Source organism: Uloborus diversus, chromosome 5, assembly GCF_026930045.1.
Source record: "Uloborus diversus isolate 005 chromosome 5, Udiv.v.3.1, whole genome shotgun sequence".
Taxonomy (NCBI): Eukaryota; Metazoa; Arthropoda; class Arachnida; order Araneae; family Uloboridae; genus Uloborus; species Uloborus diversus.
Genome location: NC_072735.1, coordinates 169,285,454 through 169,348,494, shown reverse-complemented (window position 1 = coordinate 169,348,494; position 63,041 = coordinate 169,285,454). Strand labels below are relative to the sequence as shown.

Here is a 63,041-nt window from a genome sequence, read left to right as displayed (position 1 = left end):
ACTCCCGTTTTAGTGTCACAAAAATTGAACGGAAAACCACTTGCCCCTCAGTGCAGTTATGACACCCCCCCCCTTTCCCTGCACCATTTTCAGGGATGGCAATATCCTAATTCGTTTTCCTCGTGCCGATACCTTGCAGAAAAACGAACTCCCGTAGTTTTATCACAAAAATTCCACTAAAAACCATTGCCCCCCCCCCCCCCCGCACCATGTTCGGTGTTCGCAACATTCAAATTAGTTTTTCTGAAATGTATTGGCAAGCGGAAAATTAACTCCCGTTTTTTGCGTCACGAAAATGGGACGGAAAACCACTCCCCCCCCTGTACAGTTATGACCCCCCCCCTTGCCCAATGCACCATTTACGGCGTCAGCAAAATCCTAATTCCTAATTTGTTATCCTCCTGCCAATAAATACCTGTCAGAAAACTTACTCCCGCAATTGTATCACAAATTGAATAGAAAACCACTTGCCCCCCCCCCCCCCCCGCTTCCTGAACCATTTCCAAGATTGGCATCATCCAAATTCGTCTTCCTTAATCCAATACCTTTCAGAAAAACAAATTCCCATAATTGTATCACAAAAATCGCACAATCTCACCTGCTTCGGGGCAGTCGAGATTTCGCTCGCAAGTAAAGGCGCGAAAAGTCACTTTTTCCCCTTCTTTTGGAGCTTAGAATATGAACTTGCGAGATTTATACTGCGAGACTGCGATTTTCCCTATAGCACCATCCCTATAGTGAGACAATCAGAACTAATCTCGCAAGGTGAATTTCGAGCTTGGAATAAGCACCCAGGTTAATTTTTACTGCTGCCCAAAATTCAGTTTTAGATTATCTTTCGTCACTTTAAATCTAAAATCCCCAACTGCCGATGCAACACCAAAACTGCACGATTGTAATGATTGTTCTTCCACTTTTTTTTAATTTTAATTAATTGGAACTGTACCATCACCTATTTCTGCTTCTGTTTTTGGAAAATCACCCATCATTCTTACCAGTTTCATTGTGTTTCAAGCTTATTTTCAAAACTAAATATTATGCACATACAGTAAGCGCCGCTTAATGTGATCACTTTGGGATAAATACAATTTGATAATAATAACCGACTGATATCAATAACCGAAAAGAATCCAGGAGACACAAAATAATGATTTTTTTCCAATTAATGTGCATTTATTTTGGCAACTTCCAATTAAAATCACAATGACTCAACTGAATGCAGTTTTAAATTATTACAGTAACAGAATGGAAATATCTAAATTATAAAAAGTTAAAACTAAATTATGCAATTTTTAATCACATAGTAATAGGTGAAGTAAAATATGACCGTTTTCCCCTACATTTGTAAACCAGTTTCAAAGTATATTCAGCTTTTCTATCTTTTCCAACATGGTTTTGCTTGTTGTTTAAATTTAACTTCGCTTTGGTTTCAATCTCGACACAATTCTTTTACAGCTTACAAAATAATGGCAACAATGGAGGTCCTACATCAATGCATGCAACATGTCCAGCGACTGAATTTTTTTACATGCAAAAGAAAGTTATCTTGGGGGGGAGTCTGTGGTCACGGGGGGCGAACTTTCTGTAGCTTCATTCAATTTTGAATTGCTATTGAAAACCACAAAATGCTACACAGGGTTTGCCTATGTATTTCTGCTAATTGTATTTCTATTAAAAATGGAGAAAAAATTGAAAGTTTATGAAAAAGTGATAACAATAAACGAACACACTGATTACAATATCCGACTTTTTTAATGCGTGTTAACATACAAGTGTTCCGGGACTTCATGATTCTGATAACATTAAACAAATGATAACATTAACCGTGATCACATTAGGCGGCGCCCACTGTATATCAAAACTTCATACTATTGAAACAAAAAAGAAAACCAAAATCTATCCTTTTCAGCAGCAGTTGCAAGAGGATCATGATTTTCAAAATCTAGGCAGCAGCAAAATAAAAACAGCTAGTAAAGGAAATTCAGAATTTTATTTCTTTAAATGAATGTAATTATATTGAATGTAGTGATGAAAATGCTTCACAGATACATTTTTTGGACGCTCATACTCATTAAAAAAAATTTAAAATGCATTATAAAATGAATTGATGGGAAATAAACTACTAATGATTTAATAATCATAAAAACCAAAGGTAAAAATAAATTATGACACTTAAAATAAAATGAACAGATTAAAAGGTAGCACATGTTAAAAAAAAAATTCTACAAAAATTGAAAATTTGGACTTTTACAAAAGGCTTGAAATCTCAAAAATAACATACACTTTTCAGTAATGCACATGGATTGATGTCAGTATGTTTACAAAGCAAATTTGTGCTTAATTTATGTGTTAGAAATTATGAAAACTCATTTAAATTACTAGAAATGTTTTCCAGGGCATAAACAGCTTATTTTCTTTCCCCATAGAGTATTATATCAGTAGATGGCTAAAAATGTAACTGCAGAAAAATTGTGAAGCTTCAAGGTTTAAAATATGTTTTTCTTCATTCTACCAATTTTTAATTATAACATTACTCTACCCTCTCCACATTTTCAATCATAATATCTTGAAACATTCAAGAAGAAAATAAAAAAGCAGGAAAACTTTCAACGTTGATTTATAACCACCAACTTAATTGATAAAACTTGACCCAACTTTGAGTAAAATCATAAAAAAAATTCCCGGATTCTGGGCAATGTTTATAATTTTCTCCAATTCTTCCAGAACATTAAAACTCGAATAATTTTACTTCTCAATCCATTTTCAGAATGAATCAGAGTCTGGTCAGCAGTTAACCACAGAAAGAGGAAAACGAGACCTTTCATCTACTTAACGCATTTGCCTCTATCTGCTGCTGGTGAAAGTTGCTAGTAAACCACTTTATCTTTATACCATTTTGTCAGAAATGCATCACCTTATGCTTTGTAGCAAAAAATAACTTAAACTATACCTATATTAATTTAATGACAAAAAAAAACATTTTTTGCCAGATTTTCAGAATAAATTCATGCTCTAAGTTTTCAAAGAGCCTCTAAATCTAATGGCATAACTGAAGATCTTAGGTTTTTTTTAGGCAATGAGAATCATATTCAACATGCTCACAATTCAGGGTCAATGCACTATGCACTGGAGAGCAAACAGTTTATTCACGGAAGAGGAGCTCATGATAATAAATTAAATTTTTGAAGGATCTTACCTTTTCATCTTCAACAACACACATGATTTGCAATTTCTTAATGCCATAAGCAAGAGGAATGAGTTTAGCTAAAATAGAAAAAGATTCTTAAGTAATCAAGTAACAATCTATTTCATTTAAAACTTGGAATACAGTAAGTATATAAGTTTCTTATTTCTCATATACTTACTGTTTATAGCTACTTCAGTAATTTTTATGCATAATGCTACTGAAGAGCAATTTTTAAGTCAGTTAGTAAAAAATGTCAAACATGATTATGGGGATAACTACGGCTAGAATAAGTATTTTTTTTGCATTTTCAGATTTTTTTTCTTTTTAAGGGATTTATGAATTAAGTAATTTTATTTTGTTTTTGGATTTGTTGGACATTTTTAGCTTTCAGATTTTTTTTCCACTCTGGAATTTTAAAAGACTTTTCAAAAAAGAAAAAAATTAAAAGCATTTTCCTGGTAAAAAGAAAAAATAATAATTATTTCGAGCAAACTTCAGGCATTGTAACTGGGGAAATAGTAAAATTTGGAATAGAAGAAGTTGCAGTAAGGGATACTAGTGGTTTTAAATGTGCTCGAAGAACGAATGTTGAACGGAGTTGTTCAGGATGAAAGAAATTGTTCTAGCACAAAAGGTTTTCTTTTGATTTTGAGAAAGTCAAAACAACTTTGGGTAATACAATTTCATTCTGATGCTCTGGAAGATAGAAACTAAAAATTTATAAATTGTCATTTATTTCATCAATTGTCATTACTTCTTTAAAATTTAAGAGATTATACAAGTGTACCTATTTTTACATTTACGAAACACAAGTTACAATTTGTAACATTTTTTTTTTGTGACCTTCTACAGCATTCTTCATTTTGAGGTTATTTTTGGTTAATTTTTAGCGTTTTGCTTCGACTTTTTTTTTTTTTTTTTGAAGACTTTAAGTCTTCAACATCCTAGTCTTGGTGATAACTTATGTAAATAAATTCAGGTAATTTTACTGGATTTTATTCTTTTACTTTAAAGTTAGCAGCAATTTGCCAATAGCATCATAAATACTACAAACCTTGGACTGACGTATCACTGTAACTACAGACTAAATACATTTTTCTTTTTGTATAGAAATAAATGAATGAACTCTTTTACAGTACACTCTCGATAACCTTGACATGATGGAAAATTATTTTCCCCCTTGATTTTGCATATTTATCTAACTTGCTTTTTCATTCTTACGTCAAAGAGTTTTTAATCAAAACCTTATGTTGAATATTTTTTGAAGTCAAATATAATTTTTCCAGAAAAACCGCAGTTTATTGTCACAAAGCAACTCAAGGTATGTTTCCAAAAATTTCTCTCGGGGCTAGGTATGATTTGGAGAAGCTTATCTACTGCCACTTTCATCAGTGGCGGATCACCGCATAGGCGCATGAGGTGCTAGCTGGGGCCTCCAGAAAAGCAGGGGGCCTCGGAGCTGCGAACTGGCCTATCCTCAAAACCAACATTTTTTGTTTTGAGAATTTGTCGTGGAAAGCCATAATTTTGTGTGGAAAATGTTCAAAACTCATGAAAATTGATATTTAATCATGAAGTTTAGGCGCGGGCTGATTGCTTCAAATAGGGCACCCTGAGTCTTAGGGGGCCCTGGCATCAGGTGCCTTTGTTTGGATTTTCCAAGGAGTTTGGATTTTCCTTTTTCTTCCCACAATTTCTGCATAAAATTGTGTTCAATCGACAAAATTATTCTGATAAAATGCACAGTTAGTATTGCCAGCAGGCTCGGATCCGCAAACTATGCAGTGCAGGGGGGGGGGGACACGACCTGAAAGGGCCCAACGTCCCAAGAAATTGAAAAAAAAATGAAATAAAAAAAATAACACTAAGTTCTTATTAACGGTACGAATGTACACACTGCTGGCCTCTGGGGAGTGGCCCTATACAGAGTTTTTGCAGGGGGCCCCAAAATTTATACATCCGGGCCTACTTGCCAGAAAACTTTTCCCGTTCCAAGGAGTTCTTTGACCACTTAGAAGTCGCCTTCGTCTGAGTAAGGAGTATGCATCTTGTTTTAAAAAAGCACTATTGATCAAGGCCGTATCCAGAAATTTTTTTCGGGAGGGGCCCGGATTAGCACATTGTCCCAATACACACACATATAGTATATATAGACACACCAAACGCATAAAAAAGTTAACATAGAAGACTTTTTGTCTCGATTTTTAATGATTCCACTGTTTGGACTGTTATTTTAATTTCTTATTATTTTTCTTATTCACTTTGTAGTGGTAAGGATAACAGGAGAGTGTCCCTTTAAGTCGGATGTTGAACATCCATAATTTCAGGGGGTCCGGAGGTTTTTCCCCCGAGAAATTTTTGAAAAAAAAAAAAAATCTGTATTTTGAGGCCTTATATTAGGTAATTGAGACTACAAAAATATGAAGAAAAAAAAATAGGCAAACAAAGTCTTTTAAAAGTTATACATTCTTTGTAAATCAAGATCAAACAAAATAAGAATTGCTTGCTCGGCAAATCATGGAATTTAATGGACAGAGAGGAAAAACGAGAGAGGAGAAAAGAGAAGCATCCCGCCATCTGCTCATATCGGCTTTTAGTGAAGTTTGTTTTTGATCACTCCCCCTACCCCCATTTTTTTTTTTCATTAAATGCCCTACAGTATGAAAATTGTACAAAACAGTTTAAAAGAAATGATGTAGACATTCAGAAAATAAGAACGGAAGAGTAATATTCTAGCCATTTGGACTATTCATACTTTATTTTCTTGATAAGATACAAAATTGAAGAACTTTTCAAGGAATTTCAAAAACATAAATAATTTTCAAAGACTCTCGAACAGTTGAAATTATTTGAAGTTCTTTATTTACACTTTTCAGAAGTTGATTGCACAGTCTTACAAAATGATTATAACTTTGTAGGACACACGTTAAGTTAAAAATAAATGCAACGAAATATTTCTCGAAACAAACTTGGTTTCAATCACAAGTAGTGCAGAAAATGAAAGAGAGTAGAGTAAGTGTTATTTTTTTCTCATACTTAAGGTATTAACAGTATGCAGTAGAAGTAAGAAAAAAAAACAAGCAATAACAAAAGAACTTCCATGATACTTAATTCGGCATTAAATAAATGCAAGACAAGAAACATATCAGTCACAAAAATGATCTTGAAAATTATGCTACAAAAACGCGAGAATCGTGATTTTTGCATTTTTTACTCAGGATGTATCAAGGAGCTGAATTTGACACATCTTGGTAACAAGATACTCGCCGAATCGGAAACTAGGGGCCCAGCCTTTAGGGAGTAACCGGCTCAAAATCAGTACCGTGTAAGTTTTATAAGAGTTTTAGGGGGAGGAGGGCAAGGTCGTTCACAGAGGGGAGAAGGGACACCTGTTGGTCCGGGTCCGAGCTTAAATGGGGTCCAATATTTTTAAACCTAGGGTTGAAAATATGGGTAAACAATATGGAAGGGGCCCAAAAAAAAAAAAAGCATTTGTGACAGCCCCAAAATTTCTGTGCACGCCTCAGGAGGAGGAAGTGCACAGAAGTCAGTTCGGAAGACTTGAAAAGGCTACCGAACTGACGAAATGCCTGCCTTGACCCTGGACTGCCCTGAATTGAATTGGGAAAGAGAGCAGGAAATCCTAATTAAAGGTCTAAATTTCAAGTGTGCCTTGCAGCTAATGAGAACTAGAACTACTTTTTCTGTATTTCTTCAAAATATTATAAATTTTGAATAGTAGCAAAATTAAGAATTAAAAAGAAAAATTTGTTATTTTCCTTTTCTGACATTAGGAATTTTAAAAAAAAGAAAAAAAAAACCTTCTTCTGTTTTACGGTACATTTCGGGTACCGTAACATTTCGGGGGAACATTTCGGGTTTCGGGGGGGGGGCCCGGGCTTGTCAGACCCCCCTCTGGATACGGCCTTGCTATTGATATACACATGAAGATATTTGCTTTAAATAGCCATATAGCTAGGAAGTGTCGAAAGGGGGTAGAGAGAGGTGATACCCCCCTCTTCCCAAACAAATGATAACCAGTCGTCATTTTTGTGTCAGTATTATATCAGTCCTCAAAATATACCAATCGTCATTTGTGCGATTATACCCGAATCGGTGTTTTTCTAAATAAGGGGAGCAGGCAGCAGGATTTACAACATGGGTTGTAAAACTCGACCTCTTGGAATGGTCACTCTTCTTGACTAACAATTATATTGCCTTTCCTTATCTAGAATGCTGAAGGGAGAAGAGACAGATCTGTGGGGGGTCCAGATCGAAGTTGTTTTCACACGCCGGGCACAGCGCACAGCTGTGTTTTCCTGTGTTTTCTTTCTTTACTTTTTGCTAAATTTCCCACTTTCCCACCAGTGACCTAACCAACCCGTAACAAGATAGTTTTATGACGTATTTAACTAAATAAGCAGTTTGGAAAAGGCGGGAATTTTTTCTTTTTCTTTTGGAGGAAGAACGAAGAAGTTATGTCATTTGCTGTTCGGATTCACTCGTGCTCGTGCTTTTGCTCTGGGTCTTCAATCAACGACAAGACCATTCCTTTCGAGATAAGTTAAATATGTTTTAATAACTATTTAATTTTTAGAATTATGCTGCAATCTTGGTGTTAAATGATAAATTTTGAAATATAATAGACTACAATTAAAGAGGTACAAAGTGCTTTTTAAAAAAATATATACTGCTAATTCTTCTTCAAATTATATTTCCATTACAGAGAAAAGAACCATTTGTCAATTCATTGCAAAAACGCTTTATAAAATTACTATAAAATTTTAAATACCTCTGCTGCGAAAGTAGTTGATTTTGAGTGTTCTCTTTCTTTCACTGGTGTCATTTGTTTGCAATATATTTTACAATTTCAACTTCATTAAGATTGATTTACTTATTAAAGACAAACGTTTTATATAAAAACTGTAGTTGCGGCAAACCTTACCTAACAGCGTCGTAATGCTATAATTAAGATCTGCGTAGCTTTCTTAATGCTGTCAGGTTAGTTTCTCCCCAACTATTGAAGCGTTTCAGTTTTATTTTCAGGAGTGTATATCAACATTTGCCATGTACTAAAAAGTATGTTTTACTGCTTCCAAAAAAAAAAAAAAAAAAAATGATGGTAATGATTATAAAAAAACAAAAAAACATAGGCTTTAAGATTTGCTTGAAAACTTCTGAAGAATCGGGATTTTCAAACATGAAAGGAAATTAAATTACGAATTTTGAATTTCAGAAGTATATAAATAATTTTAGGAAAAGTAAAAATATGAGAGTAAGAATTTCACTTGGATTCGTCATAGATGTGTGCGCGCGCAACTATGCTCGCGCGCGAACTTATTATACTTTTCTCTTCATCACTCCACTTCTTAGCGTACGCCTTAGGATTACCACCCAGGACTCCGAAAACCGATGAACTCTTTGAATCTCAGAAAATACTCAAGCAAAGGTCCCCGAACAGGCTTTCTTTAATATCATAAAAAAATTAAGTTTTTTAAACTACACTCAGAAAAAATTTAAATGGTATAGCCCCTGAATATAAAATGTTGCTGAAGTTTTTAGGTCCATAATTTTGAAAGAAAATTTCATGGAAGAGCCCCAGCACCTCTTTCCCGTAAAATTGTTTATCATGTAAATTTTGTCTGCAATATTGTTTTTGAAAGTTCAATTTCGAAATTGGGAAGGGAAGAGAGGCAGAGAATTGATTTCGATCTATTAAAAAAATATATTGGGGGCACTACCTGGGCTCTATCCCTTACCCTAACTTTACCCTAACGTTAATAAAATAGCCTATAATCGCGTTTTTAAGGCTTCAATTTCTACCACTTTCCGCTGAGACAACTGCACCTTTTTGTCCATAAACATCAGCAAAGAAAGTCTTAAATGGCGTTTTTAAACCTTCAAGTTTCAAAAATTTTCAGGGGGAGAACCCCCGGACCCCCCCCCCTTTCCTTATCAGATCACAAGTTTTCTTTCTCTTCTTTTTGCTAAGTGCTTCGCCCTCCTTGGACTTTTTTCTGATTGCACTACTGAATTATACTTCCATTGGTAAACTGAGGAAAGCTGGGATTTTGCTAAATGTCCAGGGTTAGGAATTGTCCTAAAATTCCTAAAATTTCTATAATGTTCACATTATATTCCATACTTGTGCAGAAAAATGAAACTTTTCATGCTGATATGCCTGTATTTAAAGACAAGATAAACTTCGTAGACCTTAAGATTTTTTTTTTTTTAAAGGAAGAGAAAAACCTATGCTGCTGCTACTTTTTTTCTAGAGAAGGGAGGGGGATGCAGTTAACAAAAGCAAATGCTCAATATAAAACTGTTTTATCTATACTTTCTAAATCTTGCAGTCATTCCTCTTCTACAAAAAGCTATACAACAAAATAAGAACCCAAATGTAAGCACTTGGTTCAAAAAGCATATTTAGAACAAAGGTTAAATGGTTTGTCCCCAGGTGGGAAGTAATATTTATTTTTATAATACTTATCTTGAGTTGTTGTCTGAGCATTACTTGCTCTTCCAATACAAAGACTCAATTTGCTTTTATTTGTGCTTCTGTTCAGGGAAGTTGGATTATTTCTTGCACATATAATTTTTAAATTTAGTCACTAACTTTTTGTTTTAAAAATGTGAATAATAGTTTGTTTTATTTAAATGCCATGGGAAACGAAATTCTCTTCCTTGTGGTTGAAAAAGTAGAGAGAAATAGACGCAAAATTAGCACATGGTGCCATCAGGGATGAATTTAAAGCATTTTATTTTCACAGGTATTGTCTCATGCTGATGCGGCGAGACAACGAGGTTGACAAGTATCTTGAAAAATCAAGCTGTATTTTAAATTCCATGTTCTTTATCTTCTACTGGAAACATATTGGTTATAATGAAGCAGTCCAAAGCTTTTGTTTCAAATTCACTCCAAGATAAAATTTCGTAAGCGGAGGTTTTCTTATAGTTTTAGTTGTGCCATAAAAAAAAAATTATTTATTTGCATCTTTAAATGATTTATCTGGAATTTACAGGGATATTTTTGATGATTCTGAGATACCAAAAAGTATCAGATTATCTGATAAAAAGAAAAATGCAATAAATTTTGGACTTGCACCTTGCACTCTGCTTTTAATCCCTCCTTCTTAAGGACATTTTTTCAACAACAACAAAGCAAGTTGACAGACGCAATTGGAAATATGTACATTTATTTTTACTTCATACTGATCACTGTGTTAAAGAATAAAAGATTGAATGCCTTGTATTGTAATTTTCAAGATTGAATTTCAAACGTTTTGCCATCCATGCGAAAATCAAACTTATACATTACGTTTAAGTTCAAAAAAAAAAAAAAAAAACTTGTTATCTGTTGTCCTAAAATTTTTGAAATCATCACTCCGACCCCTGTAAATGCCAGAAAGCGGGGCTCGGAGGATCTCTCCCCCTGTACTGACTAAATTACGAACAAATATAGGAGGCAAAATTTTTCACTGTAATGTTTTTTTTTTTGGTCAGAAATGTTGTTTTTTCCCTTTTAAATAATAATGTAACTGTCCTCCCCCCCCCCAATGCTTGTTCGTTTATTCAAAAAAATTAAAAAGTTATGATTTCCAGCATTGTTAATATTAGTAAGACTCTATCGTTTTTGTTGTGAGGGCCTCAGGATCAGGCTGCGCCTGGGGCCTCATAATCACATGATCCGCCACTGACTTTCATTCTATACACTTGGGGTATCAGAAAATGTGAGAACTGAGAAAGCCAAAAAACCTACCTAACACTTTTCGGCTCTGTCTCACGCCATTTTGCTGGACCTTTCGACTCTATTTCCACCTCTGTAAAAAGGGGAGCTGAACGGGAACCCTTTTTTTTTTTAAACTTTGGGGTCTTGAGTCATGATTAAAGTTTAAATTTCCTCTGAAACAGAATGGAGAAGACCTGTGTTAAGAGACACAGGGAATGGTGTAATTTGCCCAACTTCTTTTGTTCTGGGGTGCTCGAAACTCATTTGAAACAATTCTGCAACTTGACAGTTTAAATTTTTGATAAGTTTAGTCATGGTAAATCACTACATTTTGCTATTTCACTGGAGCATTCTTTTTTCTCTATTATTTTTGGCTCATTTTAAAAATTAAAATTTTTGTTATTTTATTAAGGCTTATTTTTCAACTTTCATGTTTATACTTATTTTTAACTGTTGTGACTAATTTTTAGAACATAATTTTATTATAATTACGACCTTATTATCGCAAAAACTCAATATCTCTAAAAAAATTTACCATCCCTTCGACTTTGTAATATCGAGAGTGTACTGCATTTTGAAAATTTCAGCAGTTATGCAATTCAGGTAAGATACTTACATGCACCCCATTTTAAACCATCACATTCAACTGTTCGAACTTTCTTTTCCATTTCTGCCATATCAGTTTCATCATCCCATGGTTTGACATCTAATACCACACTTGATTTTGCAACAACTGCAGCCTCTAAAAAAATTAAAATAAAATTGAGAGAAATGAAGCTTTAATTCTTCATTAATAATTCTAAAAAGTTAAAAGCTGAATATAATATTATTTAACTGCTCAAATGAAAATAAAAAGTGAATTTTCTAGTAAATGATTAGTAAATGCATATGCTGTTGCATGTTTATAAGTTATATATATCACTCAATCTGAGAGTTCAGTTAATAGACAAAATAGTAAACAAAAAAAATTTTTAAAGACATTTTCTATGCATGTCGTTTAAAAAACTTAAGCAATCAAGATATTTCTTTATGAACTCAAGCATTAAAAAATGTACAAAATATATACTAACAGAACAGACAATAAACTTTTATTGGTTTTACTACAGTAACACACAAAACCCAAGTAAAACAATTATTCCAAGCATACCAGACTATAAATTTACAATAAGTTCATTCAATAGCTTCCCTAAACACACATTTGCATTCCAGAAGCAGACTACTTTTTTCTTTACTTAGAACAAACAAGTTAATATGGTCCACGCCTGAAGAAATATCTTTGAGAAAAAAAGAGCAACTTTTTTTTAACAATAGTCTGTAAAATAGAACAAGAAACCTTATTTCACAGCAGCTTATGAAATTTTACAATCAAAGGGGGGGAAAAGCACTTGTAAGCTCAAAGTGTAATAATAGAATAAAGCATTAATATTTCTGTAACTTAAAGATACAGTAGAACATGTAAAGTTTTATGAAAGAAGGGGATTTTTTTTCTATTAAGTTCTACATTCCAGTTTTGTAATACAAGTTTCAAAACTTAAAAGCAGGAAATAAAAGCTTTTTTCTTTGTTTTTAAAATTTTGCTCCATAATTAAACAAGTGCAAACAACATCAAAAAGTACATAATTACAAAAAATCAAACAATGGGTATGTTCTCCACATAGAAAGATTTACCCTAAACTCAAGATCAAAAAATATAAAATTCTCTCGACATAAAGAAACAAAACACTTACATAAACAAATGAATAAATAACTATTTAGTTATAAATTACATCATTAATAAGTAATAAATCAACATACTTTTAGATTTTTTTGCTTGATACTGTTTTACTCTTTCTTCTTTAAGCTTTTCCGCTTCTGCATCAGGCTAAACAAAAAACATGTTAAAATAATGAATATAAATGGTAAAAACAAGCACGGTACTATAAGGATGTTTAAGCTTTTGTTTTTCAAGTTTTATGCTTAGAAATATACTTTAAGCAAAATGTTTTTCATGTTAAAATGTTGAATAAAATTATTGCCATAAGAAAAATCAAAACAGGAAAAAGTGAATTCAGCCTAATACGTATTAACACTACAACATAAAACCCTAGTTTTACTTCTTTTTTGGCAGGAAAATTTATGGAAAAAAGACACTGACAGAGTTAGTATCTTGCTTCTGATCTCTTCTCTCTGGACCTAGATAAAATTCTCTGTGAACTCAAATATTTTTATAAAAATTTTCTGCAAAAAACCACCGCACTTCTCCAAGACTTATATTGTGGCCAACAGCAAAAATGCCAAGTTGAAAGAGTAGAGAACCACAATAAAGACAGTTTGATTTTTCAATTGCATTTGCTCCTTATTTAATACTAACAATTAGAGATGGCATGAAGCATCGAGGGCCTGGCCGAATCATGAGCTGAGATTTTGCCCCTTTGACACGAAACAATTTAGGTTGCGAATTTTCTTTTACAATTATTAAATAAGATATTGTCTTTTAAATTCAAAATTTTACTTTATGATAAATAATAACTGAAATGTATATTTAATTTAAAAATTCATGTATTGAACACTTGGAGCTAGAATTCATTCAATAATTAATAAAATGTTTATTAACAATATATTCTGGTCAAAGTTACTTTAGGCTATATCTAGTTTATAATTTTATTAAAAGACTTAGTTTTTGAAATGATGTTATATAAATATGCTGCCTTAAAAATTTTCAAATATTTCTAGCTCTGAAATTTATATTAGTTTATTACTGCAAACAATTTCTAGATTAATATTTAAAATAATAGATTTATATTTGATCATATCAATTTGTTATTATAAATACTGATTTAGTTGTAGCATGCCTTTAATATTGCAAATAATACTTTATATTACTTACTAGTGCTACCCACACAGCTTTGCCTGTGGTAGAAAATTGGACCTAACCCACCCATAAGGATAAGACCTAAACCGTCCATTGCCGACCTTTTCTAGCCAAGTCAGAAAACTCTATACAAGTCAAGCTCCCCCTTCCCCCCATTTTAATTCAACATGTTTTCGTTATCCCTTGGGGTGATGAGTTATCAAGGTTTTACTGTAGTTAACATTTAGAGTTACTTAATTAAATTAAAATTATGCTAATAAATAATTATTAGCTTTACATGACAAAAGACAAAAGGATGATCAGTAACATTTAAAAAACACCATGAAGTAGTTCAAATCATAAAAAAAGAACTCACCTCATCATCTGATCCAAAGAGGTCCAAATCGTCATCATCACCTCCAGACTTGCCTTTCGAAGGAGCAGAACCAGCTGCAGCAAAAGCGCTGATGTCTTTTTTCACACCAGGGAAACTAAAACATATCACATCATGAAATATAAATGATATATTTTAAACATTTATTAAAAATAAGAATAATTTGACCCACTCCCACTCAATCATTCAATTTATCATAATTTCTGCAGTTTTCATAATTTAGTAGTTACTAAATTAATGTTAAGATTTAAAAAATATTACATAAGCAATCAATGTGTATATATACCTTTTTTTTCACCTTATTGTGCCTTATTCAAAAAAACGAGAAACTTGAAAATAGGGATAAATTTACTAGATTTTTCCATACCCCCCCCCCCAAAAAAAAGGAGAGCATTTTTCTGAAAATTCTAAAATAATGTACCTTTTGGTTGAAAAACTAAAAGTTAAATGTAAACATGACGCAAATAAAAAAAAAAAAAAAAAAAAAAAATTCTTGAAAGAAACTTGTACCACCACAATCTAAGGCGCAGTCTATAATTAATGTCTCATTTTTGTTCAATAATCTGACCCCCTACCTCCCCCCAGGGTCACACTTTGTCTCCCCCCCCCCCCTCCTCCCCTGTCACTCTAATTATTGATGTTAAATTACCAAAATTTTTGTCAAGAGCAAATCAAAATTGTAACAGATAATAATGCAATTTTGTATTTAATAAAGAGACCCACTTGCTCAGATTTATCTGAAGCATTTAAAACCAATAAACCGAGCAATTGGTAGAATTGGTAGGTGCCGGTGGTCTCTGAGGGTGTCAAGTGTCATTATGTCACGCAGCCTAAAGTACTTTCCATAGTTGATTTTGTAGCAACTTAGGCTTTAATGACTAAAACAATAAATTCTTTCAATAGCAATATGACTGATAAATATGTTGATACACACAAAATATTTGTTGTGTGATTCTGTGATCGACATTGACACCACAAGTTATTTTTCAACTGAATATGTTAAGGGGAAAGAGATCAGATTCCAAAATACGAGCTATAGAGCTTGAAAAATCATTGAAATACAAAACGGAAAGACTCTCGAGTAAAATAGAAGATACGATAATAAGATACAGATTTAATTCATTAGTACTAAAGAAGTGTTTACCATTTTGGGGAAAAGATTTGATAAAAGCTTTGGATGTTGAATTTAAACGAAATATTACCTGGAAATCCCTTTCCCGTAAGATTTGATGTGATTGTACCACCTAAGAGCGTGAGGAAACTTGGAATTTGGTGGGCTTGATAACGCCTGGAAAACTGTAGTATCTGCTTGAGAAGGCTGGAATCTGAAATAATGCGGTGAATTGGTTTTAGAACACAAATACCGATTACATTGCAACAAAAAAAAAGTACGCTAACAAACATAATTAAGTAAAATAAAATGCTTGATTGATTTGACGCTACCGGTATTTAAATTTCTATCTTAAATCATCTATTTGACAAATGATTATTTACCCTTCTATATAGCTGTTGTCAGCTAAATATTCATCAAGGGACTTCAGTCCAGCATCAGTTTTTAAATCTCCAAATCCCATTATGATATTTTTATTTTATATTGCTTGAATAATTAAATGGATTTTCAGATAGCAGACAACACCGCTGGACGAGGAAAGAAAAGTAACGTAAAGAAAGTGGAGTGTTGCCCATTACACAAAATATATGAAAAATCTTGATTTTTGAGAATTTTACATATAACAAGGAAAATATAAATAACTCATGTAGCTCTTGATTTATAGAAAACATTTTGTTTTCTAAAATTTATAAACCCTCAAATTTTTTTTTCAAAAAAGCACATTAATATCCAAAATTACTCTTTTTACTGTTGCACTTCTAAATTTCGTTACTTTAAACGTCCGTTAGTGCTTAAAACACTATCATTTTTCTATGGCCTAATGAATTAGGCGTTATTTAATAATATATTACCTGAATACCAAAATGAATTTAAGGACGAAACCGAAACTAATATATTTTACATCATCAAAGCATTGTTTCGAACCTATTCTCTAGTGATATGAACTTTTTGAATGAAATACCGCAAAGAAATGATAGAAAAAACATTTAATTAAAGTGCTTCCTTCAACTAAATTAATGATAGCTAAAGGGAGCGTTTTTTGTTCCTTCAAAAAATATTTTATTGATTGCTCACATCTCGCATCATGAACGGCAATAATCTTTTGGCAACATTAGCGATTTGGAGGTCGTCCGGTGTATTTCCGTATTTCTTCGTACTTCGTATTATCCTTAATTATTAAAGCTGAGCTTTTTATCATTTGCTAGACCTCCAGATTCAATGTAAACCCAGATCGGAGCATGAATTTCAACAAATACTGTGATAACATATTACTCGTGAGTTCATTATGATTTTTTATTTATAGAATTTAATTGAACTAGGATTCTCCGCGGGAGAGGAAAGCTGTTGTCTACACAATATTATTTTACTAGTTACTGTCCCAAATTGACGGCTGCGCTTGTATTACTTCGTGGTTTAGAGCAATTTTAATTTTAATTTCTATTTTTTCCCTTGCATTTGCTTACACCCAACGCTTGGAAATTGATCGATTTTTTTTCTGCTGTTATGAATGGGTATTTAATTAGTTTAAACTTCTGTGCAGAGCTGTCAATTTACTTTTAAAGTACTGCGTTCGATTGCACACGTATTAGATTTCATATTACTTCGTTATTTTTATAATAATCTGGGTGTAAAAGACTGTAAAAAATCTTTTCTTACCCTATTTGTGATGTGTTTCTAATATTTCAGCTAAGATTTCAGATTTATCATAAAGTACAACAAAATAATATTTATTATTTTCAAAGCATTGAGCTTTTCGCTGATCGTATCTTTTGTATTTTGCTGTGTATTATCGTATATGTTTGGATGTTTCGTGTAAATTTTATCTTCAATTTAATTCCTTTTCTTGCTAGAATTAAATGACATCTTCACATTAATTCTCAAGTTGAATAGAATTCTTTCAAATCTTAGAGTAATACAGATAATATTTTGTAGCTATTAAACTTATAAATGTAAACATTTTACTGGTACGCTCTAGATCCATATCTGACCTAAATGTTTTGCAGCTTATCTGTTACCACTTTGATGAATATTATCTTATTTTTTTAGTTAAACTGGATGGAGCTTTAGTATCTTTGAAATTAGCTACTAGGTTACAGTTTTAAACAGATGGTGTGTGTAATGTGTTTATTTATTCACTTTTTGTGATCAATAAGCCTCCAAAATTAATTTAGAGCTTTGCTTTTTGAGCCAAAAATTTAGCGACAGACATCGACTAATGGTGCAAGTACTGTTGAAAGGGAAAAAACGTTAAAGCTAGAAAAGTTATGGCACTCATATTATGCACACTCAAGAGTTTTAACTTTTTTCTGCCATTACTTTGATAAAAACTTTTCAAATCCATAGTACCCTTTAACTTTTAGACCTGATTCTTGATAGCCTAATCCATCTTGGATGTCATTAAGAGGCTGAAAAATATTGAAGTTGCAGCTTATTGCTTAACAACTCTATCAAATCTTTACAGGGCCGGATCCAGACGGAATTCTCGAAGGGGACCATTTGAAAAATTACAATGCTTTGGAAAATTTTTGAATTTTTACAAATGTCAATTTAGCCCACCTTTAACTAGAGCATTTTTAAGGAATTTTCACTAGGCGATGCGAGTTTAACAAAAAAGCTGTTTCCAATAATATTCCTCTTTTCTTAACAAACATGTGCATATATCGTGGCCTCAAAGTGGTATTTCTGTAATCACTACTGTGTTCTGAGACGACTGTATAGGACTTCTGATTTAAGAGGGAGCCGATATGAACCAACCGTAATTGTTATTTAAACTCCGAAGTAAAGGGGGTTTCTCCCCTGGAAAATTTTTGAATTAGATGTCTTAAAAACATATTTTAGACAATCTTTTTTAATGTTAGGGGAGAGGAGGTCCAGTGGCGCTCCCTTCTATTTTTCGAAATAGTAGCTCTAAGAATGCAGTTTCAGACGATCTTTGATGATGTTAGCCAGAGAAGAGATTTGAGGCCCCATCTAAGGAAATTTTTTTTAATTTGTAATCTTAGAAATACATTTTAACTGTCTTTCGTAACATTAAGGGCTCAAGTGCACCCCCCCCCCTGCCGATTTTTGAAATTGAAACCTTTAAAATGCAAACATTATCTCCAATAATGTTAGGAGAAAGAGGGGTTAAATAAAAGAGGTTCGGGGTTTCTTCGGCAGATTTTTTTTTTTGCCATTGTAGAGCCAAAAGCGCAGTTTAATACGATCTTTTCGTAATGATACGTGGAGGAGAAATTCGAGGGCCCACACTAAGAAATTTTTTCTAATTTGCAGTCTTAAAGATGCATTCTACTTATCTTTGGGAATGGCAGGGAAGAACAGGTTTGGAGTACTCTCTTTGAAATTGTAGCTCTAAAAAAGCTGCTTTAGACAATTTTTGATGATGTTGAAGAGGAGAGAATAAAAGGCCCATCCCCAGGAAATTTTACTAATTTATAGACTTAAACACATTCTAGGCTATCTTTGGTTTGGTTAGGGGTTGAAGAGATTCTGAGGTTCACTCCCAAAATTTTTCAAGATTGAATTTTTTAAATTGCAAATGTAGGCAATCCGTGATTCATGAGTAACTTTTAGAAAACCAGCAATTTTTCAAAATTGTAGCTCCAGAAACGTAATTTTTGAAGATATTCAATGATGTTAGGAAGGGAAGAGTTCTCTCCTGGAAACATTTAGAAACTCAAGCGCTTAAAACACAATTTCATGTCGATCGTGAACAATGTTTCAAAAAATGAGAGGTGGAGGACACTCCCCTGAAAACTTTTACAAGTTATTTTTTAAAATATGGTTTGTAAACGATCTTTGGTAATACAGTCGACGCTCATTATAACGACCACACATTATAAAGACCGTCCCATTATAACGACCAGTGGTAAAAGTCCCAACTTTGTTCCTATGAACTCTACGTTAATTTGCTTTCATTATAACGACTGTTTTGTATCGTCTAATCCAATACAACGACCGAATTCACGGACGCTATTTCTGGTGTTCTTTCCAATAAAACAAGTTTGTAGCTTGAAATGACCTTGATTATTGTTTACGGACATCTGCCTGAAGTTTTCAATGTCAAATACAACTTTGAGAGGGGGTGGGAGGGAAATTACCATTCACCACAACTAGCACAGAAAAATAATGGGAGGAAAAATCGAGAAATTTCCAGATTCCTTAGAAAAGGGAGTTGACAGACGTGTTGGTAGTTTGCTGTTTGAATCTAGTGGTTTTTAAGATTTGGGGTTCTCGAGAGACTGTTAAATGTTTCTTAGAAAAGCAAAAAAAAAAAAAAAAACCACAATTTATCACCTATATCTGAAACGGAAAATAATGTTTTGCAAAAATCACGTCTGCTAAAGAGGCAAACGTCTGTTTTATCTTCAGAAAGTGTAGTGGTAGCAGATTTTTAAGTGTGTAACATTTTCCTCCCTATATTTTCTACTTTAAAAGTTCTTTAATATCCTGTCATAGTATTTTGCACACGATTTTTCTAAAAAACCTATGATAAAAATAATTTGGGCATTTAACTGGAATGTTTGAAAAAGTACCTTTTTTTTAATGGAACAACGGGATATGCATGATGACTGTTTATTTTTTTAAATTATACCTCTTATACGACCACTCGTTATAAAGACCTTTTTATCTGGGACGGAGATGGTCGTTATATCGAGAGTCGACTGTATTAACAAAAGTAAGAGGAGTGGTTTGGAGGGTCTCATATTAAAAAAGGAATGAAGAATAATTACATAGCATTGCATAAAACCAGGTTAAAACTTAAATCTAACTTAACGTGCAATCATTAAATGTATAACTTTTTATTGGACTCTTACTAACACTTATCCCTTTTCTTTCCCCCATGGGGGAAGTAAACACATCTAACAAGACGAGCCCATTATGCTAAACGAACCAAAATATTTGGTTCATTCACATGATATTTTTGAAATTTTCGTGGGGTGGCCGTGCCCTCATGGCATTGTTTACATTCTCCAGACTTCACACGAATTACAATGAAGTTTTTTTTTTTTTTTCAATTTAAGCTACGAAAGAGGGTTCAAAAAACTATACTTGAAACTTCTTCAGTGTGGTTTTATGGCTCCCCGGCTTTGTTTTTATTTTCTTACTAGGCCCCATGGCCCCCTCCCTGGATCCACCCATGAATCTTTATTAATATTGGTAGATTTATCAAACTGCTGATTAATTAATTGCCATTTTAAAAGTCTTTAATGTGCATGCTTTTCTCTGAACTAACTTGTCTTGTATAAACAGTTTGTAAGGAGAAAAATCAAATAGTCTGCATCTTTATCGATACTTTTCCATTATACTGCAATTGACCCAGTTTTAGTCTTGGCAATTATTTTTTCATTTTACTTATTACCGCCATGTTTGGTTAAAGTTATATAGAAACTGCTTGTTTATAGCTATACTGTTTCTTAATGAACTAAAGCCATTGTACACAAGATGAAAAGTTCTAGTAAAATAAAAAATAATCTGTCAAATAATTTAATTAAGCCATTAAAAATAAAATTATTTGCCAAATAAAACAAAAAAAGTCATAACTGACATGAAGGATTCTATTAAAATAATCTGTTGCCTAAATAAAAAAAGGTAAGCATTTTATTAAAATAATAATCAGCCTGATAATATATCATTTCATTGATACAGAATTAACGTTCCATTAAAATATAAAACTAAAACAGGAGAAACAAGTGTGACATATACAATATTTTTGTTTTTGCCAGTTTAGAAAGGAAAATGGTCGTCAAAAACCATAACTGAAAAATGCCTCTATGTTACTAGTCAAGATTTCTGTAATCCCAACTATAGTTTAATTTTTTAGAGAAATATGCTTTTTACTTGAACATTTTCTACTCTGTACTATGCCCAAATTACTTTTTGTTAATCTGCACTGATTCTATTAGACCTCCATTAATGAAGCTATTGTCTTTATTTGAAACTACCTGTATTTTTATTTTCATATGTCTTTTTTTTAAAGGTAAAAGCTTAACTTAAGTAACAGAGTAGAGTTTTAAGATGGGGAGAATGTGTGTTTAGCCAGCCTGTTCGTCTAGCTATCTGACCCCCCCCCACCCCCTTTGCCATTATATACTGTGTTAATGGAAAAGATAGACTAGGGTTATATTTTAATAGAGTTAGCAGTTAACCCCGGCGGTTGATTTCATGATGTTTGATGAGTTAAGGCAGTGAGTGTCCATAGAATGTTTTCACATAGGATTAGCCAACCGTTAATGCTATAGAATGTTTCTGATTTGTCTCCATTGAGTTCAACTTAACTCGGGGTGCCCATCCTCCTTCCAAATTCAATGGCCCAAATCCTCCCTCCTCTACCTTTTTTTTTCAACCCTCTTTCGCTTTTTAATTTTGTAGCTCTCTTTTTTATATAATTGAAAAGAAATAAAAGTCTCCCCTCCCCCCCCCAAAAAAATTAGATGGCGCCAACTTGTGCCATTATCCCCCCACCCCACCCCGTGGACATCTCTGACTGAACTGATCCATCTTTGACCTTGGTGTAAACTAGGAAACACACTGTTGGACCCCGTCAACCATGTTGTGTAGTCAATAACTAATCGATGCCAAACTACAGGGGGATATTAGTTTACTTTTTTCTTAATGTTGAAAAAATCCCCAAAAGTAGCAAACCTTTCTGGCAACTCATATATTTGCTTTTTGTCTATCTTTTTGCGGAATTGTTTTTTATTGTTTTTGTATTTTTTAGATCTTGCATAATCCATCATGATGACTTCAGAGCAAGATACTAATCAGAAAGAATCTCGTCCCGAATCTGTAACACTAAAGAAAGGTACATTATGGCAACAGAGAGACAAGTTTTTCAGTCGATGGAAAGAAAGGTTTTTCATTCTAACTAGTGATTACCTGGCTTGCTTCAAGAAAGCTTCCAAGATCGGTATATCTGAAATGGGAGGCTTCCTGTATAAGGTATTTGTTGCACATCATTTAATTTCATTTACACAATATATATATCTTATCTCTGCTAAAGTGAAATCCAAGGAACTGATCAAAATGTTTGCTATGTTCCTTTTGACTAGGAAACTATGAAAAAAATTTGTTCCTACTGAAAGTTGCAGTATTGCATTTGAAAATTAGCTCTTACTTTTCAAAAAATAAATTGAAAGAATGCTTAAGTTGATAAAATTCTGTTTTGTGACCTTTCATATTAAAGTTTTTTTAAAACTGCAGTCTGTTCAGTTTATTTTTCATGGTCCGTTCTATTGAGGTTTTTTGGTGTAAGGGACCTTATTTATTTATTTATTTTTCTTGGCTCATCTTCAGCTGGCCGATTTTTACGTATAAATTTATAGCTATTGTCGGCGTAATCGGGTAACGGATAAACGAATACCCCGCTTGTACGAATAAACCTTCCAGAACAGAATATTTTTCGATACACGCAATGTTCAAGATCCCCTCTTACTCGAATAATTTCCCCGGTTAATCAAATAGTATTTGTCAACTTTCACCAGGGTTCGCCGATATATATCATGATATATATCACGATATATGTCCGATATTCATTTTGAAAATATCATGATATGTATTTTGATATTTTCGATACAGTAGGAGACCGTTATAACGCACACTTTGTGACCAGAGCTTTTGTGTTATACAGGTTTCGGCATAATATAGGTCATTTCAAATTTTGAAACTAATATTCAGAATCTATCTATATATTAGCATTTCAGAATTAGTTCTATCTGCTATGAGTACTAAAGCACTAATTATACACAATTAGTCAATCACATATAAATATGTTTCGCATTCAAAAGTAAGTGAATCATCCTGCACTTCTGCTAGCTTCTTGATTTGCATAACAGTTGCATTTCCAAGAGTCATCTGGTATTTTGTTTTTACTGTGAAACTAATTTTCATTTAAAAGCTTTAAATTAAGATGGAAAAATGAAAAACAGTTTCAAAATTAAATTTACCCATCATTTTTTATGTTTACAAGGCAAAACAGAGATTTTTCAAACTTAAAAACCTATTGTTTAATAAAGTAAGATAAGACAAAACAACGTTAGAAGAAGCACAAATTTGTAAATTACAACAGACACGTGTTTCGGCGTTACAGGGAACGCCTTTTTCAATGCAAAAAATAATGAGCTTTGGATGAAAAGACATCCGACAAAAGCTTTTGTTGGATGTCTTTTCATCCATAAGCTCAGCTAAGGTGGTTTTTTACCGTCCAAAAGTATCCTAAACTGTTCAAAAGTATGATAAAGCTAAGGGGATGTAATCTAATCAATTTGAACGTTCTGCAATATTTATAATGCATAATTATAAATGTTAATAAGTTTTAATTAATGGCTATTTGATAATATTTTTCTCCGAAATGTTCATTTAAAAAATATTTTACTTAAAAAAAGCCAATAACTCTATAACATAAAAACTTCCTTATGTAACAGTTGGTAGAGTTATGAAAGGAAATTCACAACACTACCAAGCAGTGCTCTCTGATACATATCGGTTGATAAAAATGTCAGATGGCCGCTACTGAAATTTTCAGATTTTGAAGTGGCCACTGCTTGATCGAATTTGAGGTTTGAGAAAAAATTGAACAAATTGAAATTCTGGCATTTTTAGAAATTGAAAAGATTTAGAAAGCATTAGGCTATAATATGTTTTTGAATTTCAAGAGGGGTAATTAATATTGTAGACCCACAGTTTAAAAATGTACTTCACTGTGGCATACCTGCCAAGCCTTCCGGATTTCCCGGAAGTTTTACGGATTTTTATGTCCTTTTCCGTTTTTCCGGTTATGAGCAAAATCTTCCGGATTTTTCACGTTTTGTAGGAAAAAATAGTATCTCGCCAATTTTGGCGCTAACGATTCTTTTGTGGAATGCGGCACCGCGTTTTAGGCCAAGTAGCCAAGGAAAGGTTGCCGTAGGAGAATGGCACGAGAATAAGTGAGGCGAGATTATGACGTCACGGAGTGATACAGCGCATGACTTCGTCGGGATCCAATCAAAGCAAGCGTCGCGCCTGGCAACTAGGTGCACAATTTCGGCGCCGATTATCTTCTCGTTCTCTCAGTTAGAGTTGTTTTTGCTTTGTTCTTTTTTTAAAATGAGTACCAAATGTTATTTCCAAACTTTTAAAGAAAGCAATAAAAGTAATATTTACTAAACGAAAGTAAGTTCAATTGATATGAAATTCATAACTAATATATTGTTAATTGTAAAGAGGATAGGGGTCCTGTTTGATTTTATTTTGCGTTAAAATCTTGTGGATAAAAATAAAAAAATCTTCCGGATTTTTTTTCTCGGAGGTTGGCAGGTATGCTGTGGCCACTACTATTGCGCTAGTGCATTTTAAAACCTGAAGTGGCCACTACTGGTGTTTTGCCGTAATCAGTTATGAGTTATTTTTTCAATTAAGTATTTTTAAAATGTCTGTTTATTGTCTGTTCCTTCTGTCTTGCAGGTTAATCTTGCTGATGTAGATGACCTCCAGTGGATCGACAAAAAGCAAGACGGAGTGATAGCGGTTCGAGTCGGCCAGGAAGATCAGTTGCTGCTTTGGTCGTCGAAAGGTTTGGATAACTGGATGTTTGCACTCAGGGATGCTGTGAATCTCAGTAAGGGTCGCCGAGAAGCTCTGCGAAGATCTCAGACACTGATGCCACAACTGTCGGATGGAGGACTGATAGGGCGGTAAGCAATTGAAATGAATGTTGAATATTTTACATTTTTATTCGGCCATATTTTTTTTTATATTCAAAAGCATAATAATTTGTTTTTCGGGTGTGTTCGGTTCACAAATAGTTCTCTCTTTTTATATGTACAGGGTGTTCAGGTTTAACCTGCTTGACCTCTATTTTTGCAACCGTAAGACATAGATGCATACTTCAAATTGCAAAAATGTTCAAAATCAGATACAGAGTAAAGACATTGAAAATTTGATACAAAACAAAAACGAGTCAAAAAATATAAAATTGAACTTTTTATATGGACCATAGGTCCCCTAACTTATATTTAGGGAAATTATCTCCATTAAAAGATAATTCCAATACGAAAAGCTCGACAATAATGCAGTAGATTCTCAAAAATCCAAGGTAATTGGGGCTCACACCACCTCGGAATACTGAAAACTCGGATTATCCGAAAACTTCTGTAGACTACATAAGGACATGCGCTGCTTACTTCTTCCGCTATGAAAAGGAAATATTGTCTCCTCGAAAAATTTATCACTCAAATTTCAAGATAAAGTTATGTTTTAATTGACCCTAAACGAGTCTCGATTGTTTTTTCTTTCTTGATGTCTGCACATGCTTATGTGTAAATTCGCAGGAAACCAAAAAATGCCTGTTGATTGTTCTTAAATAACATTTGATGAGTTTTGTCGTGACATTTGTGTCTATGTGTGAGCGTGCTTAGGTATCTCACATAATATAGAAACGTTAGTTATAGAATGAGAAAATTTCGTATATACGAATCGTACAGCCCCAAGTTTTGCACTTCCCTTTTTAATTGCAATCGGATATTCTGAAAAAGATGTTTGTCTGTTCTGAGGCAAAACAATGTTTTGATTTCAAGTTATTTTTTGAATCAGCCGACTTCTTACTTTCTCCAAGGCATCTCTTAATCAATGAATATTTCTTGGCAACTTATTGACATAAACCTTTCAATATCATGTTATCACCTTATTGTATGTTGTTAAGAAAGTTCTACATCGCAAAATATTTCGATTTTCAGATTAAAGTATCTTTTGTCTGTAAAAAGTATACCCTAAAATTGTTAGCCAAACACCTCGAATTAAGCGAAACCTTGGACTTTTACGACTCGAATTTTCGAGACTCTACTGTACAACCAATATTCACTGAGATATGAAACACAGCGTTTTGTGACTTACACCACTTTACATTCTCCGTAAATTACACCTCTTGCAGGAAAATATAGTTGTCAACAAGGGTTTAAAATTATATGTGGGCATAGAATGTGGTTTTTCAAATTGTTTGAGGTTTTGTAGTGTGTTTTTGTGTATCATGGCATAACATTTGCATTTATTTTTGAAAAGAAATGAAAAATACAAATGCTTTGTTTTTTATTTCAACAACCTGTCATTCTTCTGAAAGGGCGATAAGTTCCAATCTCATCTTCTGTATGGTCCCTTAAAATTTTGAACTCCAATATCTCCTTGAGTTTTGGTCGCACAACTGTCAAGCTTTTTGTGTTAGTAATATTTATATACTCCTTATAAGCGAGTTTGACTATATTAGGGTTCTTAATGATATTAATTATTAAATTATTGTAGCATAAAAAAATATGTTTTTTTCTGCTGAAAAAATTATTTGCCCCTTTTCCTTCTGTTTCATTGGAATTCTATTCTTCATATTTCTTTTACCTTTTATAATAATTTCTTAAAAATCTGTCTTGAAACACTTTCTTGAAAGCTATCCTTTGCTCCTAGCTGAACTATCTTTTGGCAAAGTGGTGAAGACAGTAGTTTGTGCAAACCTAATCTGATAGCATCGTAATGCTGTGATCAGGATCTAAATGGCCTCCACAGTGTTGCCTGGTTAGGATTGCCCTAACTATGTATACACGTGTAGGTGATCTCCATATCAAAACCCACAGCAACGTCATCACTCTCCATGTCAGATTGATCTCTCAAACTGTAACAACCTCTTTTCTTTGGAAATGCACATTAAAGTATGTACAATATTTATTCATTGATCTTTTCATTTTAGGCATCGGGTCAATTCTCATCATTCATTATCAGCTAGTCCTGGCCCACCTTCTCTGGTTCATTCGGGATCTAATTTAGAGCTCTGCAGCAATGCGGGACCATTTATGCGATCTCTAGTAGATAAACATTTCATGCCTTCAATTAATGAATATTCTAGAAGAATGTCTGGTAAGTTAATAAAACTAGTTGCTGTTTTGAAATTCACTTTTTTTTGGCTAACTTACTTTCTGCTGTAGTCAGGTTTAGCTTTTTGACGTGACAAGTAAATTGATTATTTCAGAAAGGCCAAAAGTCCAACCGATTTCCGTAGGTTCCTTTCTGGAAATAATCGGTTCAAGTGTCAATCAATGGTTTAAAAATCCTCAAAAAAAGCTGATGCTGAAAAACTCATAAAAGGCAAATTTTTACATGTAAAATTAATTTTTTCAGTGTATTCTAAAATCCTCATTAATTTATCTTTTTATTTTATTTTAAAAGGAAATAATGCTTTGACTTCTGTATTTTTAATTGGTTTCATTGTTATTAATGAGCTTCGTGTTTTATAAATTGCTATTGTATAATTTCAATCAAACTCATTTAATTATGTAAAAAAACATTTGAATGTTTTATGCTTGCTTGATGTAACTTAATTTTGATGCTTAAAATTTAAAATCTTATTGAACTATTTCTTTTCCATCCTGATTGCAATTCACTATTGCCGAAAAGAAATAGAAAGAAATGTTTCTTCAAGTTTTTGCATGTTATAAACCGTATAATGGTGTGTCCCCTAAATGGGTATTATTTCTATGTAATGAATTTCTTTATATTCTCATGTATATACATATTTATATGATTTGCTAAAAATGGCACCTTAAGTTTCAAATTTGATATCTGGAAATCTTATCTGAACCACCATCACAAGTCATGATTAATGATGTGAGGGATATCCGCTGAGGGATAATAAAGTTCTGTATTTGTATCCATATCATATTTGGTGGATCTTAAAGGGATCTGTTAGTCTTAAATGTTTTAAATTGTAATATGAGTAACTATAAAATACCATTCTGCTCCATTTAAATTAGTTTTAATTTCAAATTAGGTATCATCTTAGCAATTCAGCAGTCTATTTTTATAGATTTGGGGATTGTATCATTTCTCATTTTAGCTTTTCCAGGCATTCTTTGAAAAAAAAAAAGAGTAAGTTCTCTGTTTACCGCTTGAAAAGATGTTCCCAGCTGTGACATTTCATACATAGGAATGGGTCGATTCTGCATTTATGCTGAAATAAAATGAAAAATTTCTTCTTGCTTGTCCAGTAGATGTTGCAGCTTTAAACTTTCTCTTGAATCTAATCTGCTATATCTATTGGACAAGCAAGAAATAATTTTTCGTATTTTATTCCGGCATGTATGCAAATCTGTCCAATTCGTACCGACTCTCTCTCCTGCTCTCTGTAGAATTTCTTTTACGAATAAATCATGTTTTTGATGATTGTTTTCTGTTTATATGGATTTTTAAAACAAATTGTGCTTTTACCCCTACAGGAGTATCTTCAGTCACAAAATTTACACTTATATTTGGGTTAAATTGGGTAAAAAAGTTGAGATCTGTGTCTGTTCTCGTGGATCTAGACAGGAATGATCTGGATCTGTATTATTAATGATCCGGCACATTGCTAGTTTTTTTAATTTTATTGCAAAAAAACTTGATATTTACGTCATGGGTCTTCATGTATTGCCGATACATGGGATTAGAGCTAAAAATTGAATTTAAGAAACTATAATAACTAACTTTAAAATGCATAAAACAGTAAAATTATCAACAACTAAACAATAAAAAAATGAACGAGGATTCAGAGAAAAATTACGTATAAATGCATGAAACACAAAATAATTCAGTCACTTAATGTCAGCATCATCATCTTCCTGGCACGCCAGTATCAGTCGCAAAGATTTTCTTCGTTCAAAGAAGAACAATCCAGTAGATGCTCTTTGTCTATCGCTGTATTTTCAGTGCATAAAGTGCAGTTGGGTCTGTTATATATGCCAATGAGATGCAGGTGATTAGCAAGGCAATTGTGACTAGCTTCTAAACGAAATGTTGGAACTGCAACAGATCTGGGAGAATCTGGAATTTAAAAAATACATCACTAGTTATGACCACTGTATTTAAATTTGTATTTTTAACACTAGCTTTTACTCAAATTAAGTGTCGAATCTCGATTCCAGTCTTGACGGAAGGTGATTCCAACGGCGATACCGACTGTGATGCTGCTTCATCCTGTGATTATTACCCCGTGACACGCCACACCTTCGGTCCCCGCCTGGCGCCCCAGTGCTCTTCCGGCTCACACAGTTCCTTAGTGTCTCTGGGTCGACGGTCCGAGAACGGGCACCTGTACAAGCCCTCTCCCCGCTCCCTGCAGGTGTCTCCGGCCCTCACCCAGAGGTCCCTCTACGCGCAGCATATCCTGTCTTCTCCCGAGATATCCCAGCCTCCCGACACCAGACGCACAAAGTCTTCAGCTACCTCCGCGACTTCGGAATTCTCCTTCGTGCACCCGGACTCGCCCGTCGCCGTGTCTTCTCTGCGTCTCAAACACAACCGTCCAGGTGAGAGCAAAAAGACTCAACCGCCGCCGTCGCAGGGGCTTCCCGGGAACGGTTATCGGCCTTCCAGCGTCTACGGGCAACCGTCGCTCCCGGGGAACAACAAGATGCCTCCCCCGGACGTGGTCCCATTCGGGTCCTTCGGCCCCGACGAAGCCCGTTCGTCGATGCCCGAGAGGTCCGCCAAGTGTTACGGTCACTCCAAGTCGGATTCTAACTACGTCGACGAACGGCTGGAGCGTTTGCAGTCTAGTACGCAAAAGTCTGTCTTGTCCTAGAGTTTGTGTTCGGTGTCGTCCGTTCGAGGGCGGTTCCGTTTCGGCGGACGTATCGGTTGTTGCCGGAAACGTGCTACAAAAATACGTTAGGTTCTCGTTTCGTCGCATGTCGGCCGGGTGGTGGGTGGCAAGTTGCGCGTGCCTTCGGACCCGGGTTCTGAACCCGTGGTCCAAGTGTTTGGTCGGTGGTTTTTCGAGATGCAGAAAATCGTCTGTTTCCATGTTGCATGATCATGCGACATGTAAAAGATCCCTTCGGGGTATTTGTTTGGCTTTGAGTGTTCTCGGCAAAATTAAATCCCTGGCGCAGTTTTGCATTAAAAAGTGCCCATGTGCCTCCTTTTGGTGGGAAACTGGGTATTAAAATCCCGTAAGCAGGTAAACAGCAGTAATTACAAATATTTTATTTTTCATTTTTTTGCATTTTTGTCATCTATTGTACGTTAGCTTTATTGTACAAGCTGGCTCTTTTGGTTTCTGCTGAAAAAAAGGCTCAAAAAAAAAAGTCTAATTCCGACATTTCCCTATCTTTATTGAGTATTGAATCCAGCACACATTTCTTCAAATATCTCAAAAACTCATTTCTGCTGATATTGTAGTTTACCCAGCCCACGGCATCAAAATTCTCTCTGCCATTGACATCTATTCCTTAATGTTGGCACATGAAACCTTGGATGCCATTTTGGGGATTGCACTAGGTCTGCAAAGAGAGACTTGCTGAAACAGCCCCATTAGAAAGAAAAAAAAATTCACTGCTTGAACCTAATGAAGAACTTGGGCTCTACTTCTATGTAATGCAATTAAATATTGAAGATTTCTAGAAGGTATTTTAATGTCTTTCTCAGTAACAGACGTATCTCATGAGATATGCCAAAAAATATTATTTTCTGGAAATCTGCAAAATTTAATTGCATTACATGTTGTGGTTAGAATGAGAGTAGCATAAGTCATCCTAACATAGTTTGAAGTATTTGAAGTTTTTTCAGAAACATTCGGTATTAGTTTCAGCTAGCTAACACATTTTTCATGTGCTTCTAGAGACCAATATGTTTTTTTTTTTTTGCTATTGGTATACTAAGTAGAAAATCTAAAGAGCAACCCACAAATCCATGCTTAGCTCAGCTTATAAAATTTTTAACTTTGCCACTGGTTTTTTTTATCAGTTCATGTGCAAGTAAACTCCATGTTCTTCATAAAGTTAATGCCACAAAACAAGGATCTAACACATTCAGTGTCTTTGTAAGGCGTTTTTGAAGCAACTGATACGTCTGTTGCAGTGGAATTGCCCTTATGTTGTTTAGAATGCTTATTCTAAAACGTTTTAATGTGTTTTGTTATTCTGTGACATAACAGGTTCCCCTTTTTTAAACTCAGCCCTTCCTTTCTTTTAAAAATTGTTGATATGAATCCTAAGAATTTTATCATATCCATTTTCCGGTAAATTTATTATCTTTTGAACTTTTTCTATTTGTTATTGGTAGCTTTAAGCATTGATTCTTCATCCACTAAAATCATCAATCTACAGTACACCTAATTCTACATGTTGTCTTTCAAACATGTTATAAACATGTTACGATTATATCAGACATTGTTGCTAAGCTGGATAGGATAGATCACATTTTCTAGTTACCCACTCATGTTTTGCTGTTATATTTTTCTTTCTTTCAAAATTACCTTAGTTTTGATATTAACCACAGCTTGCAATAGCTTCTCCGGAATGCTTTTTCTCCTGAACAAAAATTGTTAATTCTTGCAAATTGAAAGAAGTGCATCAAACTTGTCAAAATGAATAAGTATTGCAAAAGTTATATTTATTTTGCAATGTTAGCAATATTTGTTTTAAATTTACATCGCATCTTTTGCTATCAACGTCTTGAAAATCATCTTTAAAAAAAACAATTTCAATTCAATCGTAACATTTTTCTGTTCATCCGAATAGGTCAAAAATATTTGTAGGTGAACTGTTGTATCTTCTGACAAAGTGTGTTTAAACTAATAATTTTATCTAAAATCATATTAAATAAAATTGCTCAAAATACAGTAGCTAATGACCTAAATGTCTACTTATGAAAAATTTTCTCTCTAAAAAAAATCATAGTTTTTTTTTTTAAACTTTTGTTTGTTAATTGCACATATGGTCAATTCAAATTTAATGAAAAAGTATCTATAAGTGCATTATATTTCTATTGAAAATTAGTTTAAGGTTATGTTTGTTTCCAAGAAATTTTCAAATGGGCAAGACATGATTGCATTTTTTCCTGAAATAAGTATCTACAAATATGTGTGCTACAAATGCATAATTTAAATTCTCAATGCAAAAAAATTAAAAAATCAACGTTTTTCTGCAGACTAATCGAAACAAAAAAAAAGAGGTGTTATATTGTGTGGCTAGACAAATTTTAGTTTAAAATCTCAAAACCATTTTTTTAAATTGTTATTTTTAAAGAAGAGTTGAAAGTTAAAATCTTTGTCTTGTAAGAAATTGGTTTAAGATTTTGCTTCATAAAAAGATCCCTTCCCCCCTCCTCCACCTATTGAATGGAGAAATTGAATTTCCCCTCATTCAAGTGCAATATGTTGTAAATATTTCATGTATCTATATGAAGTAGAAAAAATATTTATAAATGTTTCTTTTGAAGCATAAAATAATAATGTAAAAACCATAAGTGGACTATTTAAATCTTAATGACAATTTTTTAAATTATTTTTTAAAAATGTGATTTAGTAAATGGATAAATTAAGTTTGTTGAGTCCTATAATTTGTGCATTTACAGTAGATGGTTAATGAAGGTTTAATCAGATAATTTCTGCTTTATTACTTTTTTTTTCGTGATCTCATAGTTTTAGTATTTTTTTTAAATCAAACAAGTTTTGAAGTGTTGAGCATTAAGCATTAACATATCAATGTTGTTAAATTATGTTTATAAATGTCTCCAAAATTTAATGAATCTCATTTAAACTAAGTTTTTATGCTTACAAATTGTTTTTATTTTTTATTTTTTTAAAGTTTTCTTTTTTTTGTACAGCGTTTTACAAGAAATTACTCTCAAATTTTACTTTTTTTTAAAATTTGTCTTTGTTAATTTGATTGCATTTATTTTAACTTTGAAATATTACTTTTATGATGTACTTACAACACACTGTATACTTACTTGAAACACTATATTTACCTTTGATAAGTATAATTAGAAGGCTGTAAGAAAAAAAAAGAAAAAAAAAAAAACTGCATGAACAGTAATTATCAAGACATGTGCATTTTAAATTCGAGCAAATTTGTTTTTGCAATCATGTTGTTGTATGGTCAGTTTTCATTGTGTGGATTCTTATATATACAGAATGGTCTGAAAGTGGGCATACCCCCCCCCCCCCCCCCCCGACTTAATTTTCAACATTATGCCAGTTACGGTTGAATGTTTGTTTTTCACATGCTCTCGCCCAGGGGCGTAGCTAAGGGGGGGGTTTTGGGGACAACCCCCCCCCCCCCCCGAAAAGTTAGTCTCAAAAAAAAGAGAAAAAGAAGAGAGAAGAGAAAGAAAAAAAAAGAAGAAAAGGGAAAAATTCCAAGCGATTATATATATATATATATATATATATATATATATATATATATATATATATATATTATATATATATATTATATATATATATTATATATGTATAATATATATATATATATATATTATATATATATATTATATATGTATATATATATATATATATATATATTATATATGTATATATATATATATATATATTATATATATATATATATATATATATATATATATATATATATATATATATATATATATATAAGAAGTAACCCCCCCCCCCCCGAAAGTCGGGTCTAGCTACGCCACTGCTCTCGCCAATGTTTTGTGGCAAAACATCTCTGAATCCCCCAAAAGTCTGCCAGAACGTGGTGCAGAACTCACCTGTGTTATGACATGGATGGTGTTCTAGTGATGTTTATGACTCATCAGACTTCAAGGTAACTGTGTATAGTGAACAACCGTAACTGAACTAATGTTGTAAAAAAAAAAATCTAAAATTAAATAAATGCTTTGAAAACAGTTTACTGTAAAAAGTAAAGTGAGTCTTGTAAAAACACAAAAAAATTCAAAATTGCTTCAATGCATATGCATGTTTTTTACCGATGAACGACAATGCAGAAAAACTCTTGAACTTATGATGCTAAGCAAGTCTCCAAAGGAGCTTGCTTGTTTTGGGACATTAAAAAAAGTTTATTTCGTTACTTACCCAGCAAAAAAAGTGACTACAAATAAATTGAATCAAACTTTTTTTACACGTTAGTATTCTAAGGAAGAACTTAAGTACTTTTGCATTCCCATACAACCCATAAGGGAGCTATTTCGAACCTTGAAATGAAATGTGAGAATGCCCCCTGCAAGTTTAAACCAACATTTATGCAACAACTTGTGTATATATATCTTACCCTTAAAGTGAAATTCGTTATTTCATGGAACAAGTTATTTTAGGAATTTACTAACCACATAGGTTAAAGTACATAATAAATAAAAAATTTTATACTTTACCTAGTTATTTTGTAAAATAACTAAAGATAGACTGTTCAAAGGAATAATAAACAATTTCAAAGTAATTTTATAAATCGATCATCATATTGAAAAATTACTTAAATTCCTGCATAAGTCATTGCTTGAAAACAAGTTACAAAAATATTTGTAAATAATAAAAAATGTAAAATGCTAACATACATTCCGGCTAAGTTCTACATCTAAAAGCAACACATAAAGGTCATTACAAAGCAGCTATAAGCAGTTCAAAACTGACTAAAAGCAGCTAGAACCGGTTCAAAAAACTTTAAGAGTGCCATATTTTATAAGTCAACAACCAAGCAATCGTTATTCTATAGACACTTATACTCGACTGCAAGCTTACTTGACAGTGGAGAAATGAGCTGCAGCCAAGCTAAGGAAATACAGTCGGACCTCCATATATCGAACTTCCACATATCGAAATTTTCTATATATCGAAACTCCAGCACGTTTCCATGTTCATTACATAGAAAAATTGTTTCTATATATCGAAAAGATCTCTATATATCGAATTTTTTCTCGAGACATTCGTAGATTTTTTTTTTTCCACTTTAGACTGTTTGTCTCATGAAAAATGAAAATTAGGGGACAATATTATGTTCACTAAAGGTTGCTATGAAACTCATATGGAATCTGGGGCTGAGATGTGTGTAGATATGTCGTTGTTCCGTTCTGGAGTTCTTAAATTCCGTCAAGTTCATTTCAAATCTTATTACTAGTAACCCTGTAAAATCAGTTTCAAGTTATCCCTTTTGTCTGTTGATTATCATTTTTAGTCTTTTAACTTCAGTAAAAATCATTCAGGTCAAGTAGATTGCGGTTTTTTTTCTTTTTCTCTCGATCACATTGTCAAAACGAAAATACCCTAATATTGCGGATCAAGTTGAATTGACAAAAAATGAGAATGTGTGAAGACGCAAAAGTGTAATTTCTGTTAATTTTTAAATTCTTAACTTTTAATCTGATGCTCGTATAAATTAGAAATTGGGTTTCATGCACGACAATGAGCTTTAATTTTAATATTTTAGGAGATTTTTATGATAAAATAAGATTTGTTTCTCTATATCGAAATTTCTATATATCGAATTTTTTTCCGGCAATTTGCTACTTCGATATATGGAGGTCCGACTGTAGTTCGTAGCGCCTTGTCCGATATTTGGGTGAAAATTACGCTCTTTGTTTTAGAAATCGGATTAGTTAGTTAAATCCATGCATAGGTAACATTTTTCTGTCATAATTTCTGTCAATCACTAGATATTTTCAATTTTACCAGCGAAGCAGCGCAGAGTATTTTATCCACTTGAATCAAACGGGCCAGCCAATAGCAGCTGACAGACAGGTGGCGACCTCCTCTTATTCGCTACTAAAAGTGTGACGTTTTTTCTGTTAACTTGTTTTTTCTTCCTCGCCTCTTGACGTCATAGTCAACTTAAGTTGCTAGCGAGTATAGTTCAATCATGGAATTCACTTTAACTAAGTTGTCTGTTTATTTCTTGAGAATTGCCTAGTTATTCTATAAAATAAAGAATTTCACATTTTAATAGTAACATATACTATACATAAATACACACACACACAGTAAGTACATGCATACAAATATTGGTGTATGAAAATTTTTTTCCAGATCTGATTTTGGATGTATCTGTTTTGTCTTTCATGACTAAATAAATTATAGCTCTAAAATTGTCATATAATAATAAAAAATGCCACTGTTAAGAGTTTCTAAATTTGTTAACGCTGAATGGATAATTATGTCATTGTCTTGAATAATTAGTGTATGAGTGTTTATAATTAAAGTTGTAAATATTTGAGGTTTTGAATTGTGTTACTAGTAATTAATTTCTGGAAAAAAAAAAAAAACTTTATGTGTGTGTGATGTGTAGCTTTGGATGTGTAGTCAGTTGATAATTTTTCTTACTGAAATTGATGCAAAGTATGAAAACATAAATGTGTGTATGTACAGTTTTTTGATGGGAGAAGGCTATTAATGCTGTGTGTTTTGTTTTCCATTTCTTGAGCAAATTTATTGTAAAATAAGTTTTAAAAGTCATTCTAAAGTGTGATTGTTATAAAAGAGCATTTTATTTCTTAAGTTTATTTTTATAATAATTGCATTCAATGGCATTTACCATTGTAATGTGAAATTACAAAACATTGTATTTATTTTATTTTATATTATTTTTTGACATCTATCATTCTTTTTTTTTTTTTAAGTCAAAACACTTTTAGTCCTGACTATTTTCAAACAGTATAATTTTTTTTTAATTTCCAAGCTTGTTTCATGTTAGATTGAGAAATACTTTCCCCCATATTATATATACGTAAAGCTTTTATTTTCTTGTCAAGAAATATTTCTTTAATTACTTCCAGTATAGAACTCAACCAATTTTTCATGTGTGTGATGAATAACAAAGTGTTATTGTTGTAATTATTTGCATTTTGTGTTTAGAATGCATGTGAGTATGAGTGCTGAAGAGCTGTATTTTGAATAACATTTCTGTGATTTTTAAGTTATGCTTGCTTTGAAATCAAAATACAATTTTTAGCACAATTCCCTAACTGATTATTTACAAGCATGAAACCTATATTTTTCATAGGTCAAAATCCCGCCTTGGACTATGTATGCATGTTTTTTTTTTATTGGCCATTTTTTTGTTTTTGAAATTCTATTTATTAATTCATCTTGTTTGCAGAATGTTGACCGCAGTTTATTTTCAGTACACTTTCGATTACAGTTTGCTGTGCTGATATAAATTATGAGAAAATTATTTATTACTTTACTTTGTGGTTTCCATCTTTATGTTAAATTGATTCTGAAGACTGATATTTTTAGTTAAGGCAGATATATATATTATATACAGAGTTGTCTGAAAGTGGCATACCTCCTTTTATTTTCAACATCATGTCAGTCATGGTTGAATGTTTTCGCTATTATATATATGTAGATATATATATATACACACACACCATGAAGTCCTAAAGAGCCATAAGCATTGATAGACACCATTTATATCATGAAACAGGTGAATTCTGCTCTATATTCCCACAGATGTTTTGTGGAGTTTCGTAGAGTCAGAGACGTTTTGCCACAAAACATATGCGAAAATATTTTGCAGAATTCAGCTCTGTTACTTGGATGATCTACCGATGTTTATCATTCTTACAACTTTAAAATAGCTGTGTATAATAAACATTCAATATTAACCAACTTAATATTGAAAATAAAGGGGCTATGCCCTTTTTCAGACCACTCTAAAAAATTACCGAGTAGCAGAATTTTCTGCAGCAGTCTGCGACACAGATTAAAAATAAAGTAGTCTGCAAGCTAAATCAACATTTGAATAACCATAAAATCTAATTTCGCATCAAGAAATGCTTAATAAAATATTCTAATGCCAGTAAATGCTACCTGTGGATTATGTCCCAGGGACACAGTACTTTTCTTCATTAGCTGAAACTTGTTTTTTTTTTTCCTTTTAAAAATTCCACCTCCCCCCCCTCCTCGCCCCCACTAAGATATAATCTGCAAACTTTGTCAAGAATGTGTGACTTCCATTGCAGCGTTGCACTGTTTCTGCTACCGGGTGTATATATTATACATATATATAATATATACACACAGTTGGCTCTCTGTTTAACGATGCTCTATTTAACGACGGCTTTTCATGGTCCCTGATGGTCTACTATAGTGTGAAAAGCATTCTATTTAAGGACGCTTTCTACGTAAGGACAATTTTTTGTGGTCCCTTGAAAGTTGTTAAACAGAGAGCCAACTGTGTGTGTATGTATATATATATATATATATATATATATATATATATATATATATGTACGTATGCCATTGGATTTAGTTTTCTTCCTCCTATGTGAAAGTAGCAATGTGTATAAAGTGTATATAAACAGAATTTTTGGAACTATTTAAAAACTATTTTGGACTCATTCTTTTAATCGCAGTTCATATCCCCCCTTCCTCCCCCATTAATTCAGAATTTTGCTTTTTTCATTAAGTTTTTATTTATTTATTGAACCTTTTTTTTTGTCAATTTGTGTTGTATGAAAATATTTGTAAAATATTGCTATAATATTTATAGTTACACATGTAGATTTTGTATTACGATTTATAATGTAACCTGTGATTTTTTGCTGTTTTTTTAGTTCTAGAGTCTTTGTATGTAAAATCTTTTTATGAGGTTTGTCTTAGTTACCACTAATTTACTCTTCCAGTGATTTGATGTGTATACAATATATTTTAACTTGCACATAATGATCAAGTGTGCTCATTTTTTCTAGCAATAATCCTATTTAAATAGAGCTTTTAAAATAATTTATTTTAAAGAATCAATAAATATATATATATTTGTTTTGTTTGATGTGCTAGGTAGTAAGTAATGCATTTATGTGATATTCTGTTTCGAAAAAAGAAGTATTCTGTAAGCAAACAGAGAGGATTTTTTTGAATACTTTAGTCATGAAAAAATCTCTACTATCAAAGTTTTAATTCAATCTCGTTTTATATTGGTGTGCATTTGTTATTGTCATTTAAGTGTTTTGTTTTAATGATCTGTTCCTCATTAATGTTTCAAAATTTAATCATTTTTTATTAAAAGTAAAAGAAAAATATGCCTTTATGCTACTGTTTTGAGTTGTTTCATTTTTTCAAGTAGGAGAAAATAACCTGTGAATATTTACTGCATTCTTCTTCTGAAGAAAAAAGATCCGCATTTATTATCTTTTACACTAAGATATGTTTCCTGTTATATCCAATATGCATTTAATTTTTTCAGTTCCTTATTAATACACTGTTAGTGCTAGTCATTATGCCTATTGATCCTTCATGTTCATTTTGAAAACTGAAAAATTTGCTCATAAAATGATTCTAAAAATCTAAAAAATATGTAAATAAAAATTTACATTTAAAACAACCTGTAAGACTATGTTTTTTACCCTTATGCTCAAAAAATGAAAAAAATATTCAAATCCATGTGCTGTAATCTCTTTTAATGGAAAAGCATTTTTCACCAAATTTCCTACTTGTGAATGGTGACATTGACAGAAAAACCATTTAAAATGTTGATGTGACATTTATATTTTGCTGCTACCTTATGTTTCATTCATTTATACTCCATATCACTGAAGTCTTTTTTTTTTCTAATATAAGCATAAACTTTTATTAAAAATGAGCTGCGTACATATACATTTTTGTTCTAAAACAGCTATAAATGGGCAGGAGAATGCAGTCTTTACAATGGTTGGAGGTCTGGTAACTAAATACTGGTTTGATAGAGAGGAATCAAAATTGATTCAATCAGATATGCAAGTTTATAAAAATATGCATGCATTTTTATTCTATGCAAGAATTTTTTCCTCTTATTTGGAATTAATTCTTTTTAATTAAAAAAGAAACTAGAACTAAAGAGCTGTGAGTTTTAAAAATGCAATATTTTATTTATATTGCAATGTAAAACAAAAATTTTTTTAAAGGCTTAACCTTCAAAAAATTAAAATAAAAAATAATAAATAAATAAATAAATAAAAATAATAATTTAAATTTAGTTCCACTATATAAAAAATACAGACTTCAGATTGTGCATCTGAAATTTGATTTTATTTTTAATAAAATCAGAAAATAGGAGAAAATCTTGATGAATATCATTTTTAAACTAAAAATAATTTTTTTACTCATGTTTTCATAAATTTATCTCAGTAGTCTATTAACTTGTATTCCTAAAACCAGTGTTGATCACATTTTACATAAATCATTCTTGCAGTTTTTTTTTTTTTTTTGCCAACTTTTTAGTTTTTTATCATGATCTACTTTAATAAATCTTGAATTACAGCTGTAGTAAATGCAGTTATTCAGTTTATGTATAGGTTTACAAAACTAACTACAGATCTCTAAACCAATTTAATGCTTGGTATTTTTTAACAGACTGTTAATAGAAGCTATGAAAGGTAATTTTGAGTTATTGATCATATTTTGCTACTGAATAATTTTAGTTAAAAAAGAAATGATAACAGAATTTGATTCAATGTGTAATTAAATTTTTATTTCTATTAACTATGTATTAATTTTGCTATTTACGCATGATAAGTAAAGGAGATATACTGGATATATTGGAGTGCTAGGTTAATTTAATTTTAAAGGAACATTTTAAATGAAATTGCTACAGTATATTAAAATACAAATAATTTTGATTGATTGAAGGATTTATCTGCTCTAGTTAATTACTAACACATCTTTAAAACTGATTTTGAAAATTCAATATAGATTTATAAACTAATTTATATTTTATCTACTTCTATACTAAAATTTAAATAATTTCAATTTGTTTTCTCACTAATTTCATGTTTATTGGCACAATTCCGGAATAAGTGAGGAATAAGTTCTCAAATGCATTTTTCTCAAAATTTGAAACATGTTTGAGTATGAAACTAGAGCAGCAATTTGTGGTTCAATAATTCAGTTTTATGTAAAACATCTTTTCAGTGTAGAAAGAATGAAAGTACAATGTTTAGATTTTTAAAACTTAATGTGTGATTCAAATTTTGATTATTTATTTTATTAGTATTATTATTTGCTATGAATTCAGTAACAATTAGTACTTTTGTAAAATTAATAAGATCTGAGTTGGATTTAACTTGTACTTACAAAGGTATGTTTACGTTTTGTTCATTTTTTATTTGTTTATATCTTTTCTTGAAACTATTAAGATGACATGTTGTTGCATTTAACTATGATAGAAATGTAAAATCTGTGCCTGATAACTCTATCAGTTTATTCAGGGGAAAGTGAAGTCTCAGAAATCAATTTTCCAGTTAAATCAAATACACAAATGTGACGACCAACAACAGGCTCTGGGCCCAGCTGGACTCGTCCTAGTCAGTTTATTAGTCCCCAATGAAGATCAATGGCCCTCTTTAGGCTATCTACCCCATTACTCATTACAGCCTCTTCCGGTATACTCATAGACTAATAATAAGAGTAGACCGAGCTTTCTCATTCTCGCTGATGAAGAAAATTGGTTCATAGATGTATCATGTGACTAGTGGAAGGGCTTGGCGAAGACTTTTGGCAGCATGGTTGCTAGATGGCAGCATTATCTATAGTTTGGCACTCGACATGTATTTTGAGACAATGTGTTTTCATTAAAAAAAAACTTCCAGGTGCAGAGATTGAACTGTTTTTCTTTTAGTTATGCATTATTTTGACATTAGTAATAGTTTTTGATCAGTTTTCGGTAACTTTTATTTCATTTGGAGCTGTCAGCGTTGGCGCGAACGAAATGGCGTAAACGTTTTGCGTTAACGCAAAAATGTACTAATCGGTATCTTAAGTCAAAATGGTAGGTAAAAATCTTACCGTTTGCTGATTCTTCTTGGTCGCTAGCATCTTTTATTGCTTAGAGAGTTGACTAAAGAAAATGCACAATACTATCTAAACAAAAAACTCACTATATTAACAAAATATTTACAACTTAGAATAACAAATTTACAAATCGGACTCCATAAAAGATCATTCTTCCGTGTTCCATCAATTCTATTTATTTTATTTCGCGCTGGCGTTGATCGTCTGCTACGATTAACGCCCGCTGTTGCTAGGATATCCACCAGTCACATGGTTTGGTTTATGAGCAGCAAAAGGGTTGCCATAGCTCGGTCTACTCTTATTATTAGTCTATGGGTATACTATGTCCCCTTGTCCTGCTTTCCGTGCAAAAATTTAACCCATTAACATCTTTCATTTTGACAAATTTAAGCAACTGAATCATGTCCCCTCTGACTCTGCTTTGCTCAAGGCTGTACATATTAAGCATTTTAAGTCTTGCATCATAATCTAAATCCGAAAGTCCCCTTACTAGCCTAGTAGTACTAAATCATTAGTGAATGGAGTTTTTTGGAAGCTTGAATTAAATTTTGCTTTTTCTTTCTTTTCTATTTTTCTAATATTTTTTCCTGAAATACTGGTTCTACTGTTTTTCGTGACTGGAGCTATTTTCTTTCCTCCTTAATTTTCTCTTCCTCTTGACATCCAGCTTCCAGCCCCAGGCATTGATTTGAATTTTTGACGTCTTCAATTCAAACTATGTTTTTCTCAATTATAATTGTTATAGGAGCCATTTGTAGAATCAAGAAACCCAATGAAGTACAGGCTCCCTCGTATAACACGGTACTTTTACAAAACGGTTTCGAATTTACACGGTACCAAATTTGTGATTATTATAACACGGTTTCGATATTACACGGTACGAAACTTGAATTTAATGCTTCATGGTTTTGATACAACACGAATGTTATCTTTAAAAAAGATGGAATTTCATTTCTGTTTTAATACATTCTGTTAATGTTTGACAACTCTAATAAGTTTTTACTTTGTTTTTATGAAACTTGGTTTAGATATAGCACGGTACATATCCCTTGATTTTCATTATTTCTAAGTCTCGTACAAACCGGTTTCGATATAACACGAAACAGGGTTTCGATACAAGACAATACATATTGACATGGTTTTTACAATGAGCATGATTAATTAGTGTGAAAAATAAGTTAAAAAGTTGTTTCTAAAAAAGTCTCGTATAACGCAGTTTCGATATTACATGGAACGAATTAACTGGGTTATACGAGCGACGCCTGTAGGGTCCTATCGCAGTTCATGATTGTGAAAAACATGATTTGAGTTCAAAACTCGCAAAACTCAAATGAATGCTGGATGATGTTCTTTTATTTTTTAATTCTATTTATTTCTTTTAAATTCGTTACTGTACACTGTGACTTGGTAAATTCATTGCTGTTGACTTCACTGAAGAGCTATAAACTGCATAAGTATGGCAGACAAAAAGATGGACGCACACTTTTTGGACACTTAGTGAAATGTTCTTGGAAAACATCTAAAATATGTAAAGCTATTAAAGATCCAAAATCTATTTTTACATCGTCATAGTACTTCTTGGAAGTTTGAGCCAAGAAGGAAGTAATATCACTTTTATAGGTTTTTACTTTGAAATTTAAATGGTGTGTGTCTTCTGTTAGTTGTAATAGAGCTTAAAAAAATAAATAGGCATAGATCAGTGTGTGTATGTACAATGTGTAATCTTAGATGTTGTTATTCCATTGTATGTTGTTTTACATTTGAAATCAAATAATGAAGTACAAACAATTTTAAAGTTAGCATACGTTTGCTGAAAGTTCTAGACTTCTTGAATTTTTTACGAGAATAGATTACAAAAGGAAAATGGTAAAACTTTCTATCCTAGAATTTCTGAATCTTTCAGGCTTAGAATCGAAATGTGGCATATCAAATTTTTTTTGCCATTTAGCATTGAATAGAAGACTAGTAATATATTTCGAAATATTTGTTCCCAGCTCGTTTTCTAAAACTATTATTAAATTAAGAAACATTGGAAAACAAGTGTCCAATTAAAATATAAACTCAATTTTATATTTTAATTGGATTAAAAATGTATGATTATCTCTAAATATGCTTAACATACTTTAAAGTGCTTGTTATTTATGTATGCTCGATAGAGATCAAATTAAAAACATTTGAAAAGATGTGTGTTAAATAATGGAATATACTAAATTTATATGTATTTAGTTTAATGTTGATAATTTTGTTATTCTTAACTTTTAATTTTCCATTACATGCTTTGTATTTCATTGGAAATTTGAATAAGCAAAATATTTTAAGTTTCACTCCCTAATAGTACCGAAACATTAGATATAACTTGTTTTTCTATTATACTAGGATTGATCCAAAAGTAAGGTTCCCATCAATTTTCCAAATATACAGCGCTGTCTATTCTCATTGAAATTTAAATCTTTGGAAAGAAAAAATGTTTCTTTATTTTTATACTTAATCGCCATCTTTTTCTGTGCAGTATTGTCGAAGGTGCCCTAACTTCTGTATTGAGTGTCACAGAAATCCACCGTCTACCCGTTGAGGGAGCGTTTCACCTTTTTTTTGACTTCATCATCGCTCCGGAAATGGTGGCCATCAAAGAGTTCCTTAAACTTGGTAAACAAGTGGTAATCACTAGACTCGAGCTCTGAACTGCAATCAAGAATGGAGTGGTTTGTTGACTGTCATGTCCCACTCTGACGATGGAATCCTGTGACACTCAAATACAAATACAAAAGTGACGACCAGCAACAGGCTCTGGGCCCAGCTAGACTGGTCCTAGTCGGTTTACAATCCCCAGTGAAGATCAATGGCCCTCTTAAAACTATCTACTCCCTTGCTCATTACCACCTCTTCCGATAAGCTGTTCCAAGGTTCCACTACCCTGCTAAAATAATAATTTTTCCTAATATCCATGTTAGCCTGAGATTTAAATAGTTTAAAACAATGACCCCTTGTCCTGTTTTCAGTGCTAAACTTCAGCCCCGTAACATCTTTCATTTTAATAAATTTAAACAACTGAATCATGTCCCCTCGGTCTCTTCTTTTTGTTCTTCATATTCTACAGTTCCCATAACTTTGACATCATCAGCAAAAGAATTCATGTTCCCAGAAATATCTTTGTGAATATCGTTAGTTTAGGCACTGTCAACAATAATGCACAGAAAAAGATGGCAATTATGTATAAAAATAGCAAAATGGTTTTTCTTTCCAACAATTTAAATTTCAATGAGAATATACAGTGATGTATATTTGTAAAATTAATGGGAACCTTATTTTTGGATTGACCCTCGTATTTAATTTAGATACTTGAAAACAAGTTCTTTTTTAGTGTTCTATTGTTGTTGAACATGATGTCTGTAGCAGAACATATGGAAAAGCAATAAGTTTCCATTATAAGCAATATGTTCAAATTGTAGTGGTTGAAACTTTGTGTCGTAAAATTTTTGTGTCATTAAGATTTTTTTTAAAAAATTCTTTTTTGAGATAATATGTGATTGAATAGTGATTTGATAATTGGACATTTTTTCTCAAAAATATTTTATGCTAATCTTTATGTTTAAAATCATAGAAAACAATGGCATAGTCTATGTGTGATTTGCTCATATTTTTTCTCCCTACTCAATCAAAAGCAAAAAAATCAAAAATATTTTTTTTTCTTCCCTTTCAAAAAAAATCTTCAGTGAATCATTGCTCGGGAAACTAAACAAATCTTTGGTCCATGATTTTGCAAACTGTATGTTAAGGAATAAATCCTATTTCAAGTTTCTCAAGAGCTATTTTTTTTTCCAATCATTTTTTTTTTTTTTGTGTTTCTCTTCTGTTTAATTGTCATTATTTTCTTTCAAAGGTAAAATTATAAGATTTTTAAATTATAATCTTTACTAATAATAAAGCTGAAAGTCTGTGTCTTTGGATGTCTGGATGTCTGTTACGCGCCTAGCATCTAGACCGTTCGACAGATTTTCATGAAATTTGGCACCGAATTAGTTCGTGTGGCATAGGTGTGAGCATCTCAAAGTGATTTTTCGAAAATTCGATTTTCTTCTTTTTCTATTCTAATTTTAAGAACATTTTACTGGGCAAATTATCATAACGTGGATGACTAAATTACCAAATTGTCATAACGTGGAACTGTAACATGGGCGGCTCATTTAACATAGCTATATTGGTGAGAAATTCATCATCCAATATTTGTAAATATACAAGCAAACCAAATGACCTTTTAATTTTCTACTACGGGCAAAGCCGTGCGGGTATAGCTAATGCTAAATATTTTGGATGTTTTAAAAATTAAATCATGCATGTCTAAATTAATTTGTTTTGCTACATAGTGATTCACTGAAGCATTTCTTTTACTTTTGAATGACAACTGATAAAGTGTAGATATGTGGGTTTTTTTCCTCTATATTGAAGATTACTCTAGCCAGGTATCGTTTTCCTATTAATTTAATCTTATTTTGCTTTGCTCTAAATCGTTAAGCTTCTTTGCATAAGAAATAATTTTTACTGAAGACTAATTTCGAACTTTAAACACCATAATGTGTTCATTAAAAGTAAAAGTTCATAAATTGGAGCGGAGATATATATTGTTCATATATGTAGGTATGGATAATTTTCTGAGTTGTTGTGTAAACAGAGAACATTAACTCGAGTTCAACTTGTTTCACAAGTTTAGAACATTTTAACCCTTTAAACGTGTTTCTTTCATAAGAGAAATGTCCGTTATATTGCAACAGAACTGGTACTGAGCTTTTTCATGCTAGCTGTTCACAATAGTTTTTTTTTTTTTTGAGGAGAAAGGATGGGGGGGGGGGGGGGGGATCATATGTGATTTGCAGAATGTGGAATATAATTATTGATGATCTAAAGTAAAGGTTACCCCCATTTTTTCAATCGTTTGTTTTGAAGCAACTACCACTCATTATAGATTCCATTTTAAAAAGGGGTGATAGGTTGAGGATGAGCACTTTCCGCTCGCACTTGCTATCTCTGCTTTTTTCGATGCTGCTTTAGAAGAACTGCTGAACACTTTATTTTGCACCTTTTACTTCTGGGTTTCCCTCCCTAATTTGATAAAACAAGATGCATGCGCAAATTGGCGTTAGGGCTCAGCTAAGGAAAACAGACAGTATATGTTCTTCTGTTGTATTGATCTTTATTACTTGTGGATGACCAGCAGTTTTCTTTATCAGTAGTATGTAAGTTAAGACAAGTCGGTTTATTCTCTTAATTTCGGGTCCTCCCATTGCAAATGAGTTCATTTAACACAACCCAACAGCTTAGAAAAATTTTCCATAACTAACCCGTACTGATCGTAAAACTGTTGAATTACACATTGTATTCAAGAAACAGATTCTTATTCTTCCTTCACCCTTACAAATGTTAGAGGTTGAAATGAATATCTTGTTGAACTGTCACAAATTTTATACAGAAGTACAACAAAAAAGAATTCATCTACTTACCGTCCTGCAAACAAACAAATCTCGACACTTTTTTTTTTTTTAATTTATTTATTTGCCGACACTGTGCCAAAGTTTTTATAATTGTTCTCTGCATGATGCTGTTAGCGAGTACCGAGTGTAGTTATTCGTTTGTAAAATTTTTGATGCGTTGATAAACACTGCTTGATTGTGGACACCGTGTTTTGTTTTGCTGTTAATAGATCGCTTTTGCATATTTATATGTGTATATACATTTTTATTCCAAATAAATGTTTTGATGAAATTGCCTTGTGTATTTATTGCAACAGAGAAGTGACCTTTACTTTAAGCTTAGAGAGTGCCTCGAGTCTGTCCTGTAGTGGTAGAGGGGGAAAGGCTGAAATAATTGTTTTTTTTATTGTTAAAATAATGCAAATTTAATATGAACTGGCTTCAAACTACCTTTTACAGAAAAAAAAATTAAGGTCTGCCGATTGAATTAATGCTGGGATTAATAAATCTGAACTGACCTCTTTTGGCCCAGCAAAAAAATCATCAGCCATGAAATCTACAATCTACCAAAAAAAGGTGTGTTCTTCTAAATATTTTTTCCAACGGCACTCCCCGGGTTAATTCATGATCAAGAGATGCAAACAGCCATTTTGTAAAAACATTGGTTATAGGCAAAACCTTACTTTTTGTTGAAAACTTGATGACTTACGAAATAAGTCCTCTGAAACCTTCGTTTCCTTGAAAATTATGAATTTAAAGTTATATTAAACTTTCAGTGATCGATCATGAATTACCCTCTGAATAGGGGTAATTCCTAATCCCTTCTGAAGTAGTTAATGATCACCTAGGATTTTTTTTTTCAACCAAGATAAAAGATGCATTTTCGAAATGAGGTTGTACAATTAATTTTCAAATTCATCAGATGTCAAACCAACTTTTGGCTACATTTAGCCAAACCATTGCTTGCCTTTTTTTTTTTTGTCCTTTTTTGCACTTTAAATAGCTTTACAAAAATTTTAAGTTTCGCATCTGCATTTTATTTTGAAAAAAATCATGTCTTCATACTGTAAGTAAGAATGTTTAAATTACAGTCGCAATTTTTGGCTGCCTTGCCAAAAAGTTTTCTGTAAATAAACACGAAACGTTATGTTCTTGTTCTTTGCTTTCATTCATTTTTATTTTTTAATGCTAACGATGATTGCAATTTCAAAATTTCCGAAGGGGAAAGCAGTTTTCGAACTAGTTGGCTATTTTTGGCTAATTTCATAAATTTTCACTTAGCAACCCTGATCCGGTGATTATTTTGTAAAATGTAGCAAACAATTCGAATCGAATGTAAGAAAGTTGAGAAAATGTCCCAGAATCGTCTTTTTACCGGTCTCTTCGGCGCTTGATTGTTTCTGCGAAAAGCCTCATAATTCATGTGGATATCGCGTGCTTTTGTATCTGACCGGAATGCGGCGAATAGAAAGGATTCACGGTCTGCTGCGGTTTCCCGGCCGTTCCCACACGGCTTGACAGCTGAAGTGAAATGTGGAACCAATGCCATGGCAGCCCAGCTTGTCATTTCAAATTTTCATGTGGAAAGGGTTCAAAAAATGACAAACACATAAACTGTATATTATATATATATATATAGCAGTGTCACTACGGGGGAGGGGGGGGACGGTCTGCCCTGGGTGTCCCTAGCCTGGGGGCTGGCACCTAAAATAAACTTGCGATTTTATGAAACAATTCTTAAATATTTTAATGCAGGGTTCCGACCTGGGGGAGGAAGTATTTTAAGGGGTGTTTTCCTTATTTTTTTTTGGGGGGGGGGGCTTGCTCTTAGGGGGGAGATGGGCAGCTCTGTTTAATGAATGTAATTAAACGCAGCAGCATCACTGGGAGGGGAATTGGGTTTCGCCAGATGACACCCTTCATGGGGAGGGGTGGGGGGGTAGTGACACCCAAAATGGTTTTATCAGCATGAAAAATTTTCCTTTGATTTTTTTTTCTCATAATTTCAAGTTATACTTAATCCTTGAAATTCAGTAGCATCACTTATTTTGTTTGCGCTGGGCGTCAAAGGCGCCCCAAAAAAGGGGCAAGGAAAGGGGGGGGGGGGCTCAAGCTCCCCCTTTAAAATTAGAACTTTCTTGCTTTTAGTACTTTTTTCTTTGCAAATATGAAAAAAAAACATTTCTTCTCCAGCCTATAGTGAATAAGTTATTAAAAATATCAAATTTTAGTAACTCTAATCTGTACCGAAATTCGGTTTCTATGGGGAAAATATCTGAGCCCCCCTTAAAATCTGAGCCCCCCAAGGGCGCCCATGCTGGGCGTCGCCTTTCTGAAGAGGGGGGGCAGATTTTTTTTTCTGAAAAATATGAATACAATCTAAAATGTTCCCCTAATATTTCAATTAATAATTAATCTATGAAGTGCAGTAGCATCACGCTAAGGCCAGGTGAGACCCTTTTGAAATGTGGCACCAAAATGGGTTTAATAGTTTACGAAAATTATAAATGCAGTAATCCCTCGTTGTGTCACATTTCTTAGGGCGCCCGAAAGAATAGACGGGGGGGGGGGGGAGCGCCAACACTTTTTGAAGGGTCTCCCATAGCTAAATCATCTGCGTATTAAGATCTGTCGCATACAAAAACCATCAGCGATCTCGATAAGTAAATATTTCAGCAATTCGTTTTAATAACTAGAGATGAAGCGAAAGCAGGGATGCCGATGGGAAAGGGAGGAGTCGACTATGCCACTGAAATTTTTAAAGGGGTTTTAAAAGTATTTTCTTTTTTTTATTGGGAGATTGCTAATTTTGTATGAGGGAAGCTTCGCCCATTTGCGCGGGGGGGGGGGGGGACCACCCAAGGTTGGATCTACGATAAAGAAAAGCTATCGATTTCTCGATAAACCAGCAACTTATTCTAATAGCCATTTCGGCTATTTTGTAGGTTCCATTTCGGAAGTTTTTCTTCATTTTTGGAAGCTTTGAAGCGAAATTTTTTCTTTGCATGATCTGTTCTGTACTCACCTTCACCTTTGCCCCCTAATACGAATCAAGTGAAACTTTGCTTCTCTTTATTTTGAACTTTGATGTCTCCATCAGAATCTCCTAAGGCTATTTCATAAAATTTTTACGAAATGCGGTGGAACAACATTAGGTGGAACGAAAAAAAAGAAAAAAATCGCACATCTACTAATGTCAACTCCTGAAAAGTAACGAGTTCCCCGAATGCACTGCCCTTCAGCGAGTTTCCATAGCTTTGGCTTCTTGGCTGTTAGTATACTAGGACTGGCAAAACGTTTCTAAATTAATATTCTTATGTACAAATTGACCATAAGCTTCCCAATTAGTTGCGACTCTGGTAATCCACATACCAAAAATTGTGTGGAATAAAAATAGAAAGAGAACTTTTTTGCTGTTAGCAAATTAGGGTTGTTAACACAAGTCATAGCCATTGTTCAGCAGTGGAAAATTTGATTTTCAGCGTACCAAACGCGGAAGCGCCCCCGTCGGTTGCGCCTCTGGCTCTCAGCATACCGAAAATCGTATGGAATGAAAATAGAAAGAAAACTCTCAGCTGTTAGCATACTAGGATTGGTAGCGCAAATCAAAGCCAATGTTCTAGAGTGAAAGCTGACCTCAAACGTCCTCGTCAGCTTGTGACTCAGATATTCAGGGTACTGAAAATTATTTGGAATGGAAAAAGAAGTACAGTGAAACACCGTTTATATGTTTTTGAGAGACTGCGTACAAATGAAAAAACGTATAATGGGTCTAGGTTAATGTGTATTGGACTCTGCAGTGACCAATTCAAAAAAAAAAAAAAATTAATTTGAATTTTGACATCTTGAATTCAAATTATGTTTTTCGCAATCACGAGTATGTGTATGTAGGCGTAAGTGTTTGTGTGTGGGGGTATGTGTATGTGTGTGTAGGCATGTGTGTTTGTGTTTGTATGCTAACATAAGTGTGTGTATAGTTGTGTATATGAATGTGTGTGGGGGGGGGTATGTTTTTGTGTCTGTGTGCAGGCATAAATGTGTGGGTAGTTGTGTGTATGTGTGTGTATGTGTTTGTGTATGCGTGCGTGCGTTTGTATGTAGGTGTATGTGTGTGCATGTGTTTGTGTGTATATGTGTGTTCGTGCGTGTGTGTGTGTGTGTAGTTGTGTATGTATGCGCGTGTGTGTAGGACATGGATGCAACCTGGAGATGGCTTTCGTTATAGGAGCAGCATCGTGAGGACCCGGTCGACGGTGAAGCTGCAGAGGGTGGCGGTGGGAAAATAAAATGATAGGACGTCAAAACAGTCAAGTGAGAACAATAAGCAATCGTGATTGCTCAAAAACCGTTTAAACGTATGAAAGAGAAACCTATAAATGGTGCTTCACTGTATAGCTCTTCGCTATTATCATACTAGAATTGGCATAAATTAACATTCTGGTGTTGCATAACAGACTTATCTCTTGCCCCTCTGATAATTAATTTGCCCGTATGAGATGAATATAGAAATAAAACGTCTGGCTGTTAGCATACTAGTACAGTAAAACCTCTTCGAGCGGCCACATTTTTGCGGCATGGAATTTTCAGTCCGTAGACTCAGGAGCAGACTGGGTCTCCATCAAGAGGGCTCCAACCTTGACGGATTTCACTGATTCTGGCAAGAAGGAATATTAGTTATTATGACACCTTTCTCATTTTTCTTAAATGGTATTTTTGTAATTTTTTTAACTTAATTAAAATTACATCAACCCTTGAAAAAATATAGGAATAAATGTGACTACGCATGCTTTAACTTTTTCCTAGTTGTAACTCGAAATGCAAAAATTGATTTTTTTTGTTGCAATATCAATATGCACTTCCCAAAACTAATTTCTTGGTATACCGCTGTATTCATGTACAAATGGATGATTTATTATTATTATTATTATTTTTAATGTTTGAGCTGGGCCGTTTTTTTTTTTTTTTTTTTTTTTTTAAACAAACATTTTTAGGCCCGTCCGCTCCTGCTGTAGTCATAATCAGCGTGATACTATTGAATCCAGAAGTTCAAATATTTTTTGAATGAAAAAAAGTTTTTGTAACGGCTTTTCACTTCGAGATCGCGGGAGGTCATTGTGGACCTCCCCGGTGACGTTTTGGCTCTTTGGAGACAGTGTTACAAAATATTCAGTGGGCGTCGCTACGTGGGGGGGGGGGGGTCACCCATGCGTGGTACGCCACTGCAATATTGCAAAATGTTTCTTGATATAAATACAAATACAAATACAAATGTGACGACCAGCAACAGGCTCTGGGCCCAGCTAGGCTGGTCCTAGTCAATTAATTAGCCCCCAATGAAGATCAATGGCCCTCTTAAAGCTATCCACTCCCTTGCTCATTACCGCCTCTTCCGGTAAGCTATTCCAAGTGCCCACGACCCTGCTAAAGTAGTAGTTTTTCCTGATTTCCAAGTTAGCCTGAGATTTAAATAGCTTAAAACAATGACCCCTTGTCCTGCTTTCCCCGCAAAAATTTAATCCATTTACATCTTTCATTTTGATAAATTTAAATAACTGAATCATGTCCCCTCTGACTCTCCTTTGCTCCAGGCTATACATGTTAAGCCTATTAAGTCTGGTATCATAATCTAAATCTGAGAGTCCCCTTACTAATTTAGTTACCCTTCTTTGAACCCTTTCCAATACGAAAATATCTTTCTTCAGATAAGGCGACCAAAACTGAACAGCATACTCCAAATGAGGTCTTACTAAACTCCTATATAAAGGCAGAAGAACTTTCTTAGATTTGTTTGAAATAGATCTCTTGATGAACCCAAGCATTTTGTTGGCTTTGTTACTAGCAATACTGCACTGTTGACTAAACTTGAAGTCCTGATTTATAAAGACACCCAGATCCATAACATTTTCTGCCTGATTTATGACTGAACCCTGTAAATGATATCTCATACGCTTATTTCCATGACCTAAGTGTAGCACTTGACATTTCCCTACATTAACTGCCATACCCCATTTATCTGCCCACTTAGTAATATGATCTAAATCCTCTTGCAGCTGTTTTACTTGTTCTTCATTTTCGACAATCCCCATAACTTTTACATCGTCAGCAAAACAATTCATGCTTCCAGAAATATTTTCATTGATGTCATTCATAAATATAATAAACAAAAGAGGCCCTAAAACTGATCCCTGAGGAACCCCACTTAAAACATCACTCCAATTAGAATGATTTCCTCTCACAACTACTCTTTGCTTCCTACCAGTAAGCCAATTTCTAACCCAAAGTAAAGTTTTTCCTCCTATTCCAATGTCAGCTAACTTGCTGAGAAGAGCAACATGCGGTACCTTGTCAAAAGCTTTTTGAAAGTCAATATAAACAACATCCACACATTTTTTGTTATCTAAAGCTAAGGTAACCTTGTCGTAGAAATGCAATAAATTAGTAGTACAGGATTTACCTTTCCTGAAACCATACTGCAAACTAGTCAACAGACTATTAGTCTCTAAGAACATCATGATCTTAATTTTGATCAAAGTTTCGAAAGTCTTACAAATCACCGAAGTCAAACTTACAGGTCTATAATTCCCAGCAAGACCTATAGACCCCTTCTTGAAGAGTGGCGTTATGTTAGCCAGCTTCCAGTCCTCTGGCACCGTCCCCGAGTTATAAGAAGCATTGAAAATATTCAAAATAACATCCACTAATTCCTCTGCACATTCAACTAAAATTTTTGGATAAATATTATCTGGTCCCGGAGCTTTAGTTGCTTTAATCTTTTTCAAATGAAATAAAACCTCCTCCCTGGAAAATACAAAATCCTCAAGCTGTATAATAGCTTGTGTCTTGTTAGTGTCAACTGTTGAGATACAGTTATCGTTAAACACACTGGAAAAAAAGTTATTCAGAACATTTGCAATATCCCTATCGTTTTGGATTAAATTTCCATACTCATCAACCAAAGGCCCAATTTGACTGTTTCTAGCTTTCCCAGAATTAGCGTAAGCAAAAAACCTCTTAGGGTTCCCATCAATGTCATCTGCCAGCCTTTGCTCCAATTCCCTTTTCTGAATCCGTACCAAATACTTAAAATTTCGCCTTGCCTTACCATACTGGAGCCTCTCCGCACTCTGACCAGTTTCTTTAAACTTACGAAAAGTGGCTTGCTTATAATTAAGAGCTTCTTTAGTCTCCCTGGAGAACCACATGGGCCAAATTTTGGTATTAACACCTTTTCTCCTAAATGGAACATAGTCCCCAACGGTTTTAGCAAGTTTATCCTTAAATTCCGTCCACTGCTGATCTACGTCGCTATTTTCCAACCCTGACGAAAAAACCTCTTTCAAGCTCTGCCTAAGTGCAACAAAATCAGTGTTTCTGAAATTGGGCACAAACCTAAAATTATCATCTTTGCACACTTCAAATTTAACCCGGAACCTAATGCTGTTATGATCACTATCTCCAATATGCTCCCCTACACTCAACCCCTGAACAAAACTACCTATGTCACAAAAAACTAGATCCAAAATTGCCTCCTCTCGAGTTCCCTGAGTTACAACTTGATCTAAGAAACAGTCACCAATTACTTTTAAAAATTCCTCTTCTTTGCCATTACCAGGATAAAAATTATTCCAATCAATACCCGGAAAATTGAAATCCCCCATCATGATAACGGATCCCTTACTGGACATGTCACTAATAATACGGTACATCTGTTCATCTTGTCCCTGGTTTGAATTAGGTGGCCTATAAATGTTTCCAAAGCGTAGCTTTTTGCCCTTACTGCTCATCAACTCCAGCCAAACCATATCAATATCAGTAGGCTTATCATTTATGACCAATTCATTGCAAATAAAATTGTCTCTAACATAAAATAAAACCCCACCACCTCTTTTACCTACTCTATCCTGTCTGAACAAATTATACCCAGCAATATGTAATAACTCTGCATCAGATTCGGTAGCCCATGTCTCTGTAATTCCAATAACATCCAACTTCTCATCCATAACTATGCTTTTCAATTCATCCATCTTGTTCCTAATACTGCGAGCATTGGTATAGAAAACTTTAAGCATGCCTAAGTTGCTTTTATTTAACACCCTGAAATTTCCTAAATTACAATTGTTAACATTACTACTCTTGTTCGTCACTTTATTTCCATTTCTAGCAATACCCAAAAAAATTTCATTCTCTCGATACCTGATGCTTGAACCATGCCCCCCATTCCAACTTAGTTTTTTGACTCCGAATCCCTTAAAATTAATCCACTAACCATTTTGACCCCTGTAGAGCTCAGATGCAGGCCATCCCTAGCAATCCAATCCCGTTTACAATGACTCCATACATCAATGAACCTGATACTGCGCTTTTCGCAAATTGACTTCATGTCATGATGCGCGCGATTAATTTTGTCAAATTATACGAAAACCAAAAAAATAACGATTTTAGGCCGTGGAAGTGGAAGCATCGCTGCCGCGCATAACCTCAGACCAACGACTGCCTTGAATGCCCAAGAACAAAAATTTAAAAGAGACTTACCCGGGGGTGGTGTTTGTTGACGATAGAAAACACAAAATTAATTACCACACATTCTTTATTCTACGTTACTTCCAAGCAGACATGAAGACAGGCACTAGGCATGGTGATCACCAGAACATTTCACATAGTAAAAAAACAAATGCGAGGAATCCAGACTTGAGAGTTCAAAAAAAAAGGGCGGAGCTGGCAGGGGTTGCAAAGTTCGTTAACGGTCAAAAAAAACGTAGAGTTCACGCGGAGGGTGGTGAAGTATTTAATTGTAATGTACGGAGGACGGACAGTTCATTATGGTGGGGTGTAATTCAGGGATGACATATTGTTGACGATTTCCGTTGAAGGCCAATGTACGTTGAGACAAAAAAAATGGCGCTGGTTGTAATCTCCATGGTGACAATGTTGAGCTCGTCGCACGCTTAAAAAGGAATCGAGGTACTTTCAAGGTAATTGCGGATCCATGCCGTCACCTCATGCTCATTTGATTATCGAAAAAGTAGTTACATTAAGGGGACGATTCAGGTGCACTCTGCGTGCCGCCATCATTCAGACAGGTGATGGATCACCTACGCTCTCATCATCGGCTGGGACGAAGTAACGGTCTTGATTATTATATTGTAAACATATATGAAAAAAATAAAACGTTCACCTCATGTTGAGGTCATTAACAATTTCGCGGCGAGCAACGGCCGTCCCCAGACGCCGTGCACCGATGCATCATTATCGCCATCGTAGAACAAAAACCGGAGCCGCAGAAAATGCGACCGAGAGGACAGAGAGCAGCAAGTAGAGTGAAGTGGGGTGGAAAAATGAATCAGCAAATGAGCGATCAGATCCGGGTACGCGGTGATGCGCGGGAACCAATGAGTGCGTTTGGCGCCCAAACAACGAAGGGAAGGGGACGCTACGCCATTTTAATGGCCGACAAGAAGATGCAAAAAATTGGATCGACGCTTGAAAAATTGACAAAAAGTTAAACGATGGGAAAAGTGAATAAGTCCTATTTTGATATCATAAAGTGTGCGAAATTTAACGGGGGAACGCGGGGAAAACGTGGAATGCACAAGAAAATAAAAAAAACAAAATGGGGGAAGAAAACGATTAAAATGACCGAAAACATGGGAAAAATGTAAATGGGTAAAAAATGTGATATGCACTATCACATACACTGGCAAAGCAAAAGAAAAAAAAAGAGAAAAAAAAAGAAAATTTTAAGTCCAGCTCCAATTTACCGAAACTTTACACAACAAATTCATACATCATATATATTCAAATGCATAAAGAGTTGTAACATCCAAAAAAAACATGGGATACAGTTTTATACTATCGTCAAGGTAGAAAATGGGTAAGTCAAAGAAAATGAACTATTTGCATTTTCTTTTTGCATGTCATGATTGCACCCTGCTCACAAAACAATTTGCCACACACGACCAACCAAAAGGACAAAAAAAATACACACAGTTGTAATTACGTGAACAACACATAGCATACCAAGAGTTAAAAATATAAACATTCAAAAAAAGTTCACAACTACCCAACACATGTAGAAGGTATGAATACAAAAAAATGCAATAACCCTCAAATATGACCATTCACAATATGCATTAAATTATACAGAAACACATTAATGCAAAAAAAACATTAGAATCATTATCTTGACTATCTACGTCAAGTGTTACACATTAGGGTAACATGAGTAAAAATTTCAAGTAGAAATTTTTTTTTTTTTTTGTAAACAGTTCATATTGCTAAAGAGTTCAACAGTGTAGTGCACCAGATTACCAGGCGCACACTCAGTACTAAATTTGTATTTGAAAAAAAATTTTTTTTTTTTGTTGAAGACACACTAATATTGAGACGGACAAATTCATAAGCATGAAGAGTAAGACATAATAAGGAAAACCGGTTGTAGATACTAGGACATAATCGAGAGATTGACATTATCTTGTGGAGGAAAAATTGTTACGTTCATGTTGACATACATATGTTGGTACCAACAGCAAAAATATGACAGCGTCCTGTCATACGTAAAAATAAAAAAAAACATAAAAATACATTTCCAAAAATAGAAAAAATGAGATCGACTTGCCGTGTATTAACAATACATTCTCATCACTGTGCCCCTCAATGAAAACAAACATAGGGGAGAAAAAAAATACGTTAATAAAAGACATAGAGAGAATCACAAGCAAAATGATACGGATTCCGGAATTACAATCACGACCAGCACGACTGCCCGTACATAACAGCAAGTGGCACACCCTATGATTAAATTACTTACAACTACGGAGAAAGTAACGGGTTTGTTGACTGGGATGCTGAGGTTGGTGGGACACATTGTTATCTGTGTTAACAGACATTAAATTGCTTTTGCGAGGTGGGGCTAAACGTAAACGATTGACATGAATTACAAAAGGTTGCGCGGAGTCATCACCTAAGAGTTTAATTTTACAATTTACATCCCCTACTTTGCTTACTACAGTATAAGGACCATCAAATCTAGGTTTAAAAGTGTCAGCCGACTTCATGTATACAATATCATTTTGTTTAAAATTTCGACTGTGAGAAGCAGGCAATTGCCTATTGTTTTGATTGATCTGTTTGAGTTGTAAAGAAGAGTACGCCTCCTCATAGATTAGGCGAAGATCCTGCAGAACATTTTGTATATAATGTGAGGTGTTAAGAAATCGAGGTTGCACGTCATTATCAAAAGTGTCAAAAAACAAGGATAGTTCCCTTCCCAAGTGCAACATGTTAGGAGTGAAACCAGTAGATGAATGAGTTGTCCCATTATATATAGACATGTGAACCATAACAGCAACTTCTAAAGACACATTCTGCTCGAGTAAAGACAGTAAACTAGACTTGATTTGACTATTAATTCTCTCAGAAATCGAATTGGACTGGGGATGAGCACGAGAAGAATGCTGAATTGTAACACCTAAGGCCTTGTTCAGAGAGTGAAATACATCACTGTCAAACTGACGGCCTAAATCTGACAGAAGATACGACATTCTACCATATAGAGAAATGTAATTCAACATGTGCTTAACTATTGTGTTGGCAGTAATATTTTTACAAGGATAAAGGACAACGTGACGAGAAAAATGATCAGTAACCGTCAAAATATATCCATATTGGCGAATTGGACCTACCAGGTCGATTGAACAGAACTCACCAGGTCTCCTCGGAATCCAAATATTTTGCAATGGGGCGGGTTTAATGGAATAGGGCTTCAGTCGAATACAAAAATCACATGATAAAACAAAATTCGACACATCCCGATACATTCCTAACCAAAAATATTTACTAACAACTACCTCATACGTTTTCTTTATTCCGGTGTGAGAAATGTGACAAATTTGCAAAACTTTAGCTTTCAATGTGTCGGGAACAACAATAGTAGGTAAACAAGTTTTGTTGCGAACATGCATTAATAGGTTTGTAGTTGGACAAATGAAAAAATCCTTAAGCTTGTGAGCATGATGCAGATTAGGCTTTTGCAAAAAGGAAACAGCTTCTTTAATGTACGGATCATTAAGTTGCTCACGTAAAAAGGTTTTAATAGATATTTCATTATGTGCATCAGTTTGGGCACACACAAATGAATGAGAGCTTAAATTATGACCTGACTGAGGTTCACATAGGGAAGTAGGGTGCGGTCTCACATAATTAACCACATTAGTGGATTCAACACAAGGAGTATTAGAGGGTATATCACACTGCATATTGTCAGGGGTGGAAATATCAGTGAAGGGAAGGATCAACTCCTTATCCGCATTGGGTTGAAGAGCTGATTCATGTAAATTGGGGTCAGGGCTCCGAGAACAGAAATCTGCTAAAATATTCTGAGGGCCAGGGATATATGAAAAAGTATAGGAATATTGACCAATTTCTAACAACCAACGAGTAACAACATCGGCTGGCGAGGTTACATTGCTGTAACGCTCTAAGGGCTTACTGTCAGACATGAGAATAAATCTTCTATTAAAGAGGTATGTCTTGAATGCTGTCATTCCTTTATATATAGCATACAACTCGAGTTTAATTGGAGGATAATTACGTTCAGACTTTGACAAAGCTTTACTAAAATAAGACACGGGTTTTGTTATACCATCTCTCTTTTGCATCAATACAGCAGCAATTCCCTGAAGTGAAGCATCTGTATTTAAATAGAAATCATCATTCCAATTTGGAAGAACCACAAAAGGCTGCTTAAAAAAGGTAGACTGGAGATCATCAAAAGCTTTTTGGTGAACATCATTCCATTCAAAAGGTTTATTTTTTGCGGTTAATTGTGTCAAAACATGGGTGCGTTCAGCATACTTGTGAATTAAATGCCTATAAAATCCACATAACCCCAAGAATTTCTTGACCTGTCGCACAGTGCGAGGTGGGGCAAATTTGGTAATTTTGGCAATATTAGAAGTAATAGGTTGAATACAGTTGTGTGATATATGAAATCCCAAATAATCAATTTCGGTCTGGAAAAAAACACATTTAGATGGCGATAAAGTTAGATTATGTTTGGAGAGAACAGAAAAGACAGCCTCGAGCTTAGATACCATCTGGTCAAAGTTTTCGGCACAAACCAAAAAGTCGTCTTGAAATGCATGAATTCCGTGAATTCCTAGCAATTTTAACTCATCAATTAACTGATCCACGGCAGATTGGAAAATGTTGCTACTTACCTTAAGGCCAAAGGGCAAACGGTTATGAGCAAAAGAGCCAAATTCGGTCGAGAAAGTCACAATATCTTGGAGATGATTGGGAAGGAGAATTTGCCAATAGGCCGAATGCAGATCTAAAACGGTATAGTATTTATAGGATGAGACGGCATTGATTAACGTAGAAATTTTGGGAAGTGGGTATGTGGAACTTTCGATGACGGAATTTAATAATCTTAAATCTAATGCCATACGGTACTTAGGTGGTTCATTAGGCCCAGATTTCTTACGTACCATTATCATCGGACTCGCATAGTGGCTCACATTTCTAGAAATAATTCCAGCCTCAATTAATTCATCCAATTCTTCCTGAACCTGTCCTTTTAACGCCTGAGGAATTTCAAAAGGTAAGGCCTTAATTGGATTATTGTTACGCAAAATGACTGAAGGAGTGACAATGTCAGAACACCCTAAAGCTTTGACAGATTTACTAAACACAGAAAAATTTTTCTTCAAAATGTTTAATAAAATATCTTGTTGTGAAGTATTTAAGTGATCTAATTTAAAATCTGAAGGACTAAGTTCCTCTTTCCTGATTTTTAATACTTCGTCTGATGCAATAATTTGGTGACAAAATTGGGATTGATTGCTTGAGCATGTAGTTTCATTCAAAGAATCATTTAAAATTTCAAACTGTTCAGTGACATGACCCATTACCATACCTTTATTTAAATGAAGAGGATTGTTACCAATATTTCTGATAATAGAGGAGAAATTATGTTTCTCGACTAAGTGCACAGCGGGATGAATTTCACAAGTTATGTCATTAACGGTAGGAATAAAATAAATTTCAGATGATTTGACCGGTATGTCAGATAACGAAAAATTAGCAATGGCAGTTTCCCCCGGTTGGATAATTAATTTGTTTTTAAGAGCAACAGAAAAAGCCTTGTCACTATGCAGAGAATTAATTTTGGCCAAATGTTGTGAGATGTCGGTTTGAGGCATTAAAGGAGCTTTAAAATTATCAAAAGTGGCACTGCCGGTCTTAGTGTCAATTAACACATTGAAACGGGTTAAAAAATCATAACCTAATATCCCATAAAAAGAGGAAGGTGCAAAATCAGCAACAAAAAATGGGTGCTTAAAGAAATTTTTACCAATTTTAAATGAAACCTCAGCGCACGCAGAAAATGATAAATTAGAATTTACAGTCCTGATTGTGACAGTGCGTGAGAGAAATCTGCATTTTGTCAAAGATTTTATCTGTTCGAAAACAGCTTTTGAAAATAAGCTGACCGAAGATCCTGAATCCAAAAGCATTGGGAATATCTCATGACCAATTGAAATATTAAGTATAGGTAAGTCGCTAACCTTGTTATCAGAATGAACATTAAAAATGGATTCGGATTGTTTGCATTGAGACTCATCAGGCTTTGAAAATTTCGACAAAAATTCCCCAATAGTATCTTTACCAATGGAGCTATTTAAAAAGGTATGTAAATCTGGATATGTATTATGTTTCTTACATTGAACAGATTCAGTCTCCTGTACACTAATATTTTGAGGGACCAGAGATGAGAAATCAGTTACCGAGGCCAAGCCGTCCCTCATGGATGACCCCCTCGCCAGTTTAAATTGTCTCCATTTTGTGTTGGAGTATTAAGTCTTACTTCCGGCGATGAAAATCTGTTTTGCGACAGAAAATGTTGGGGTGGAACAAACTGGTTGGGGAAATTAAAGTTACCTCGTGGCCTAAATGGAATACGAGGGGCAAAAAAATTTTGAGTTTGAGGCCTATTTTGACCTTGATTTGAGAAATTGTTAAGGGGTTGACCCCCATTGTAAATCCGGCAATTAATCATTAAGTGGTTTGTTCTACCACAAAATACACAAAAAGTGTTATTAGAATTTGGAGAGGCTTTTTGCTGGGGTTTGGGCAAAACAGTTTTCTCATTAACGGAAGAGACGCGAATGTACAAAGGACATTCAACAAGTGGGTGTGGACTTTCCCCACAAAGACGACAATTTGACATTAATTTAGTGACACATGTTGTTAAAGATCGTAAATTTTCGGCCAAGGCATCTATTTGCACTTGAGCACTAGTCATAGCATTTGTCAATTTTGGTTGGCCTGTTACATGTAAACAGTGTAACTTATTAGCCTTGTCGACTAAATCGGTAAACTTTGACGTGTCGACATCAAGTAGTTTGTCCTTGATATTCAATGGTAAAGCCGCCAAAAATTGGTAAGATTTTATTTGGGTGAGGGCAGCACTATCCGTAATAAAAGGATATGCTGAGTGAGCAGCACGTTCAACACGATGTGCTAAACTCTGAATACTCTCATGAGTTTCAAATTTGATATTTTGAAATTCTGAAAGGGACACAGAAGAAGGGGTATGCATTTTGAAAAATGCACGCAATTTGTCACAAGCCTGGTTAAAAGTCATAGACTCCAAGCAACTGGGATTGGTCGCAAAAAAATACAAGGCAGAGCCAGAAAGTTTTGACTTTAAAAACATAAGAGTCGTGGGATCATCCCAACCGTTTAAATTCTGCAAGTCCATAATTTGTGATATAAAAAATTCAACAGTTTCTGGCTCGCCTGAAT

At 33.8% G+C, this 63,041-nt stretch overlaps 2 protein-coding genes across 2 annotated transcripts; one reads left to right on the top strand and one right to left on the bottom strand.

Moving 5' to 3' along the window:
- Positions 1-3,142: 3,142 nt before the first annotated feature.
- Positions 3,143-15,803, bottom strand: LOC129223272 (elongation factor 1-beta-like). The gene is made up of 6 exons (XM_054857837.1): positions 15,635-15,803; positions 15,343-15,465; positions 14,123-14,237; positions 12,711-12,777; positions 11,533-11,658; positions 3,143-3,264 (listed from the first exon to the last, which is right to left on the bottom strand). Exons 1-6 carry the CDS (start codon positions 15,712-15,714, stop codon positions 3,143-3,145), a joined length of 633 nt encoding a protein of 210 aa, XP_054713812.1. The 5' UTR covers positions 15,715-15,803.
- A 582-nt stretch (positions 15,804-16,385) lies between these two features.
- LOC129222744 (uncharacterized) lies at positions 16,386-30,699 on the top strand. The gene is made up of 5 exons (XM_054857275.1): positions 16,386-16,525; positions 21,973-22,193; positions 24,696-24,925; positions 26,962-27,128; positions 29,168-30,699. Exons 2-5 carry the CDS (start codon positions 21,990-21,992, stop codon positions 29,824-29,826), a joined length of 1,260 nt encoding a protein of 419 aa, XP_054713250.1. The 5' UTR covers positions 16,386-16,525; positions 21,973-21,989; the 3' UTR covers positions 29,827-30,699.
- Positions 30,700-63,041: the final 32,342 nt, after the last annotated feature.

Excerpts from the sequence above, each read along its gene's own strand:
- LOC129222744 (XM_054857275.1), top strand. The coding sequence starts at position 21,990 with ATGATGACTTCAGAGCAAGATACTAATCAGAAAGAATCTCGTCCCGAA. Across the intron at positions 22,194-24,695 it reads TGGGAGGCTTCCTGTATAAG|GTTAATCTTGCTGATGTAGA; the intron begins GTATTTGTTGCA and ends TCTGTCTTGCAG. Across the intron at positions 24,926-26,961 it reads GATGGAGGACTGATAGGGCG|GCATCGGGTCAATTCTCATC; the intron begins GTAAGCAATTGA and ends TTTTCATTTTAG.
- LOC129223272 (XM_054857837.1), bottom strand. The coding sequence starts at position 15,714 with ATGGGATTTGGAGATTTAAAAACTGATGCTGGACTGAAGTCCCTTGAT. Across the intron at positions 15,466-15,634 it reads GACAACAGCTATATAGAAGG|ATTCCAGCCTTCTCAAGCAG; the intron begins GTAAATAATCAT and ends GCATTATTTCAG. Across the intron at positions 3,265-11,532 it reads TGGTTTAAAATGGGGTGCAT|CTAAACTCATTCCTCTTGCT; the intron begins GTAAGTATCTTA and ends TTTCTATTTTAG.